Genomic DNA, 71,316 nt, shown 5'->3' on the forward strand with positions numbered 1-71,316 from the left:
GATTCTCTCTCTCCCTCTCCCTCTGCCCTTCCGGCTTGCGCTTGCTCTCTTTAAAATAAATAAATAAATCTTAAAAAAAATAAAGATATTATATGGAGAGAGTAAACTCGGCAGAGGGGACAAAATGGAGGAAAGCAATAGCACCATGCCTGAAATCAATAGCTATTTTCTGAGTATATAAAATCCACAAACTGATGTGCTATGATCTGTATTTTACCAATAGAACCCTTCTGACACCAAATGCGTGGTTTCTTTCCCTACATCAACCAATTCTCTGACAATAGCTATGTGTCTTAAGATTCAGTTCAATTCTGATGCAGTCTACCTGGAGTTGGCACAGACCCCACAGGTTAGGGGCTCAGTCCCACAAGATTGCTCAGCCTTCAGGTGAGTCCCCAGCAACACATACTTCTGACTGACTGCCTATACATTGGAGGCTCCCAGGACCCCCTCCTTGGATTCAGTAATTTGCTAGAATGGCTCAAAGAACTCAGGACAACAGTTTTCTTGCTATTATTGGTACAGCCCAAATTGGAAGAGATGCACAGGGCAAGGGATGTGGGAAGGGCGCAGGGCTTCCGTGCCCTCTGGGTGCACAACTCTCCCTGCACCACCATGTGTTCAACCTGGAAGTTCTCTGAACCCCGTCCTTTGGGGTTTCAATGGAGGTTCCATTATGTCAGCATGATTTGGGGTTAACTCAATCTCCAGCCCCCAGCCCCTCCTTGCCCGGGGAGGGGCTGAATGTTCCAACCCACTAATCACGTGGTCAATTCCTTCAGAGTACAGCCCCCAACCTCCAAGAGCCACCTTGCTGACGCGATAAGGTGTGGCTGAAGGGAGCTCGTTATGAGTAACAGAAGATGCCTCCCTCACCCCACCACTCAGGGTTTTGGAGCTCTGCCAGGAACCAGGGGTGCAAAGACCAAATGTATATTTCTTATTATATCACAGTATCACATGAGGTAATAAGACACTGTAAATATAAATAGCCCACTACCCAAAGAGTATGTCCTACTGCCCAAATAATAAAACAGCTGAGGGAGACAGTGTACCAACAAGGGGTTGGTTGTTGGACAGCCGTCACTATGGTGTTTTCCAGGGACTGGAAGGGACTGCTCGCATGACATCTGGAAGACAGGTGACCACTGTGAATGACTGAATCAACTTGTCGGGCTTGGCTCTCCCTGGAGCACTAGGAATGCACTTGGTTCATGGCCATGGCGTTGTTGATGAATGCCTAACATTCAGTCTGTGAAACTTTGGGGATAATTGGGGGGGGTGAAGGAGACTCAGACCCTAGGTCACCCATGTGACCTAATGGTGAGGGTCCACTGGCTGAGGGAGGTAGGTTCCCAGAATGGGGGCTCTATCAGTGGTCATGGAGAGAGGGGTCCACGTGTCCACAAGAGGGAAGTGGATGGAGATGCTAGTGGACCAGCAGGCACCTCTTTTGGATGCACAGAGCTTCTGCCCAAGTCTTCTCCCGTCACTTAGACGCCCCGTCTCCTTTCAGCCACCCTTCACCCAGTCAACAAACCCTTAGCACCAGTTAATTCAGAAACTAGACCTAAGCCCCGCTGAGTCTGTGTAGGGGGCAGGAAGAGGCATTCTGGTTTGAGCTTTCAAGGAGGAAAGGCCTTGGACAGTGACATTGTTCTCTGGTACAAAGGACAGTACCATCCGCCACCAAGCTGCTCACGAGGTCCCTTACACGGATGCCTGTGTTCTAAAGGGACGTGGGAGAAGGGACAGAAGGCTTCTGTTGTAGCAAATGCAAGTGTCAAGGTGATGAGAATGAATTGCCTTCCCTGTTCTGAAGAATGCTGCTACCAGCTAGCAGGCAGCGATGGGGCGAGGGTGGGGGCTGGCCTTGGAGCTGGGTTCGAATCCTGCCTCCGTGGAGAGTCCTTCAGGAGGACTTAACCCTTTCTCAGCCTCAGTGGAAGCGGGGGAGAGACGTCCCCCTGAGAGGCCTGCGGGAAGGGTAAAGGAAACACTGCGTGCACACACACACGAATGTGTGTGCACATGTATGTGCGGTGCAGAGGGCTTAACGTGCTCGGGCAATGGTCACCGTTATTATCACAAAAGCCACTATTCTCTCTGTCGAGAGAACCTGGACCTATCACAGGTGAAGTCCTGGTGCAAAAGGACAGAGGACAGAGATTTCTTTCAGAGCCAATCGATTAGGGTCTAAAAATGCAAAGTGAACTCATTGGTTAATTTAGAGTGCAGGAGGCTCCCAGTTTGGCAAACTGGGATGGAGTGTCTGTATCTCATGGGTATCCCATTTTATTATTTTTATACCATATCAAATTCCATGAATCCATTTGCTTTCCAAGCAGTCATTCCAAAATCAGTGCTCCCTTCCAGTAGGGCAAGCCCAGCGTGAGCATGCTGGGGTTTGCTTCGGATCCATGGCAACGTCAGGAACCAGCTCAAAACAACAGGGCTTTTGTTTTTGTTTTTGTTTTTCAACTTTTTTTTTTTTTTTTTGAAAAGGAGCTGGAGGCTGGAGCCTAGCGAGCATGCCCCACACAAAGCCCCTCTCCTCAGCCTTGATTTGTGTGTGAGGTGCTTTGTTGCCTGGGAACCGTGTCTCTGTGAATATGAGTATGTTGAACAGACCCAGGCAAAGGCTTCGAAGGGAAAATTGTTGTCCCTTAGGTAGAACTCTGCTACAGGTTTTTATTTGATTATACTTTTTGTAAATTTTAAGGGCTCTTAGAGATTTGGAAATTTGCCATAAACCCATGTCAGGTTTAAAGTTTAAAAAATCACTGTATTAGCCTATTTGTTTTAAGCCCAATGGGAACATTTTTTAACTTAACTCCTCTATACCCTACGCACATTTTTATGGCTTTGTGTCACTGTGGGCCCAACCACATTAAACCAACTGTGCAACAACAAAAACCTACTCAGTTGATTGTTAAACGACTCAACCAATGAGGATTGCACACCGTGATATAAAAGTACCACTGTGCGGTCGAACTGTCTCCGAGAATGCTCCAGCAGGCAGGAATGAGTTAGCTTATTTAGAAATTTAAGTGAAGAATGTACCAAACACAATGAAGAATATGAAGGATGAGGGTGTGTAAATCCAGAAGCCTAATTCCTGGTGGTTTTCTATTGTAGAACAATAATATTTTTTGCTTTTTAAAAACAAACTTTAAGTTAAATATGCTGTAAAGAGTCAGTGCTATGTTCAAAATTTTTGTATAACTGAAATATATCCACAGGTAGATTTATTATCTAATAGTTCAAATGAGTGCTAATATAAAAAGAAATGTAAAGAATACTTAGATGAAACCATAGGAAGGATAGACAATATTTAGAAATTAAAACCTAGGGGCGCCTGGGTGGCTCAGTCGTTAAGCATCTGCCTTCAGCTCAGGTCATGATCTCAGGGTCCTGGGATCGAGCCCCGCATCGGGCTCCCTGCTCGGAGGGAAGCCCGTTTCTCCCTCTCCCACTCCCCCTGCCTGTGTTCCTGCTCTCGCTGTGTCTCTCTCTGTCAAATAAATTAATAAAATCTTAAAAAAAAAGAAATTAAAACCTAAAATAATATTGAATAAGTTGATACAATTCTTATAATGTATGTATCAACACTAAGCTTGTTAAACATCTAAAATGATCTCCTTAGACTTTTAAATGTGTCTTATGTAATATTTTTGCATCACTAGCTCAACCGATGAATTCTTAATATGTTGACACTTTTTTAAAGATTTCTTGAGGAGGGCTCTTGCAATAAGCTCTGGGTGCAGCCTTGGGGGTCCCTGAGATGTCTTGGCCTACACGGAGCCCCCAGAAGACCCCCGGGACTATGTCTGAACCGCACGCCTGCTTCCTCCCATTTCCCAAGCCAGAGGCCCAGCCCCTCAGCTCGGACCCTAGGACGCAGAGGTGGACAAGGACAGTGTTTGCTGATATCACAGTTTCTAAAATGCAAACCCAGGTGCCCAGGTGTGGGAGCTGCTCGCTGGTGTGGAGCTCTTCTCCCCGGCCTGCTGCCCTAGCTGCTGCGTGGAAACCAGCAGGAAGAGGAGCCTGAGCACAGGTTGGGCCAAGAGGGTCCTACAGCCAAAGGGGGGCACAGGGGACTCTTGGTGGCTCCTGCTGGGACAGACTCCCTCCTGGAGTGACAGCAGTCCAACCCCCCCATGGTGACTTGCATGCCGCCGCTGCTCTCCCACTGGTTGCCCCAGGAGCTGGTTAAGAGTGCAGAGTTTGGGTTCTGGAGGTGGAAGGGGTTCCTCAGATGACGGTCTGAAAAGCACAGGCCCAGGACTTGTTCCTGGACGCAGCAGGGGTGTTTGGGGCAGAGACCCAACCTTGGTTCGAAGAGGGTGGCCCCAGTGATGGGGCCCACATGACGAGGACGTGGCGAGGACACCTGAGGGCGGCACATGGCGAGGACACCCTGAGAAGCGGGAAGGAACCAGCATTCTCAGACTTCTCAGCCCGTCCAGGCAGTCAGCTTTCTTCATCCTCAGAAGAAACTGAGCTCAGCAAAGGGAGAGTTTGTCCAGCTTAGGTCACTGCTGAGGGTCAAAGCCAGGGTCTGACCCCGAGTCTGTCTTCAGAGTCCAAGCTCTGACCGCGTTGAAGTGCTGCCTCACATCTGACATATGGAAATGCCCTACTCTTCAGTGAAGCAAAAGAGAAATATTTTCTCTATAATATTTGGAATTAGGTATTTCTTTTTGCAAATTCAGTATTTTTTTTTTTAAGTAAGTCTTTGGGGGAAGATATGAATAAAAGTGAAAGGAAGATGGGCCTATATTTAAATCTTCAATCTTTATTTTCCTAGGAGCATTTCTAAACACAATATCACAAGAAGAGTTTTGTATGCATATCTTCTGTCAGATTCCTTATAAATAAAAACCAGTCATAAATCCATCATTTGAAAAGTATTGTGTGTTTCTACTCACAATAGCCAAAGGCTCTATAAGAAGCAGTGAATTCCATCCTCCTGGATCACACATGTAGGAAAGATACTTTCTCACAGGTCAGAGTATTCCAGTTGCTATTGTGGGAAAACAAGCTGCCCCAAAACTCAGTGGCTCAGAAAACCCCCATTTTACTAGATCTCTGAGTTCCGTAGGTCAGGATTTGGGCTGGGCTTGGTGGAGCTGTTCTTTTGGCCCATGTGGTGTCAACTGAGGTCCTTGGTGGTATTCAGCGGGCACTTGGGTCGGTCTAGAGGGCCTGTGGTGGCCTCGCTCACATGGCTGGGGCCTTGGTGGAGACGCCTGGGAGACTGGACTGAGTGGGGACAGTCCGCCTGAGCGCCGACACGTGGTCTCTCCAGCAAGCTGGTTTAAGGATGGCCAGCTTCTTACCATGGGGCTGCCTTTCTGCAGAGGGAGCATCCTGAGAGGACAGGGTAGAAGCTGCATGGGCTTTTCTGAACTAGTCTCAGAGGTCATGTGGGTCACTCCCCACATTCTGCTGGTGACAGGTGGGCAGAAGCCAGCCCAAAAGCTAAGGGAGGGGTTTAGACTTTACCTCTTGGTGGAGAGGTGGCAAGGTCACACTGGAGAAAACCCTGTGGGAAGGGAGAGATTGTTGGGACCAACTCTGGAAAATACAGTCTGCTCTCTGGCCATGCCCCATGCACATATGAAATAAATCCCCCGGACCTCCAAGGCCTCATCCCATCGTGGCAGCTAGCACTCCAGGATCTCAGCACCCACATCAGGCCCACGTGCGGATGAGGGTTCTTGAGCGTGACACCTCAGGAATAGCTTCTTGAGTATGTTTCCTGCTCAACTTAAAATACAAGTGACCTGACCGTATGGCCTCCCCAGTGGTGGGACAGGGAGAGGCCAGCCGTACTAGTCTCTCCTGTTCAAAAGGGGGAAGGGGAGGGTGGGAGTGGGCGCTGTGCATAGCAGTTCTGAAACCCAGCCCAGCACACGTCACCAGTCCTTGAGTAAGGGGCCAGTCGTGTCCCTGCAAATGATTCTCCGTGGCTTCTGACCTTACATTCTGGGATCTTGACTCCAGCCTTTAAGTCATTCCTCCTTTTCGGTAAAAAGTAGCCCATGCTTGCCACTGAGTAGTTAGTCTGCTGCCTGCCTGTGGTAGCACCGGGCTCCAAATGCCTCTTTCCACTTTGTGCTATCTCTGGTTCTTTTAGTCCAAGTTGGTGTGGGTGCTGCTAGGACAGTTCTCCTCACAACTGAGTCTTGTATGGACTTCACCAACATTCACTCCACTAGACAGAACCGACACCCCGAACCTCTTTGAAACAGGCCCCTTGCTCGTCGGGGCCTGTGGGACGGTCGTGGCCCAGGCCGCTTCGGTTCCTAGAAGGCTGCTGAGTGAGAGGCACACAGACAAAGTCCACAGAAGGCCTGGGCCCATCCGAATGGGTCTGCAAGACACCAGCTGAAATTTTTCAGAGCCTTCACAGCGGGCTGTCCTGTCCCAGCCCGCCTCACGGTCATCCGAGACCACATTTTCCCAACAGTGCCATGGAATCTCTTTGCCCTGAGCTTTCTCCTTCTTTGAGAATCTTCTGCTGGGAGACCTGGGGGTGAAACAGAGCTTCGTTCTGAGCCCAGCCGCTCCTGACTCCTTTGCAGCTCTTTCAAGATCTGTGTGAACACGGAATCATCCCTTCCCTGGCTGCTCTCTCTCTAACCAGTCCCTATTATGTGCATCCACAAGGTGCTTCTTGACCCTTGTAACTCTGCCTGAAAACCTCCTTGACCAACCCTACAGCTGATGGGCATTTTCTACCCCCAGCTCCACGCAGGCTATTGCCGCACCAGACTTCCCACCACCTAGTCACAACAGACTTTTCCTCACTTTTTGTTGGGACTTGCAGACAGCCTCTTCAAGCCCAGTCTGTCTCACGCTAACATGGTCCACAGGGCCCTTCCAGCTTCTCTCCGTGGCCTCCCAAGCTCATGCCACAGGCCGTAGACTGGTTACGGCAGCAGCCTGCTCCAAAGTACACAGTTCTGCTCCAGCTGACAGCTTGCAAACCTCAGCCGCTTTCACGCTCTCACTGGGCGTAAGGCTCAGGGCACAGGGCACAGGGGGCACGGCTCAGCGTGGCTCCACAGTGCTCGGGGGCCTCCGCTGGAAAGACCAGCACAGCCAGAATGGTCAAATGCTGGGGGCGGGGTCACCCTGAGGCCTCTTCAGTCACCTGTCTGCACCCGGGGAGAGAAAACTTGAAGGCTGGGCTCAGCTGGGCCTGCTGTCTGGAGCATGGTGTGGGGGGCTTTCACAGTGACTGGGTTCTCGAGGGCTGTCCTGAGAACCAGCATTCCAGGAGAACCAGAGGAAGCCACATGGCCTCTGTGAGCTCACCTCGGAAGTCACTACTGGTTAAAGCAGATACAGGCCCACCCGGATCCAAGGAGAGGGGACACGGGGCCTATTTCTTGATGGGAAGGGTGTCAAAGAATTCACAACCACTTAAAAAGTCACCACGGTTCACCTCTAGCCCAAAGTATTTACAAATCATAGAGGGCACAAATCTTTTTAAAGACATTGTAAAGATTAATTTCAGTTGAGGTATACTTTACATTGTGTACATTACATAGTACACTACACAAATTTTATCCTTTTAAAGGTATGGAACATTCCAGTATCCAGAAGACTCCTTCATCCCCATTTCCATCACTATGAACCTTTCTTGTACTTGTCTTTTTGATGAATATATGCTTTTTTTTTTTTTTTTTGGAGAGGGTACACACCTATGAGAGGGATTACTGAATTATGGGATAGGCATATGTTTCACTTTTCTAGAAACTGTCAAATAGTTTTCTAACGTAATTATACCAGTTTACACTCCCCCCAGCAGTAGAGGGGAACTCTAATTGCTCAAGATACTCACCAACACTAAGTATTCTTGGTCTTTTAAAAATTCAACCATTCTGATTGGTGTGTGGTGACATCTCATTGAGGTTTTATTCTTTTATTTTTTTTAAAGATTTTATTTATTTGACAGAGTGAGAGCACAAGCAGGGGAGCAGCAGAGGGAGAGGGACAAGCAGACTTCCCGCCGAGCCGGGAGCCCGATGCGGGGCTCGATCCCAGGACCCCGGGACCATGACCCGAGCCAAAGGCAGACGCTTCACCCACTGAGCCACCCAGGCGCCCCTCATTGTGGTTTTAATTAGCATTTTTTTGATGTATCAATTATGTTTGCTGTATACCAAACTGTCCCAACATTTAGAGTTCTAGAACAATTGTTTATTTAGCTCATGATTCTGCACATTGTTTATTTGGGATTTGTTCATCCGGGCAGTTCTTTTTTCTTTTTTTTTAGAAAAGAGGGAGAGAAGGGGGCGGTGGGGCAGAGGGAGAGGGAGAATCTTAAGCAGGCTCCACACCCAGTGAGGAGCCTGATGCGGGGCTCCATCTTACGACTCTGGGATCATGACCTGAGCCAAATGCAAAGCATCACTCAACTGACTGAGCCACCTGGTGCCCCTACCTAGGCAGTTCTAACGGTGGCCTCTTCTGGCCTCACTCATTTGTCTGTAGTTACCCTTGGTCATCTAGCTGGTTCTGCTTATTGAGGAGGCTTTTTGTTAAGTGTGTATGTGGGGTGTGTGTGTGTGTGTGTGTGTGTGTGTGTGTGTGTGTGTGTGTGTGAACTCCATCAAGAGGATGAGAATGGAAATGGAACGGCTTCTTGAACCCTAAACTTGGAAACCAGACAAGATCACTTTTGCTACTTCTGCAGGTGTACCACAAGACCAGCCCCAGATCCAGAGGTCTACCTCTTGCTGGAAAAAACTGCAGAGCATTATGGCCATTTTGCCAAATCTCCCACACTTAGCTCTCTGGCCACAAGATACATTCCTCAAATGCAAAGCATTGCTCACCTTATCTCAGGAACCCCAAAGTCTCATCCGAGCTTGAAGCTCAGGATCTCACGATTTAAATCAGGTGTAGAAGCTGCCAAGGCTCCCTAGGTACAGCTCTTGTTCTAGAGGTCTGTGCACTAGGAGAACAAGTCACCTGTGCCTCCCTGCACACACGTCCAGCACGTGCTGGTGAGGCAGGGGAAGGTAGACACAATGGACACTCCCATTCAAACAGGGGTAGAATACAAAGCGCGTACTCATTATCGGTCCACCGCAATCCTGAAGTCCTGTAGGGTTCCCCAGGTCCAGGGTAGTAAATATGTTTTGATTAGAGCCTGGTCCTGCTCCTTGCAAGTGGCTCACAAATGAGTGTTGCCCAGGGCTCCCTGGGAGTGGCACCACAGCCCACTGGTCTCTGTCCCGTGAGATGTCCTTCCTTTTCCATAAGGAATGGCTCATGTTTGCTGCTGGGGTGCTCATAGAAAGTTGGGGGGTCCACAGGCAGGCCTGATTTCACTTTGAACCATCTCTGTCCCTTTTAGTTCAAGAGGGCCATGCTTCTGACAACGTAAACCTCCCGAGTCGTGTTCCACTGTATGAATATACTACAATTTGTATATCCACCCTCCTGTGGACCAGCATTTGTAATGGTACCAACTTTTTTGCTGTCGTAAATAAAGTTGCTAAGAACATTCTTGGACAAAGCATTTTTTTGGATGTATGTTTTCATTTCTCTTGGACAAATGCCCTGGAGTTCTGTTCCTGGGCCCTAAGTGTTATGAATTGTAAGCCCTCAATATCCATATGTTGGAGCTCCAACCCCCGATGTGACTATTTGGAGACAGGGTTATTTGGGAGGTAATTAAGGTTGATGAGGTCATGAGGGTGGGGCTACAGTCCCATAGAACTGGTGTCCTTTATAAGAAGAGGAAGAGATGCTAGACTCTCGCTCTGTCACATGAGGACATGAGAAAGCAGCTGTACACAGCCAGGAAGAGAGCTCTCACCAAACTGAATTTGCTCGCACCTTGAGCATGGACTTCCAGTTTGCAGAACTCTAACAGATAAATGTCTGCTGTTTACGCCAGCCAGTCTGTGGTATTTCCTTATGGCAGCCAGAGCAGACTTCCAGAATATGCTTAACTTGTTAGGAAAGTTAAGAAAAGACACAAAAAACAAAAAAAACTCTACAGCTGCACTGAAAAAAAAAAGGTGGGGGGCACCTGTGGCTCAGTTGGTAGAGGGTGCAACTCTTGGTCTGGGGGTCCGGAGTTCAGCCCCACGTTGGACCTAGAGCTTACTTCAAAAAAAACAGCAACACAGCTGACCCCACTCATTCACATATTGTCTACAACTGTTTTCATGTTACAAAGGCGGTGTTGAGTAGTTCTGCCTGAGGCTGCTTGCAAACCCTAACATATTTACCACCTGGCCCTTTACAAAACAATGTTTGCTGATCCCTGGTTTAATTTCCTGACTTCTAATTTTATTGTTAGTGCTTTTTACATCTAAGGAAACTTTGCGACCTCTAAGTTTGAAGTTCTACCTTTCACGTTTGCATCTATAATCCATCCCAATGAGCTTCTCTGTAGCGTAAGGTGGACATCTAGGTTCATCATTTCTAAGCAGCCAGTTCCTCCTGTGGCCCATCTTCTGGAAAGGCTTCCCTGTTGGAGATCAATGACTGTGAACGTGTGTGTCTACTTCTGAATTTTCTTTGCTCTCCCATTGAGCTTTTTGCTTGTCATTTTGTCAACACCACATGGCCTTGAGTACTGTATCTTTACAGTAATTCTTGAAGTCACAGGGTGTATATCATACAATACTATTCTCTTTTAAGATTGTTCTGTGATCGTAGGTCCTTTGCATTGCTCTATAAATTTTGGAATCAGTTTGTCGGTTTCTGGAAAAAAGGCCTGTTGGGATTATGTTGGATGCATTGATCACACTGTGGAGAATTGACTTCTTAATTTTGTTGAGTTTCCAATATGTAAACATGGAATCTCTCGTCATTTATTTAGAGCTTTTAAACTTTCTCTCAGTGTTTAAATAGTTTTAGTGCAGAACCCATGCACATATTTTTGTGCACATTTTCACATATTTTGTTAAATTTATTCCTAGGCATTTTATTGTTGATGCTTGCTCTGCATTTGTCTTGGCTTATTACTAGTGATGCCATCCACTAGAAATGCCTGGGGGCACTCACCTGCACATCCCCCCCCCCCCCAACTGGTTGTGGCGAGCCTTCACAGATTTTTCCCCAGGTGCAGCCAATGTTGTGGCTGGACCAGCCCTTGTTCTTATTAGGATTGCAAGACACATCACAGCAACAACTAACTATCAGGGAACTTTGAAAATGTTTATAACTCACAATCCCTGGAGGGTACATGCCCAGGGCCACACAGGAGGTCATGGTGGGGTCATGGTGAGGCAGGGGGAGAGGAGAGAGTATGGGCCTGGCGTTCTGCCTTTATTGGGGTCAAGGCTGGTGGCCTAGGGTTTCAAGGGTTCACTCTTTACTGGGGAATTTGAAACATAAAAGCAGGAATTAATCGCAGGAAAGGAAAAGCAAGTGATCAAAAGGTTGGTTTGGTCAACTAGTGCTTTCTGAAAAAGGGAATATGATGGGTGGGTGGGGTGGCTCCGTGGCTTTTCATCTAGTGTGTAGTTGGCAATTGTTTGTTGGAGATGGATGTCTGTGATAGAGGATGCCCTGGCAACCAAAAGCTTAATGTCAGGAACTGACATTATAAAAAGGTAATTGTCAGGTGCTTATACTACAGTGCTATACATGGGTTTAAAAAAAAAAAAATATATATATATATATATTTTAAAGATTTTCTTTGAGAGATAGAGTGAGTGGGGCGGGGGAGGAGCAGAGGGAGAGGGGCAAGCCGACCCTGCACTGAGCGCAGAGCCTGAGGTGGGACTTGATCCCACAACCCTGAGAGCAGACTTGAGCCAAAATCAAGAGTCAGATGTCCAACCAACTGAGCCACCCAGCCACCCTACATGAGTTTTTTAAAAAGTTCATTTTCAATGTTTTGCTCCTAGCAAATAAAAAAATATACTTCTTTTTCTTTTTAAAGATTTTATTTATTTATTTGAGAGAGAGTGAGCAGGAGGGAGAGGGGGAGAGAATCAGAAGCGGACTCTGCACTGAGCACAGAGGCTGACACAGGGCTTGATCCCAGGACTGCTAGATCATGACCTGAGCTGATACCAAGAGTTGGATGCTCAACCGACTGAGCCACCCAAGCACTCCTACAAAAATATACTTATTTTTCTATGTAGACTTTTATCCTACAATTTTGCTAAATTCACTTATTTATTCTAGTAGTTTTGTGATTCCTTAGGCTATTCGATGCAAACCATCTAATCATTTGCGAATACATATAATTGTGTTTCTTTTGTCCTAATAGTTATTCCTTTTATTTATTTATTGCTTGACTTGCCTATTGTGCTGACCAGGATTTCCTATAAAATGTTGAGTAGAAGTAGTGAAAGTGGAAACATTTGCTTGTTTCTAATGAAAACTTTCAGTATAATACCATTATGATTTTAGTGTCAGGGTTTCTGATAGATACCTTTTTAGAGATAGAAGATGTTCTGTTTTTACTGATGAAGTAGGGAAGCTGAAGGGACTCCATTTAAGAAAGGCTCTGTCTCTGCCATTTTTCTGCTAGGCCTCATTTACTCAGGTTCCATATTTTGCCTTTGAATAAGCCAAAGAAGCTATGTTCCCACTTCAAGGGGCAAGCAAGAAAATTAATCACTCTCTGAGTCTCATCCTAGGCCCCAAACACCTGATAACATCTAAGACAAGCCAGATCCCAGCTGGACTCCAGGACGTTAACTTTGAACAAACCTTGGCTGACGCTGGCATCAACACCCTCTACCTTCAGGGCAACACTGTTGGGACCCCTCTCATTCCCGAGAGCTTTTTCTGTTCCTTGCTTAATAAACTTCTATCGTTTTACTCACAAAAATCTCCCCCAAAACAAAAAACAAAACAAAACAAAAAAACTCCACCTTCTACCCTCAGTGACTTATGGCATAACACCTATCACTCATCTGACACTCACTTTTGGTTGGACCCTACCTTGGATTCCTGTAGGAACCCATCCCGTAGACCCCTTTCCAATATAAACCCCTAACCCCAGGTGACAACAAGACTCATTCTGTTCCCTTTTCCAAGTCTCCCAGACACTACATCTGCTATTCTCTGTCACTCACACTATTCAATAAACTGTTTTCACTTTCTCTGGCTCACATTTGATTTCTATCCTGTGAGAAGCCAAGGACCCCCTTGGCTGGTCCTGTGGGACCCCTCCTCTGGGTCCTCTGACCTAGCCTGCCTGTATCACTGATATTAAAAAAAAAAAATCATGATTGGGGCACCTGGGTGGTTCAGTGGGTTAGGCATCTGACTCTTGGTTTCCACTCAGATCATGATCTGGGGGTCATGTGATCCAGGCCTGCGTCAGGCTCCATGCTCAGCAGGGAGTCTGCTTGAGATTCTCTCCCTCTACCCCTTCCCCTGCTTGTGCTATCTCTCTAAAATAAATAAATAAAATCTTTAAAAAAATCATGATTTTGTATTGAATTTTGCCAAATCCTTTTTAAAAATTTATTGAAAGACCGTATGGATTCTCTCCTTCATTCTGTTAAGATTGTGAATTACATTGATTTGCAAGTGTTAGTCCAATTTTGCATTACTAGGATAAACTTCAGTTGACCTTAATAATATATTACCTTGTCTATTTATTATTGGGTTGATTTGCTAATATTTTGTTAAGGATTTTTGCATCTATTTTTATGAAGGACATTGGTCTGTAATTTTCTTGTATTTGTCAGGTGCTTGTATCAGAGTTAAGCTTCCCTCATAAAACAAATTGGAAAAGTGTCCATTCCCTATTTTCTTAAAATTTTGTTTAATACTGATGTTATATTTTCCTTACACATTTGTTGGAATTCACCAATGAAACAATTTGGGTTTGGCATTTTCTCTGTGGGAAGGTTTTATTTGATAACACACTTAATTTATTATATATATTTTTCCTTTTCTTTTGTATCACTTTTGATAAGTAATGCCTTTAAAGGAGTTTGTCCAGGGGCGCCTGGGTGGCTCAGTTGGTTAAGTGACTGCCTTGTGCTCAGGTCATGATCCTGGAGTCCCAGGATCGAGTCCCGCATCGGGCTCCCTGCTCCATAGGGAGTCTGTTTCTCCCTCTGACCCTCCCCCCTCTCATGTGCTCGCTCTCATTCTCTCTCTCAAATAAATAAATAAAATCTTAAAAAAAATAAAGGAGTTTGTCCATTTCATACAAATTATCAAATGTGTTGGCATAAAGTTGGTCATGGCCTTTTATTTAACTTTTTTTTTAAGTTTATTTATTTATTTTTCACAATCTCTACACCCAATGTGGGACTTGAACTCACAGGCTTGAACTCACAACACCAAGATCAAGAGTCCCATGCTCTAATGACATATCAGATAAAGGGCTAGTATCCAAAATCTATAAAGAACTTATCAAACTCAACACCCAAAGAACAAATAATCCAATCAAGAAATGGGCAGAAAACATGAACAGACATTTTTCCAAAGAAGACATCCAAAGGGCCAACAGATACATGAAAAAGTGCTCAACATCGCTCGGCATCAGGGAAATCCAAATCAAAACCTCAATGAGATACCACCTCACACCCGTCAGAATGGCTAAAATTAACAAGTCAGGAAACGACAGATGTTGGTGGGGATGTGGAGAAAGGGGAACCCTCCTACACTGTTGGTGGGAATGCAAGCTGGTGCAGCCACTCTGGAAAACAGTATGGAGGTTCCTCAAACAGTTGAAAATAGAGCTACCATATGATCCAGGAATCGCACTCCTGGGTATTTACCCCAAAGATACAAATGTAGGGATCCGAAGGGGTACATGCACCCCAATGTTTATAGCAGCAATGTCCACAATAGCCAAACTGTGGAAAGAGCCAAGATGTCCATCGACAGATGAATGGATAAAGAAGAAGTGGTATATATACACAATGGAATATTATGCAGCCATCAAAAGGAATGAGATCTTGCCATTTGCAATGACGTGGTTGGAACTGGAGGGTGTTATGCTGAGTGAAATAAGTCAATCAGAGAAAGACATGTATCATATGACCTCACTGATATGAGGAACTCTTAATCTCAGGAAACAAACTGAGGGTTGCTGGAGTGGTGGGGGGGTGGGAGGGATGGGGTGGCTGGGTGATAGACATTGGGGAGGGTATGTGCTATGGTGAGCGCTGTGAATTTTGCAAGACTGTTGAATCACAGATCTTACTTCTGAAAAAAATAATGCAAGATATGTTAAGAAAAAAGAAAAAGAAGAAGATAACAGGAGGGGAAGGATGAAGGGGAGTAAGTCGGAGGGGGAGATGAACCATGAGAGACGATGGACTCTGAGAAACAAACTGAGGTTTCTAGAGGGGAGGGGGGTGGGGGGATGGGTTAGCCTGGTGATGGGTATTAAAGAGGGCACATTCTGTGTGGAGCACTGGGTGTTATGCACAAACAACGAATCATGGAACACTACATCAAGAACTAATGATGTAATGTATGGTGATTAACATAACAATAAAAATTAAAAAAAAAAGAGTCTCATGCTCCTCTGACTGAGCCAGCCAGGCACCCCCTATTTATCTTTTTTAAGATTGCTGTGATCTGAGAGGAAGGCCCCCTTTGCGTTTCTAATATTGATAGTTTTCTTTTTACATTTTTTTCTCTTGATAATTCTTGCTAAAAATTTATCAATTCTATTATTTTTTTCAAAAAACCAACTTCTGTTTTTGTTAACTTGTTTTCTAGTTCACTGGTTTATTTATTTAATATTTATTTAACTTAACATTTATTTAGTTAATATTTCCTTTCTTTGACTTAGTTTGGTTTTAACTTGCTTTTCCTTTATTTTTTAATTTTAGCTTCTTAAATTGGAAGTTTAGATCACTGCTTTTAAATTTTTCTTCCATTCTTTTTTTTTTTAAGATTTTATTTGTTTATTTGAGAGAGAGAGAATGAGAGCTAGCATGAGAGGGAAGAGGGTCAGAGGGAGAAGCAGACTCCCCGCTGAGCAGGAAGCCTGATGCGGGACTCGATCCCGAGACTCCAGGATCATGACCTGAGCCGAAGGCAGTTTCTTAACCAACTGAGCCACCCAGGCGCCCATTTTTCTTCCATTCTAACGTAAGCATCGAAAGCGTCAATTTCTTTCAAAACTCTGCTTTATCTGCATCCCCCAAATTTTAATATGTTTTCTAGTCCATTTGGGTTGTAATAAATGGAGTGGCTTACAAACAATACACATTTCTTTTTCACAGTTCTAGAGGCTGGAAAGGCCAAGATCATGCAATTTCAGTATCCGGTGAGGGTTTCCTGGGTCACAGACGGCCATTTTTTGTTTGTTTGTTTGGTTTTTTTTTTTTTTGGCTGTTACCTTGCGTGGTAGAAGGGTAAGGTGTCTCTGGAGTGTCTTTTTAAGGGCACTAATCCCATTCATGAGGGTTCTGCTCTAATGATCCAATCTCCTTCCAGAGGCCCCACTTTTGAACACCATCCTATTGGGGATTAGGATTTGAATGTAAGAATTTTGGGAGACTTTCAGACGATAGCAGTATATTTTCATTAGCATTCAATTTTTAAAACACTCTCTGGTTTCTTCCTTTGACCCATGGGGTATTTATATGTATGCTGCTTAATCTTCAAATATGTGGGACTTTTTTTTTTTTAAGATTTTATTTATTTATTTGAGAGAGAGAGAATGAGAGAGAGAGAGAGCACATCAGAGGGGATAGGGTCAGAGGGAGAAGCAGACTCCCTGCCGAGCAGGGAGCCCGATGCGGGACTCGATCCTGGGACTCCAGGATCATGACCTGAGCCGAAGGCAGTCGCTTAATCAACTGAGCCACCCAGGCGCCCTATTTGGGACTTTTCTAGATTTCTTTTATTTTCTAACTTTATTTCATTATGATCAGAGAACATACACTTTAAGATTTCAAACTTTGCAATTTATTGTAACTTATTTTATGGTCCAGCATGTGGTTTATCTTGGTTAGCATTCCGTGTGGTTTTAATAATAAGGTATATTCCGCAGTTGTTTAAGATGGTTAATTAAATGATTGGTGTGATAGTGTTGTTTAGATCTATATCCTTACTGTGTACATGTTTGTCCCGTTCTGTTATCTACTAAAAGACAGATGACATTTGATGTTACTTGGTGCTTTTTTTTTTTTAAGATTTTATTTATTTATTTGACAGAGAGAGACACAGTGAGAGCGGGAACACAAGCAGGAAGAGTGGGAGAGGGAGAAGCAGGCTTGCCGCAGAGCAGGGAGCCCGACGCCGGGCTCCATCCCAGGCCCCTGGGATCATGACCTGAGCCCAAGGCAGATGCTTAATGACTGTGCCACCCAGGCGCCCCTACCTGATGCTTTTGTACATGGAATTTTTAGATTGCATTTTCTGTTGATTGCTACTACATTGGCCCTTCATCTAAAGACTAGGGTATTCACTTATTATTTATAGTACTTTATTTGCAGATTATTTTGGATTATCTGCAAACACAATTATGCCATCTGTGAATAATGAATTTTACTTTTTTGAGTCTTTACACTGTCTTTCTTTTGCCTTCTCGCATTGGGGTAAGACCACCCGTACACTGCTGAATAGAAATTATGGAGGACATCCTTCTCTTCTTCCTGAATCCAGGAGAAAAGCACCTACTACTTAGCTGTTACTTGTTTTTAAATTATGTCTAAGATTTAGATATTCCTTTCTTTTTTATTTCTAGTTTTGTGAATTTAGTGGGTGTTGTTTTATGAAATGCTTTTTTTCTGCGTCTATGTAGATGTTCATATGGTTTTTGTCCTATAATCTGAAATGTGGAAATAATGATTTTTAAATTTTAAACCATCTTTCATTCCTAGAGTAAACCACACTTGGTCATGATATGTACTCATTTTATCTTCCACTGGATTGTTTGTGCTAACATTTTATAGCAGAGTTATGCTGGTCTTGTAGAACCAGTTAGGAAGTATTGCACTTTTCTTTAATTTCCAGAATTTGTGTAGCACTGGTCGAATTTTCTTCTTGTATGGTTGGAAGCATTTACTAGTGAGGCCATCTGGGCCTGGAATATCCTTTGTTAAGAAGGTTTTAAATTATAAAATCAATTCCCTTAACAAATATAGAACCATGCATCTTTCCGAAATATTCTTTTGGGAAGAATTTGTTGTGTTTTTCAAGGAATTTTTCCAATTTATGTGATTTGTCAGATTTTTGACACCGTTTCATATTATCAGTTATCTTTTAAAAATCTACAGATCCTGTACTGAATTCCTTTTTCTTTCCTCACATTGATAATTTGTTTTCCTGCTCCTTTTTTTATTGTGGTCAAATACATATAAACTTTACCACCTTCACCATTTATGAATGCACAGATCAGTGGTATTAAATAATTTCCTTCGTTTGCGACCATTGCCAACATCCACCTCCCTCTTTTCACCTTTTTTTCTTTTTTAAAGCAGGCTCCACGCCCACCATGGAGCTGACGCGGGCTCAGTCTCACCACTCAGACTGATCAAGTCCCACGCTTAACCCACTGCGCCAGCCAGGCGCCCTCCTTCCGCCTTTGAAAACAGAAGCCCCACACCCACCGCATCCATCACCTCCTTACTCCCCTCGCCCCCGGCCACCGCCACTCCATGGTTGGTTCCCAGTACTCCAGTGCTGCCACCTGCCCACCCCGAGGCCACCCACAGTCAGGGGCTCTGACGCTATCCAGTTTCCCTTCCAACCTCCACTTCCTCCCGGTGAAATAAAAGCTTCATCACTGCCTCCACTTGTCAAGTGAAAAGAATGACAGGTCTCCCTTCACAGCAGAGAGATGGGAAGGTGCAGAAGGGAGGTCCTGCTCCAGAAGTCGGCCACTTCTGTCACCACAATGGGTTCTGTTCCCCCGGCCAGGACGGGCCCCGGGCCCAGCCGCCCAGCTCCCCCCAACCCGGGTCGGACCCCGGCCCCGCGGCGACCCCAGCGCCCACCCGTCGCAACAGGAGGTTCAGCTCTCCCGCCCGCGCCGCGGCGGGAAGCGGAACCCGGGAAATGCGCCTGCGCGGGGCTCTCTTCCCAGGCCAGGACCTTCTCCCAGACGGGCCTGAGCGACTGCGCCTGCGTGCGGCCGAAGGCGGCGGCTCCATTCTCCGGACGAAGGGGCGAGTACAGACTGCGCAGACGTGGGGAGGGGGGCCAGGGAGGGGCTCCGTCCGCGGCCGGCCTGCGCGGACTGCGCCTGCGCGAGCCGAGGGCGGCGGCTTGGGCTGCTGGTAGGCGCCGTCCGCCTCTCCGCACCCGCGGTGTGGACGCAGAACTCAGCGGAGAAAGGCGGCCGAGGTAGGTTTCCCGTGGGCAGCTCGGGCGGCTGGACCGCACTGAGGCAGGACGTGCCAAGTGAGTCTTTTCCGGGCGTGTGCGTCAGTGGGTCGACCGAGGCCTCTGCCCCCTGAAGACCCCCAGCCTTCCCGGCTGCGTACTGGGCGCTCCAGCGGCTGAGCGCAGGCTGGCCGACGGCAGTGCCACGCCCCTTTCTCCGAGCCACGCCCACCGCCCCCGCTTCCTTCCCCCCCACCCCGCACCACGCCCTGCCCCGCCGCGCCTCTCTCCGCAGCCACGCCTTCTCAGAGCCGCGCCCACCTCCCTTCCGGGGGCGCGGGCCCCTCCGAGCCCCGTCCGTTTCCGCCTTAGCCCGGGTCCTGCTCCTGCGTCGGAGCCCTCCGGCCCCCCCCGCCCATCCCTTCTCCTCCCACCCCACTCATTGCCGTTGGCCGCTAGTCTCGGGGATCCTCGGTCCTCTCCCCCCACCGCCTGGTCCGCCGACCCGGCCCTGCCTGGTCAGCCAGGCCCCGCCCCACCCTGCTCTAGCCCCCCTCCTTCAACCCAGCCCCGTGCGGGCTCCATCCCACCTTGGCCCCAGTGCCAGGGTTTGCCAATGAAAATGCAGTGTGTATATAAGTGTTTGTTGCTAACCTTAAAAAAAAAAAAAAAAGAAACCCTGCTGGTTGTTTTAGCAGCAAAAATGGGTTTATTTAAGAATGGCATAGAATTACAGTCCAGGATAAGGAAGCTAAGGCTGGGAGCTGGAAGTGTAGTGGCTTCTTGTTGGCTGGGCTGTTGCCGGGGCAGGAGGAAGCCCTTTCTTCTGCTGCGGGAGTGAAGTAGTTATCCACTGCAAGGCCTGCCTCTCTCTGCTGGGCGTGCAGGTGGCTCCCCTTGCTGGCCTCCCAGGTCCATTCTAAACAAGGTCTCTCCTATTAATTTTTACGCTCTAATTACAAATGTCACAAAAATAAGTATTAAGTCATGATAAGTGAAGCATGCATTTTAAACAAAGAATTGTTACGTAATAAAAAACATTCATCTTGGAGCATAGTATGGATTACACTGCCACTGGGAAAAAATGAGAACTGAGAATGAGAAGGAAAACCCTCTGCAAGATGTAGAACTTGGTTCCTGTTAGTGGAAACACTTGAAGTCCCCAGATGGTGTTGACCTTGAAAATAAAACAGCCAGCTATTTTACCCGCAAATTGGGTTTGTTCAGAAATGACAGGAGTTGCAATTTCAGACGTGCAAAACTAAAGGCAAGTCTGGCGAATGTAGGAGAGGAGGGTTACTTTACAGAGAAAAAGGAGGAAGGTGGGAGGAGCTGCTTTGAAGGAAAACCCATTCGAGGATAGTGAGTGTGGGGTGGCGACAACCTCCCATTGGCTGGGCTGTGACACTGTGACAGTCTGCCATTGGCTGGGCTGTGACACTGTGACAGTCTGCCATTGGCCTGGCTGTGACACTGTGACAGTCTCCTATTGGCTGGGCTTTGAAACTGTGACAACCTCCCATTGGCCGGGCTGTGACACTGTGACACGGTCTGCCATTGGCCGGGATGTGACACTGTGACAGTCGGCCATTGGCCGGGATGTGACACTGTGACAGGCTCCCATTGGCCGGGCTGTGACACTGTGACAACCTCCCATTGGCCGGGCTGTGACACTGTGACAGTCTCCCATTGGCCGGGGCTTTGACGCTATGACAGGCTCCCATCGGCCGGATTGTGATGCTGTGACAGTCTCCCATTGGCCGGGCTGTGACGCTGTGACAGTCTCCCATTGGTCAGGTTGTGACAGGGTGACAGTCTCCCATTGGCCGGGCTGTGACGCTATGACAGTCTCCCATTGGCTGGGCTGTGATGGTCCCTATTGGCCGGGCTATGACACTGAGACAGTCTCCCATTGGCCAGGCTGTGATGCTGCGACGGTCTCCCATTGCCCGGGCTGTGACGCTGTGACGGTCTCCCATTGGCAGGGCTGTGACATTGTGACAGTCTCCCATTGGCCAGGCTGTGATGGTCTCCCATTGGCTGGGTTGTGACACTGTGACAGGCTCCCATTGGCCGGGCTGTCATGCTGTGACAGGCTTCCATTGGCCGGGCTGTGATGCTATGAGAGTCTCCTGGTGGCTGGACTGTGACGCTATGAGAGTCTCCCATTGGCTAGGGCTGTGATGCTGTGACAGTCTCCCATTGGCCGGGCTGTGACACTATGACAGTCTCCCATTGGCCGGGCTGTTACGCTATGACAGCCTCCCATTGGCCGGGCTCTTACGCTATGACAGCCTCCCATTGGCCGGGCTGTTACGCTATGACGGCCTCCCATTGGCTGGGCCGTGATGGTCCCTATTGGCCGGTCTGTGACACTGTGACAGCCTCTCTGGCTGGGCTGTGGTGCTGTGACAGGCTCCCTTTAGCCGGGCTGTGACGCTGTGATGGTCTCCCAGTGGCCAGCTGTGACAGTGTGATAGTCTCTCTGGCCGGGCTGTGAAGGTCTCCCGTTGGCTGGGCTGTTGCCTGGGTAGGAGATCTTCCTCCTGCTATGGTGGTAAAATGAGCTTTCTCCTGTTGGGTCTGTAAGCGGTGTGTGGGGGTGAGCGCTCCCCCTGCTGGCCTCCTGACTCCATTTCAAATGAGGTTTCCTTTATTTTCACAGCAGGGAATTTCAGTTGGAGTGAATCAGTTGGAGTTATCAGGGTTCTAAGAAAAGATTTGACATTGATTTGTTGTTTTAAATCAACCCAGTAATCTAACAGAAACTCACAGTGTTCATTCAGTAAATAAGATCAGCACCTTTGCAGACTAGTGAAGAAAACATACTATTAAGACTCAAATTTTAAATGCTTTCCATTGTTTCTGTAAAGAATTGTATTTATAAATTTGATTTCTATTTCGTTCTTTAAACACCCGTTTTACTTCCATTTGACATAGGATCTTTACCAGGACCGTAGAAGTGAAGCGAATGTAACAAAGTATTTTCTCACTCTCTTTTTAAAAGTAGAAATGGAGGGGAAAATGAAGTATTAAAAGTGGCAGCGATGCGGCAGATCCTAAGAGAACCATGGCAACATCAGGTGACTGCCCCCGAGGTGAACTGCAGGTAATTTCAGCTCTGGTGTGTAAGAATGTGTGTGTAAGGACCACAGACATTGCGGAGAGCATGGTTCCGCCGCCAGTCGTGGGCCCCGTAGATGGAAGAAATGCAGTGTTTGTAAGGATTCCACGTGACATTCTGAATTGGGTTGTAAACACCTGCCTTGACTCTACCTTTGGTACTGAACTGCTGAAGCACGTACACTGTTTTAGTTGTTTAATAAAGTCCCAGGCTGGACACATTAGAAATGATTGACTTATTCATACTTTTTTTCTGCCTGGGACACACACATCTAGTTTCATTCAAGCTATTAATAAAAAAAAAAAATGACTCTAAATTTCAAGGAATGTTGATTATATAAAATTAAAAAGCAGATGAAAACTCTAACAAATAACGTTTTTTAAAAAATCAAACATTTTCATATCTGTGATGTCAGTGTTAACATTTCTTTTTTTCTCTGTCCTTCCAATGGTTGTTGTAATTTCATTTGAGTTTTTATACATAGGAATTTGATTCATAGTTGGGTCATTTCACTAATCTGTTTCTTAAAATTAATCATAAAACTTTTAAATTCTGTGGATGCCCTGTTCTTTTGAGAAATTTAAAACATATTGGCATATTTACAGAATAATGTAAATATCAAGTCCATACCACAGAGAAGTGACAACTTGTTAACATTTTGTAGTATTTGCTTTAGAATGTATATGTATATACAGAGGTGTACATATTCTGAAGGAAACCATAGGTAAAGTTTGCTCCCTAACCCCAGCCCCATTCTTCTTCCTCTGTTTCCTCAGGCAAATACTACTGTGAATTATGAATTGATCTTTGTACTTCTGCACCATTCTTTATGCTTTTATACCTAATATAGGCATCTTTGAACAGTATATGGTATTGTTTTGTGCACTTTTAAAATTTGTCTAAGTGGCATCATATTCTGTGTCATCTGCAACTTGCCTTTTCCGAGTGTTGCTTTGGGGGGTTTGCCCTTGATGTGTGTGTAGAACTAGTTCAGTCCTACAGGACGCTTCTGCAGTGTGCTCCTTGTATGGATGTCACCTTTGTGTGCAGGTCTGTTGCAGTCTTACTGCTGTAGAGTAGGTGTACACCACATTTTATTTATTTCCCTTTTGTTGGACACTTAATGTTGTTTCCAGTTTTTCTCTGTTTCAAATGGTGCTGCAGTGAATATTCTTCTACACGTCTCCTTGAGCTTATGTGCTCTGGGGTGTATACCTAGTAATGGCATTGCAGGGTGGAAGGGTGGCATAGTTTCAGTTTTACTAGCTAATGAGCAATTGTTCTCCCGTTTGTGGGTCTGCCAGTAGCCCACAGGGTACTTGCTAACACTTGAGAGCATCAGATTCTTTTTTTTCTAAGTATGTAAATTCAGTTTAGTTAACATATACTATACTATTGGTTTCAGAGGTAGAGGTCAGTGATTCATCAGTTGCATACAACACCCAGTGCTCATTCCATCACGTGCCCTCCTTAATGCCCGTCACCCAGTTGCCCCACCCCCCGCCCCTCCAGCAACCCTCAGTTTGTTCCCTAGGGTTAAGAGTCTCTTACGGTTTGTCTCTCTCTCTGTTTTTATTTTATTTTACTCTTCCTTCCCTTCCCCTCTGTTTCTCTGTTTTGTTTCTTAAATTCCACATATGAGTAAAATCATATGGTATTTGTCTTTCTCTGATTGACTTATTACACTTAGCATAATACCCTCTAGTTCCATCCGCTTTGTTGCAAATGGTAAGATTTTATTCTTTTTTGATGATAATATTCCACTGTATATGTATTCCATTGTTTATATGAACCACATCTTCTTTATCCATTCATGTGTCGATGGACATCTGGGCTCTTTCCGTAGTTTGGCTATTGTGGACATTGCTGCTATAAACATTGGGGTGCAGGTGCCCCTTTGGATCACTACATTTGTATCTTTGGGATAAATACCTAGTAGTGCAGTTGCTGGGTGGTAGGGTAGGAGAACATCAGACTTTTAAAATTTGCTCAGTCTGATAAGTTAGAAGTGGTATCTTGTTATTTTACTTTTTTCAATTACTTGTGAGTTAGTCATGGTAGTATTTCAGTAATATTTGTGTTTATCCTGTTAATTGTGTCCATCATTACAAAAGAGATCCCTGATACAGTTTGTGTTTTGTTTCTCCTTTCCTCTTGATCTATCTTTTAAGGGGTTTTATCAGTTTTATCTTTTCAAAGAACTGGTTTTGTCTTTGTTGACTTTCTCTTTGTTTATCTGCTTTCTATTTTATTGATTTCTGCTTTTATCTTTATTTCTCTTATTCTCTGTTTGGGTTTAATTTTCTCTTTTTATAGCATCTTGTGATGGAAGTTTGCATCACTGACTTAAACCTTTCTTCTCTAGTATATGTTTTTAAAGCCATAACTTTTCCTCTGATCATCAGTTTGCTGTGCCTCACACAGTTAAATACATTGTATTTTCATTGTTGATCAGTTAAAATACTTTATAATATGTCACAATGGAAATTAGAAAATTTCTGGGCTATTCAGAAGTGTGCTGCCTATTTCTGGACATTTAGGAATTTTTATTCATCTTTTTGTTATTTAATTTTGGTTTGATTATGTTTGGTCAGAAAATACACTCTGTAAAATTTCAGTCTTTGGAAATTTATTCAGGCCTGCTTTGTGACCTAGTCAGGTGGACTATTTTGGTGAATGTCCCACATGCACCTGAAAGAATATGTTTTCTGTGGTTGGTGGTTTTCTATAAATGTCATTAAGGTCAAATGGGTTATTAGTATTGTTCAAATATTTGTGTTCTTTATGACTTATTGCCCATTTGTTGTGTAATTATTGAGAGAGATGAGCTTCAAAAATTTCCACTATGGGTGTGCCTGGGTTGCTCAGTCAGTTAAGTGTCCGACTCTTGGTTTTGGCTCAGGTCATGATCTCAGGGTCATGGGATCGAGCCTCCTGTCAGGCTCTGTGCTCAGCAGCAGGGAGTCTGCTTGGGATTCTCTCCCTCTGCCCCTCCCTGCAATCGCCCAGGCACCTGCTCTCTGCCTCTAAAATAAATAAATAAATCTTCAAAGAGATTTCTACTATGATTGTGGATTTGTCTTTTTTTTTTTAATTTCCTTTTGAATCTATCACTTTTTGCTTCATATATTTTGAATCTGTTATTTGGCACATACATTTAGGATACTTTTTACTTTCTAGACTAATTGACTTTTATTTTTAGGAAATCTCTTTTTACCTATGGTACTATTTCTTGCCTTGCGTCTGTTTTGTCTTATATTAATATAGCTGTACCAGCTTGCATGGTACACATACACCTATATTTTGAATCTAAGACCTTATATTTAAAATGTTCTTGTAAAGAACCTGTAGGTGTGTCATTTTTTTTTTTTACTGTCAGGTAATTTCTGCTCTTTAATTGGAGTATTTAGTCCATTAACATTTCACATAGTGACTAATATGGTTGAGTTGAACATCTTGCTGTTTGTTTTCTATTTATTCTTGGTACCTTTCTCCAGTCTTGCCTCCTTTTGGATTAATGAAATATTATTTATAATTCCACATTATTTCCTCTGTTGGCTTTTCACCTGTATCTTTCACTAATATTTTAGCGGCTACCAAGAAATTGTGATACGCATCTTTAACCTATATCCCAGTCTTTTTTTTTGACCACTTCACAATTAAGACTCCTCCAAATTAGTTCCATTTACTAGCCCCCAGTTTTGTGCTATTTGGGCTACTGATGTATCATATTTTACTTCTATATGTGTCGTAAACCCCACAATAAATTGTTATCTCCTTATACTATTAAAAGTCTTTCTTATAGAGTATAAGAAATAGTCTTGTTTCCCCACATACTTACCTTTTCTGGTGTCTCTACACCTTATCACTCTGGCAAAAATTAAAGACCATCATAATGCCTGTTGCTGGTGAGTATTCATTAGAGGGTACTCTCAGCTTTGCTGGTGAAGTGTGGAGTGCTACACCCTTTATGGAAAGAATCTGGCAAATGTGTGAATGAAAACCATGCTTATTTTTCAGCCCTGGTGATCTATCTCATAGAAATAAAATGTCATTACGTAAGGATAAATGTGTATAAATGTTGTGGCCGCATTGTGGTAGAAAACAGGACACCAAGAGAAAGTCCATTACTCAAGAATGACTGAAGAATCAGGAAGAATTCCTACTGTGGAATATTATACAGTCATTGAAAATTATAAGTTAGAGTTCTAAGAATTGGGGAGTTTTTCACAAGCTATTATGTGAGTAAAAAAAGCAATGTAAAAAGAAGAGTTTGTGACATCCTTCACCAAAAACTATATCTGAAGAACACCTGTGCATGTGTGTGAGTGCGTGTGTGCATGTGTGTGACTCGAGTGTGGAGAAGGCGGGAAAGGCATCCACCAGGTGAGGACTAGGGACTGGTGAGAGGGTGAAGATGTGGCTGGAGCAGGGACAGGGGACGGAGGGCAAGCTAAAAAGAAAATGGTACTGCATAAAACTAATCATCTTACTCTAGTAGGAAAATGTGCAAAGGACACAAATGGGCAACTAACAAAAAAGATGACCAATAAATACTTGAGAAACATGTCTGCCTCACCAGTAATTAAAGACAAACGGAACTAACAAAGACAGTGTTTCTGCCTCAGAGTGGCAGAGGTTTGAGTGACGATGCATGCCCACTGTTGATCAGGGTGTGGGAAAATCATTCCCATTATTCGCATGTAGGTCTGAGGAACCATCTTTCTGGAGAGCATTTGGTGATGACGTTAAAAGTTATAAAAGTACACGGTGTCTTAATCTGCCATTTTCCCATTCAGGAATTTATTCTAAGAAAATTGTAATGGATAGACAAAATGACATATGTTTAAGAAAGTTCGTCTTAACATAATTTGTAATTGTATAGACTGGAACAGTTTAAGGGAACAAAACTAGGAGATTGGATAAATAAGTTATGATTCATAGAATGGAATACTATCAGATGTTAGCCATGTAGTATTTGGAAGTAATTTAATAAAGAGGAAAAATGGTCAGAATTTAATAAGTGGGTGTTATACACAACTAATGAATCATTGAACACTACATCAAAAACTAATGATGTACTCTATGTTGGCTAATTGAACTTAATAAAAAAAGAATTTAATAAGTGGGAAACATATCACGAGGCAGAATTTCATGATCCCAATAAACACCCTGATGCACACGCTATATGTACACTTTAAAAGAAGCCTGGGGACGCCTCGGTGGCTCAGTCAGTTGAGCATCCAACTCTTGGTTTCGGCTCAGGTCATGATCTCAGGGTCGTGAGATCGACCCCACGTTGGCCTCTGTGCTCAGCAGGGAGTCTGCTTGAAATTCTCTCTCTGCCCCTCCTCCCACACATGAGTGCTCTTTCTCTCTCTCAAAATAAATAAATCTTAAAAATAAACCAGAGGGACACCTGGGTGGCTCAGTCAGTGAAGTGTCTGCCTTCTGCTTAGGTCAGGGTCCCGGGGTCCTGGGATTGAGTCCCGCATCGGGCTCCTTGCTCAGCGGGGAGCCTGCTTTTCCCTCTGCCCCTCCCCCTGCTTGTGCTCTCTTGCTCTGACAAATGAAGAAATAAAATCTTAAAAAAAATAAAGCCTGAAAAAATACAAATGTTAATGTGTTAACCATCATTATTTCTGACCAGTGGGCGAGATTACGGATGGTTTTAATTTTCCCCTGTGTACACTTGTGCCTCACACATTTTCCAAAGAACATGAATTATGTTCAAATTTAGGAAACTTTGTTAAAAATGTATATGTTGGGACGGGGTTGCTTCATTGAACTGGAACATGTGTTTGGAGGTTCTGCCACCTCCAGTGGACATCTTTCAGACAAGCCTATTCGGATAGAAAGTGTAGACTGGGCAATGTGTGGGATCGGGCTCCCCTTCTGGGTCCTGAGCAGCCTGTGTGAGCAGCAGTGTGGTCCAGGTCAGGCCATGAGGGTCGTGCCCAGTCACTAGCACCTTCCAGGAGCCTGCCCAGCTCAGTCCTTGGGTCTGACGAGGTCCCGAGAGCGTGAGGCCCAGAAACAGGTCTTCTTTCTCTTGGGGTCGGTCACAACTTTCAGAAGGAGTTGCTGGTGATCAGGGTCCGTCACCAAGTAGACACTAAAAGTGCCTCTTTTCTTATTTGATGATCTTCTTAGGATGCAAATAATTTTGTACTAGAGACAAACAGTAAAGGTGGAGTGAGGGTGCGATCCCTCGATCCTGCTAGTGAAGATGACCCAAATTGTATGATTAAACCTGGTCACATGAATCTTCATTTGAAACCATCCTAATAACCTGCAGCCTTTGGTTATTAGGATGGACAGAGAGGGAAAGAAGCCCCATAGTCATCCCTTGTTCTTTCCTTGGCTTTGAGCAGGAGGGAGAAGATCATGTGGAGTGTGGTGACCAGGAGCATCTCCAGGAGGGTGTGCACCCGGAAGAGTTTGTGGCCATTGCAGACTATTCTGCCACTGACCAGACGCAGGTAACCCTACGCACTTGCTCACATGCAGGGGCCGTGGGCCTTGGGTCCGTGTTTTATGGATTCGGCCAAATGTCATGCTAAATGACAGAATTAGATAGAAATTTTGAAGAAGTCATACCAAAGTTAAGAAGTACTCAGATGTTTAGAGCCAGATGAGACCTGTGAGGGACCCTTCTCTTCCCAGCCTAACAAATTGTGATGCCAAGCCTGAGGTGAAAGATACGGGGGTAAGGAATGAGGGAAGGAAGCACCTGCTCCAGTTTCTTTTAGGAAACCTTGACTTAGAACCTAGTCTAGTTAATGAAAAATAAGGCTATAAAATAGAAGTGTTGGCTTGAGGGGTGCCTGGGTGGCTCAGATGGTTAAGCATCTGCCTCTTGATTTCAGCTCAGGTCATGATCTCAGGGTTGTGAAATCAAGTCCCGCATTGGGCTCTGTGCTCAGTGCTCAGTGGAGAGTCTGCTGGAGGTTCTCTCTCCCTCCCCCCCTGCCCTTCCCTCCCACTCACACTCTCTCTCTCAAATAAATAAATCTTGAAAAAAACATTGACTTGAATGTAGCTTTTTCTACTCCAGTAAATGAATCAGCTATCACATAACAGTTACAGTGAAGAGGCTGTAGAGAAATTCTGCCTTAAGCCATTCAAACATGTTTACTCTTTCCTTTAAAAAATATCAGTTAAGCTGTGCTTTTCTTTCATGTAGATGTTCCACAAAAGTCTCTAAGTCTTGGTATCATTTTCAGAAATTGTATAATTACCCATTGAGTCCTTTTTGAAATAGCTGTGATTTGGGCCCCAATGATGGGGGATTTATCACTGAGCCACAGTTGAAATACCAACTACAGGTTTTTCTTGAATTTTGACTTCTGTGTATGTTTTTTTCCAGCTCAGCTTTTTGAGAGGAGAAAAAATTCTCATCCTGAGACAGACAACTGCTGATTGGTGGTGGGGCGAGCGAGCAGGCTGCTGTGGGTACATACCTGCGAACCACCTTGGGAAGCACCTGGAGGAGTGTGACCCTGAAGACACATGGCAGGATGAAGAGTACTTCGGCAGCTACGGAACCCTGGTACTGCTGGAACCACTGAGGTGGTGGTTCCTTGTCTCTGGTTTAAAGTTAGCTTCAGCTGGGCTGCTTCTCTTCATGGTTTAGAGCAGGATTTGCAGACTTTTTCTTTGGCTCAACAGGCCGTGTGGCTACTCATCTCTGCCAGTGTAGTGCAAGAGCGGCCATAAAACCATAAAAAAATGAGCATGGCATGTTCTTTTGATTTAAAAAAAAAACGATTAAAAACTGTAAAAGCCATTCTTTGCTTGCAGGCCCTACAAAAGCAGGTGGTGGGCTGGATTGGCACATGGTGGTTTAAAGATGTTATCTGAGCAATGGGATTATGAACTTTTCTCAGCATTTAAAATAGTAACATTTTATCTTAAATACAAAAACGTTACACAAGTCAAAAATAATACCTCTAAATAACTAGCTTGTTAGTTTTTTGTTTTTTTTTACCCAATTTGAATGAAGACCTATAACCTTATGGTCCAGACAGCCCCTGTTTATATTTTAAAGCTAGATAAAAATAGATGCATGCAGAATAAACATTGCAGACATAATGTTGAGTGAAATAAGCAAGACATCAAAGAGTAACTTTTGGTTCAGTTATATCAAGTTAAAAAGCAGTGTTAAAAGACGTTGTTTATGAGGCAGGTGATCAGGGAGCTGGTTCCTCCGAGAATCAGGATGGTGGTTCCTGTTACCAGGGGGTCTGTGATGGTGTCAACCTTAAAAATTAAATAACTGTCATACCAGCAAAACGTGTTTATTCAGGAAGAGCAGAGGAACTGCAACCGAAGACAAGCGCCCTGTGGGGCACCACGGGCCAGTCTGGAGAACCGAGGCCAGGAGGCTCTTTATAGAGGAGGCGGGAGTGGGCGGGGCTGTGTGGAACGGAAGCCCTTTGGAGGGGGGCGGCGGCTTCTCATTGGCTGAGTGTGGCAGTTTCTCATTGGCTGGGCTGTTGCTAGGCCCGGAGAAAATCTTCCTCCTGCTGGGTTAGTAAAGTAGGCTGCTTCCTCTGGAGTCTGCCATGGTGGAGTGCTAGTGCTGAGCCTGCCCACCCCGGGGCATCCCCTGTCCATTTTAAGGGAGGTTTTCTTTTCTGGCTTTCCTATCCGTGAGGCTGGGGTGGGAAGGTTTGGGTGCTGGCGAGTGTTCTGGTGTGGTTGCACGAGTGTTTGCTATATAACTATATTGACAAACTGTAAGCACTTTTTAGGTAGGTATGTCCTGTTTCACAGTTAGACATGTTACAGTAAATGAAAAGCCCCTGATGTATGTTCATGATTAGAGCTTTCAAACTATTAAGAAAGAGTATTTTGTTGATTTTAAAAGGACCCTATTGGTGATTTGCTTATTTAACAGCTTTTTGCTATGTTGCCCCACGACAAGCCGTGCTGTAATGGGTTCCCTCTTACAGGAATCTTTAAACTTCTGCTAGACTTTCTGTTGGATAAATGTGTAGGGTGTGTGTATGTATTTTTTTTACTTTGGTGGGTCTTGCCAATTCTGCCAGTCTGCAGAAAGATTGGCTGACTGTATGCCACCAATGTAGGTGAGTGCTCATTTCACAACCGCACATCTCCAAAACCAAAGATTTCTCATCTTAAAGGTGAAATGTGGTGTCTCTTAATTTTGATTTCCATTTTTTAAAGTCAGATTGGTCATCTATATTTTGTTGGCCTTTTCTTTTTCTTCTTTTTTTGGTAAACTTTCGTATAATTTGCTCATTTTTCTTTTTATTTCTCTCAATTTATATGTTAAATCAGCAAGTTAGCCTGTGCTTATGGTACATATTACACTTAACCACTCGCCTCTCTTTTTTCCCATGGAACGTTTTACCTTTCTGTGGTCTAATTTGTCCTTTTTGTCTTTGTGACTTCTGGGTTTTGTGTCCTACCTTGAAGACCTTTTTCTCTCCAAGATTATAAATGTCTACACTTTCTTTTAGTACTTTTGTGACCCCATTTTTAACAATGAAATATTTAAATCAGTCTGGAGTTTACTAGTTGTAAAGAATAAGGTAAAATTACAACTTAATTTCCCCACAAATACCCAGCTGTTCCAGCATCAGTTATTCAGTGAGCCTCCTTTTCCTGATTACTTGAAATGCACGTTTGTTGTATGTTAAATTTCTATGGTCTAGTTCTGTAATCTCTATTTCATTGATCTGTTCTTTTCTTCTGTCATTCCAGATGCTTTTCATTATTGAAGATTTTAAACATCTGGGGGAGCTGGGCCTCTAGCAGTCCTACTTTTTAGTACTTTGATGGCTAGGCCGGTCTGTTTAATTTTTTGAAGCTAATTTTATTATCGTTTGCTATTCACCCTTCCCCATGCCAGATTGGCTGGCATTTTAATTGGTATTGCATGGAAAGTCTCCATTAATTTAGGGAGAAGTGACATGATGGTACCATCACACTGACTGTCCCCATTTCTTCAGCCTTGTTTTTGACCATATAGGGTGCTGTATCTTTCTTGTTAAATCTATTCCTATTCCTAAATATTCTTTTGTGTATTATTATTATAAGTGGTTGGGTGCAGTGTTCTATAAATATCAGATTAAGTTGGTTTTGATAGTATTGTTCAAGTCTATGTCCTTACTGATTTTTTTTCTACTTCTCTATCAGTTACTGAGAGAAGGGTGTTGGAGTCTCTGACCATAATTGTGAATTTGTCTATTTCTTGTTGCATTTCTTTTGCTTTTTGCTTTGTATATTTTGAAGCTTTGTTACTCGGTTCAAAACTATTTAGAATTATGTCCTTTAGCTGAAGTGATTCTGGTGTCACTATGACCTCACCCTCTTTGTTGCGGGGAATATTCTTTGATCTGAAGTGTATTTTGGGTGATGATAATGACACCACCCAACTTTCTTCCCCTGACGTCAGCACCATACAGCTTAGCACCGTAGTTCTGACTTTCTGTTTAGGTGGACTACTCCAGGCGGGATGGCTGAGTCCTGATTGTGTCCACTCTGATCCTCAATCTCTTTGTTTCTCAGTGCTCATTGTCTCTGTGCGGAGCCACGATGGGCTCGTGAAGGCCCTTTGCAGACTTCCTGTCTGTGCTGACCTGGTCTGGGTAGCTTCAGTGGCTACCTCGCAGCTGCGCTGTGTGCACACTGGGTTTTGTGCAGCTTGAGACCTGAGGCGTGGGGCATGGGGGACGGTGCTCTGGGTGCAGCCCTTCTGGGCTCTGACTTCCACCCGTGGTTTCAGGAACCATTTGGAGGAGCCTTTCTCTGTTTCTCTGGGGAGTAGCATGATTCCCATGGGGTGTTACGTTATCTTGGGTTGCATGTGTTTTCCTCCCTCTGGACATGGCTGGGGGCCTTGAGCTCACCCCCTGAGGGTCAGCAGGGTTGTCATGTCCCCCCAGAGCTATAGTTCCATGTGGGGTCTGTGTGCCTCCTCTAGCATCTCTCCTGGTGGCTTGTCCACATTCTCTCTTGGTGGATACTTGGCCAAGTTGTACCTGATGGGGAATTTGGTGGTTGCTCCTGTCTCAGGTGGGAACAGTGGTCAGGAGGGCAATGTCTGCGCCACCTCCCGAGTGGTCCACCCCTGCCTCTCTGCTCATCTGGCTCTTGGGGAGGTGCAGGGAGAAGCTATAGGCAGGATCACACTGAACTGGAAGGATTCCAGAAACTTCCATTTCATTCCTTCACTGTTGTATTTTTATCTACTGGCATATTTAGGTCTTTTGATTTTTGTGTCTTTTTCTCTTTGGTGCTCATGCTTTTAGGCGTGGTATGGTGGGATCAAGGGGGTTAGCTCACTCTCTGATCTTCCTTTTTAAACCAGAGCTCAGCACAGCTCAGATTATAAGCAATGATTCCTAATGTGCATTTCCTCTAGAAACTTCACTTGGAAATGTTGGCAGACCAGCCACGAACCACTAAATACCACAACGTTATCCTGCAGAATAAAGAATCCCTGAAAGATAAAGTGATTCTGGACGTTGGCTGTGGAACTGGGATTATCAGCCTCTTTTGTGCACATTATGCACAGCCCAAAGCCGTGAGTAAGACACAGCTGCCCCTTCAGCAGCTTCGAGCTGAGTCTTGCTGAAGTGTCATCCGTGTGCAAAGGCATCATGTCGGTGAAACGGGCAGTGCGTTCTTGCATCCTGAGCCTGTCAGGGGTCATGATCTCGCTTAATGAGTCACAAACAGCGCAGAGTAGAATAGAAAATATCTGAGTGAGTTGCATGTGGTGGGATATTTTTTATAAAATGTTTATTTCAGTTAGAGAAACACATGTATCACTGTGTTGGGGCTGGGCCACTTGTGTAGATCACTGTCCAAGTGTTATCCCTGCACCGAGCAGGGACCACCTGGTAGGGACAGAACAGACCACTCTCTATGACCCACGTTGGGGTCCTTCTTCCTCTTCCCTTCAAACATGTGTGGGGCCTGCAGAGTTGAAGGGTCATGATGGCCCCTGACACAGGTGGATGAAACTCCTAGTTCATAAGGGAAACTGCAGGACAGTGGTCACTGGCGTTCAGATGCCGTCAGAACCAAGACATAGCACTCAGGATCTTCCTCTGACAACCTGGGCTTGAAATTGCCTCAGCCACCGGTATCCCAAGTGTCGGATTGTTCTCAGGCCCGTGCTGGGAACCTCCGGCGTCAGTGACGGGGTATGTGGCTGTGTGTATGGGAGCCGGCCCACTGGGTCTGACCCATTAGGGCCCCTGCGATGGATGCCCAGCATGCATGCAGAAGCTTCTTTGCACCAGCAGCCCCCTGTCTGTGTTAGGCAGAAGGTGGAGTTAAGATTGGGGGTAGCTCCCTTGTCAGGGCTCCCTCCGTCTGTTGAAAGTCGCACAGTGTGGCCCAGCTGCTGTCCCTGCTGTCCAGCACACTCCCTTCCTTCTGTCCCTGTTTCCTCTGAGGCTGGTTCTGACTTGGCTGGAGCCACAGGCCCCGGGAGAGCAGATGACAGGCTGCTTTGTGGGTGGGATGCACACTGACGGTCCTGTGATGTGCAGGTGTATGCGGTGGAGGCCAGCGAGATGGCCCAGCACACAGGGCAGCTGGTCATGCAGAATGGCTTTGCCGACATCATCACCGTGTTCCAGCAGAAGGTGGAGGATGTGGTGCTGCCGGAGAAGGTGGACGTGCTGGTATCCGAGTGGATGGGGACCTGCCTGCTGGTAAGGGGCGCTGGGGCACACGGGATGGCCGTGGAAGTGCAGATTCCGGGGGGGGGTGTGCACTGGGTTCGGGCTCTTGTGAGCAGAACATCTTGGGGAAAGCCGGGGCTGTCGCGCTCAGTGAAACCACCTGGTGCTTCTCCTGGCGCTGACTTCTGTTTAGCACAGGGCGGCCGTGAGGCCATAACGTCCCACCGTCTGTGACGTGGACGGACCTTGAAGGCGTTATGCTAAGTGAAGTAAGACAGACAGGGAGGGACATGTGGTATGATCTCACTTATGTGTGGAATCTAAAGACAGCAACACAAGACTCACCCACCACACTCCTAGGAGAGGGATCACATTTGTGGTTAGTGGGGCGGGTGGGGGGCAGAACGGGCGGACTGTGGTCACAGGGTAGACTTCCGGTGCGGACAGGTGAGCACGGGGCCCGTCATGTACAGTGTGGTGACGACAGCTCGCCCTGCTGTGAGATGTATGGGCCCGTCGTTACCAGAGCACCCTTGACCCTCGAGCAACGTGGGTTTGAACCATGTGGACATGGGACTTACAAGGGGGATTTTTTTGATAAGTATAGGACAGTCCTGTAAGTGTATTTCCTTTATGATTTTAACATTTTCTTTTCTCTAGCTTGCTTTATCGTAAGAACACAGTACACAATACAAATAACATAAGGTACATGTTGATTGTTCATGTTCTTATTAAGGTTTTAGGTCACCAGTAGCTTATTAGTAATCAAGTTTTGGGGAGTCAAAGGTTATATGTGGATTTCGACTGCATGGAGAGTCAGTGCCCTAATCCCTGCTTGTTCCAAGGTCAGCCATAGATCTAAGACGTTTTATCACATGGCGAAGTTTTTATCTTTTTAATGTGTCAATATAAGGTGATAGATATTAACTAAACCTATTGTGGTAATCATTTCACAGTATATATAAACCAAATCACCATGCTGCACACCTTAAACTTGTAATAATCTTAGAGAAAAAACATTGGTTGGTGGTATTTTTGAAAAAAGCACAAAACATGTACAATATGAGTCCGGTTTTTTAAAAAAACATAGTGGGGCGTCTGGGTGGTACAGTTGGTTAAGTGTCCAACTCTTGGTTTTGGCTCAGGTTGTGATCTCAGGGTCGTGAGATTGAACCCCGTGTGGGGCTCCGTGCTGAGCTCGGAGTCTGCTTAAGACTCTCTCTCCCTCTGCCCCTCCTTACTGTGCACTCACGCTGCCTCTCTCTCAAATAAATATATTAAAAAAAAAAAAATCATACATAGCAATGACCTTGCTTCGGTCCCAGGTAAGATGGAGTAAGCAGACTCCACCCTGTCTCCCAGTTAAAACAGCTGTAGATCCACTACATCCAAGATACAGTGTTCCATGATTCGTTGTTTGTGCGTAACGCCCAGTGCTCCACGCAGGTCCAAGACAGGGTGCAGGGAGACGCTGTTTGAGGACTTGGAAAGCACATGGAAGCAGGAGTGTTGGGAAGGAGGACCAGAGTCTGAAGTACACTGACCTGATCTCGAGTTCATTGTTATTCCTCCTCTGTCTCTCTCTCCATATGTAGCTTCAGAAACTTAGATGAAAAAGATCGATTCTTTTGAAAACTGCAAACTTCCACAACTAACTCACAATGAAGTAGATAACCTGAATAATGAAATAACTGATAAAGATATTGAACTTAGAGTTGAAAACCTTCAGAAGAGAAATCTGTAGGCCTAAATTATTTCATTGGCAAAATCTGCAAACACATTTCAGGAAGAAATAAGGCCATATCTGAACAATGTCTTTCACAAAATGGGAGAGGACAGGCTCGTCCCAGCTCATTTGGTGAGACCTGCATTACCTTAATACCAAACCCAAACCAAAAACTGCAACCTAATAACTCATGTTCATAAATGCAAAAACCCTCAAAAATACTAGCAAATGTAATCCTGCAGTTAGAATAACATTCTAACAAAGAAGAGATTAGCTTTGGAAATCAAGGCTGGTTCAGTATGGAAAAATAAGTCCATGTAATCTGTATTAACAGTCTACAAAAGAACACTCACATGACTCTATCAATTAATGCACAAAAAGTTTGGCAATATTCAAAAGTTTTTTTAATTTTTTTATTGTTATGTTAATCACCATACATTACATCATTAGTTTGTGATGTAGTGTTCCATGATTCATTGTTTGTGCATAACACCCAGTGCTCCACACAGAACGTGCCCTCCTTAATACCCATCACCAGGCTAACCCATCCCCCCACCCCCCTCCCCTCTAGAACCCTCAGTTTGTTTCTCAGAGTCCATCGTCCCTCATGGTTCATATCCCCCCTCCGATTTCCCACCCTTCATTCTTCCCCTCCTGCTATCTTCTTCTTCTTTTTTTTCTTAACATATATTGCATTATTTGTTTCAGAGGTACAGATCTGTGATTCAACAGTCTTGCACAATTCACAGCACTCACCATAGCACATACCCTCCCCAATGTCTATCACCCAGCCAACCCATCCCTCCCACCCCCCCACCACTCCAGCAACCCTCAGTTTGTTTCCTGAGATTAAGAATTCCTCATATCAGTGAGATCATATGATACATGTCTTTCTCTGATTGACTTATTTCACTCAGCATAACACCCTCCAGTTCCATCCACGTTGTTGCAAATGGCAAGATCAAATCCTTTTGATGGCTGCATAATATTCCATTGTATATATATACACCAAATCTTCTTTATCCATTCATCTGTCGATGGACATCTTGGCTCTTTCCACAGTTTGGCTGTTGTGGACATTGCTTCTATAAACTTCAGGGTGCACGTACCCCTTAGGATCCCTACATTTGTATCTTTGGGGTAAATACCCAGGAGTGCAATTGCTGGATCAAATGGTAGCTGTATTTTCAACTTTTTGAGGAACCTCCATTACTGTTTTCCAGAGTGGCTGCATCGGCTTGCGTTCCCACCAACAGTGTAGGAGGGTTCCCCTTCCTCCGCATCCCCGCCAACATCTGTCGTTTCCTGACTTGTTAATTTTAGCCATTCTGACGGGTGTGAGGTGGTATCTCATTGAGGTTTTGATTTGGATTTCCCTGATGCCGAGCGATGTTGAGCACTTTTTCATGTGCCTGTTGGCCATTTGGATGTCTTCTTTGGACAAATGTCTGTTCATGTCTTCTGCCCATTTCTTGATTGGATTATTTGTTCTTTGGGTGTTGAGTTTGATAAATTCTTTATAGATTTGGGATACTAGCCCTTTATCTGATATGTCATTTGCAAATATCTTCTCCCATTCTGTCGGTTGTCTTTTGGTTTTGTTGACTGTTTCTTTTGCTGTGCAAAAGCTTTTTATCTTGATGAAATCCCAATAGTTCATTTTTGCCCTTGCTGCCCTTGCCTTTGGCGATGTTTCTAGGAAGAAGTTGCTGCTGCTGAGGTCGAAGAGGTTGCTGCCTGTGTTTTCCTTTAGGATTTTGATGGACTTCTGTCTCACATTTAGGTCTTTCAATCATTTTGAGTCTATTTTTGTGTGTGGTGTAAGGAAATCGTCCAGTTTCATTCTTCTGCATGTGGCTGTCCAATTTTCCCAACACCATTTGTTGAAGAGACTGTCTTTTTGCCATTGGACATTCTTTCCTGCTTTGTCGAAGATTAATTGACCATAGAGTTGAGGGTCCATTTCTGGGCTCTCGATTCTGTTCCATTGATCTATGTGTCTGTTTTTGTGCCAGTACCATAGTGTCTTGATGATGACAGCTTTGTAATAGAGCTGGAAGTTCGGAATTGTGATGCCGCCAGCCTTTCTTTTCTTTTTCAACATTCCTCTGGCTATTTGGGGTCTTTTCTGGTTCCATACAAATTTTAGGATTATTTGTTCCATTTCTTTGAAAAAAGTGGATGGTATTTTGGTGGGGATTGCATTGAATGTGTAGATTGCTCTAGGTAGCATTGACATCTTCACAATGTTTGTTCTTCCAATCCATGAGCATGGAACGTTTTTCCATTTCTTTGTGTCTTCCTCAATTTCTTTCATGAGTATTTTATAGTTTTCTGAGTACAGATCCTTTGCCTCTTTGGTTAGATTTATTCCTAGGTATCTTCTGGTTTTGGGTGCAGTTGTAAATGGGATCGACTCCTTAATTTCTCTCTCTTCTGTCTTGTTGTTGGTGTATAGGAATGCCACTGATTTCTGTGCATTGATTTTATATCCTGCCATATTACTGAATTCCTGTATGAGTTCTAGCAGTTTTGGGGTGGAGTCTTTTGGGTTTTCCACATAAAGTATCATATCATCTGCAAAGAGTGAGAGTTTGACTTCTTTGCCGATTTGGATGCCTTTGATTTCTTTTTGTTGTCTGATTGCTGTGGCTAGGACTTCTAATACTATGTTGAATAGCATTGTTGATAGTGGAGATCCCTGCCGCGTTCCTGACCTTAGGGGGAAAGCTCTCAGTTTTTCCCATTGAGAATGATATTCGCGGTGGGTTTTTCATACATGGCTTTTATGATATTGAGGTATGTACCCCCTATCCCTAGTCTGTGAAGAGCTTTGATCAAGAAAGAATGCTGTACTTTGTCAAATGCTTTTTCTGCATCTATTGAGAGGATCATATGATTCTTGTTCTTTCTTTTATTAATGTATTGTATCACGTTGATTAATTTGCGGATGTTGAACCAACCTTGCAGCCTAGGGATAAATCACACTTGGTCATGGTGAATAATCCTTTTAATATACTGATGGATCCTGTTGGCTAGTATTTTGGTGAGAATTTCATTGATCTGTTCTACTGTTCTTTTGGTTTCTATTTCATTGATTTCTGCTCTGATCTTGATTATTTCTCTTCTGCTGGGTTTAGTCTTCATTTGCTGTTTTTTCTCTAGCTCCTTTAGGTGTAGGGTTAGGTTGTGTATTTGAGACCTTTCTTGTTTCCTGAGAAAGGCTTGTATTGCTATATACTTTCCTCTTAGGATTGCCTTTGTTGCATCCCAAAGATTTTGAACTGTTGTGTTTTCATTTTCATTTGTTTCCATGAATTTTTTAAATTCTTCTTTAATTTCCTGGTTGAGCCATTCATTATTTAGTGGGATGCTCTTTAGCCTCCATGTATTTGAGTTCTTTCCAACTTTCCTCTTGTGATCGAGTTCTAGTTTCAAAGCATTGTGGTCTGAAAATATGCAAGGAATAATCCCAATCTTTTGGTACCGGTTGAGACCTGATTTGTGACCTAGGATGTGATCTCTTCTGGAGAATGGTCCATGGGCACTAGAGAAGAATGTGTAATCCGTTGCTTTGGGATGGAATGTTCTGAAGTTCTGTGAAGTCCATTTGGTCCAGTGTGTCATTTAAAGTCTTTATTTCCTTGTTGATCTTTTGCTTAGATGATCTGTCCATTTCAGTCAGGGGGGTGTTAAAGTCCCCCACTATTATTGTATTGTTGTCAATGTGTTTCTTTGCTTTTGTTATTAATTGCCTTATATAATTGGCTGCTCCCATGTTAGGGGCATAGATATTTACAATTGTTAGATCTTCTTGTTGGATAGACCCTTTAAGTAGGATATAGTGTCCTTCCTCATCTCTTATTACAGTCTTTGGTTTAAAATCTAATTTGTCTGATATAAGGATTGCCACCCCAGCTTTCTTTTGGTGTCCCATTTGCATGGTAAATGGTTTTCCACCCCCTCACTTTCAATCTGGGGGTGTCTTTGGGTCTAAAATGAGTCTCTTGCAGACAGCATATCAATAGGTCTTGTTTCTTTTAGACAATCTGATAGCCTGTGTCTTTTGATTGGGGCATTTAGCCCGTTTACATTCAGGGTAACTATTGAAAGATATGAATTTAGTGCCACTGTATTGCCTGTAAGGTGACTGTTACTGTATATTGTCTGTGTTCCTTTCTGGTCTATGCTGCTTTTAGGCTCTCTCTTTGCTTAGAGGACCCCTTTCGATATTTCTTGGAGGGCTGGTTTCATGTTTGCAAATTCCTTTAGTTTTTGTGTGTCTTGGAAGCTTTTTACCTCTCCTTCTATTTTCAACGACAGCCTAGCTGGATATAGTATTCTTGGCTGCATATTTTTCTCATTTAGTGCTCTGAATATATCATGTCAGTCCTTTCTGGCCTGCCAGGTCTCTGTGGATAGGTCTGTTGCCAGTCTGTTGTTTCTACCGTTATAGGTTACATATCTGTTCTCCCGAGCTGCTTTCAGGATTTTCTCTTTGTCTCTGAGACTCGTAAGTTTTCCTATTAGATGTCGGGTTGTTGACCTATTTTTATTGATTTTGAGAGGGGTTCTCTGTGCCTCCTGGATTTTGATGCCTCTTTCCTTCCCCACATTAGGGAAGTTCTCTGCTATAATTTGCTCCAATATACCTTCTGCCCCTCTCTCTCTTTCTTTTTCTTCTGGGATCCCAATTATTCTAATGTTGTTTCGTCTTATCATATCGCTTATCTCTCGTATTCTGCCCTCGTGATCCAGTAGTTGTTTATCTCTCTTTTTCTCAGCTTCTTTATTTTCCATCATTTGGTCTTCTATATCGCTGATTCTCTCTTCTGCCTCATTTATCCTCGCAGTTAGTGCCCCATTTTTGATTGCACCTCATTAACAGCCTTTTTGATTTCAACTTGGTTAGATTTTAGTTCTTTTATTTTTCCAGAAAGGGTTTCTCTAATAACTTCCATGCTTTTTTTCAAGCACAGCTGGTATCTTTAAAATCATGATTCTGAACTCTAGGTCTGACATCGTACTAATGTCCGTATTGAGTAGGTCCCTGGCAGTCGGTACTATCTCTTGTTCTTTTTGTTGAGGTGATTTTTTTCCATCTTGTCATTTTGTCCAGAGGAGACTAGATGAATGAGAGAACAAAATGCTAACAGGGTAACAACGTCCCTAGAAGATATACTCTAAATAAATCAGAAAACACCTGAAACCAGGGGAAAAGAAAGGGAAAGAAAGAAGAAAGAGAAAAAAAAGAAAAAGTTAAAGATAAAAACAAAAACAGAACAAAACCAAAAAAACAGAATATGATCAAATATGATCAGGCTGGTGCATAGATCAGTGCCACACACTAGATTTTGGGTATATTTTGATCTGTTAGAAGAAAGTGCCTCCCAAAATTTTAAAGAAAGACTTATATATGTACAAAAATAAGGGTTGATACGATGAAGGGATAGAATATGACTGTAAAGATGAAAATTATAGGGGCGCCTGGGTGGCTCAGTCGGTTAAGTGTCTGCCTTTGGCTCAGGTCATGATCTCGGGGTCCTGGGATCGAGCCCTGCATCAGGCTCCCCGCTCAGTTGGGGAGCCTGCTTCTCCCTCTCCCTCTCCCTGCCACTCCCCCTGCTTTGTGCTCTCTCTGTCAAACAAATAAAACCTTTAAAGAAATGAAAATTATAAAAAATTTTATAAAAGGAATTGATAAGTTGTTTGAAAAAAGAAAGAAGAGGATTTAAAAAAAAAAAGGAAAGAAAAAAAAAGGGGAGAGAATGTGATCAGGCAGGAGACTAGAACAAAGCCATACACTAGAGATTTAGAGTATGTTTTGATCTGTTAGAAGAAACTGTATCTCAAAACTTTAAAGAGAGAACAACTTATATATATATGCTAAAAATAAGGGTAACTACCATGAAGGGATAGAATATGCCTCTAAAAATGAAAAATAAAAATTTTTTTAAAAAAGGTATTGATAATGGGCGCCTGGGTGGCTCAGTTGGTTAAGCGATTGCCTTCGGCTTGGGTCATGATCCTGGAGTCCCGGGATCGAGTCCCGCATCGGGCTCCCTGCTCAGCGGGGAGTCTGCTTCTCCCTCTGACCCTCCCCCCCATGCTCTCTCTCATTCTCTCTCTCTCTCAAATAAATAAAAAATCTTTTTAAAAAAAGGTATTGATAAGATGTTGGTTGAAAAAGGGAAAAAGAAAAATTAAAAAAAAAGACAGTTAAAAAAAATTAACTGAAAGACTAAAGACTCATGGTAAAAAAGCCATGAATTCTATGTGCAGTATTCCCCTAGCGCTGGGTTTCTGCCATTCTCATTGATCAGTAAACTTGGTCTTGGCTGGTGGTTCTTGCTGATATTCTAGGGGAGGGGCCTGTTCCCGGGTTCCCAAATGTCTTTGCTGGAGGCGGAACTGCCCTGCCCTTGCCTGGTCCAGGCTAAGTAATCTGCTCGGGTTTGCTCTCGAGAGCTTTTGTTCCCTGCAAGCTCCGTACAGCTTTGGAGGATGAGAGTGAAAATGGCGGCCTCCCAATCTCCGCCCAGAGGAGCTGAGAACTCGGGGCCCCGCTCCTCAGTGCGCCCCCAGAGAAAAGCAGTCACTCCCTTGTCCCTGGTCTCTGGCCGCACTCCGTGCTCACCCGGCCTGTGACCGAGCGTTTCTATCTCTGGCACCCAACCCCGTGTGGAGTCTCCAAACCCAGCAGATCCCTGCGGTGCACTCCCGCGCCGCTCCTCCCGGGGGAGGAAGGGGAGTCTCCCCAGCTCTGCCGCTTGTTGGGTCCCTGCTGGAGGAGCAGTGGCCCGACTGTGCCGCGGATCACAGTTTATGGCAACACCGAGCTGAGAGCCTGCGCCTCAGCTCCATCTCTGCAGCCGGCTTCCCCGCTCCGATACCTGGGGGCTCTGCCGCACTCAGGCACCCCCGGTCTTTCTGTGACCCCGAGGGTCCTGAGACCACACTGTCCTGCGAGGGTTCCACCCCCTGCTTAGCCGCTGGAGCGACGTCCCTCAGCGGAGCCGGCTTCTAAAAGTTCCGATTTTGTGCTCCGCGGCTCTAGCACTTGCCAGAAGCGGCCGCCAGAGGCCCCCTCCCCCGCCGTCTCTCCTCCCGAACATCGCCTCGGATTCACTTCTCCGCACGTCCTACCTTCCAGCAAGTGGTCGCTTCTCTGTTCAGAGAGTTGTTGCTACTCTCCTCTTCGATCTCCTGTTGAGTTCGTAGGTGTTCAGAATGGTTTGATCCCTATCCAGCTGAATTCCTGAGACCAGATGAAATCCAGGTCTCCTACTCCTCCGCCATCTTGCTCCGCCCCCTTCTAAAGTTAAGGAATTTAATGAGCATAAATTGAGGGTGAATTAGGGCGCCTAGGTGGCTTAGTTGGTTAAGCGACTGCCTTCAGCTCAGGTCATGGTCCCGGAGTCCTGGGATCGAGTCCCACATCAGGCTCCCGGCTCAACGGGGCGCCTGCTTCTCCCTCTGACCTTCTCCCCTCTTATGCTGTTTCTCTCTCTCTCTCTCTCTCTTAAATAAATAAATAAAATCTTTAAAAAAAAATTAAGGGTGAATTAATTTAATGCTGAGACGCCTGTTGGTTTACAACCTGATATGAACATGCTTTGATAATGTGAACAAGATTCATATTTTCATAAATTGATGTTATATTCACTTTGTAGACCATTTCCAACTTTAAAAAATATTTCTCAGTTGTAATCTCTCTTGAAGCTTTCTTTATGTATAATCCTATTGTCTCTCTTCACTTGCATTGAGGTATAATTATAAAGTCATGAGATAGTAAAGTATGCAGGATGATGACTTGATATTTGTATACATTATCGACAGCTTCCCCTCACCCACTGCCCCACTGAGTTAGCACATCTGTCACCTCACAATGACGGCATCGTCAACTGTAGTCACCACGGTATGTAATAGATACTCAGACCTTACTCAGTTTATAATTGACAGTTTGTATCCTTTTACCAATGTCTCCCTGTTTTCCTCACCCCTGAGTTCCTGGTAACTGCTTTTTTACTCTCTGATTCTATGAGTTCAACTTAAAATTTTCTTTTTTAAGATTTCCCATATAAGTGATATGATGCAGTATTTGTGTATCTCTGTGTGGCTTTTTTCCTTAGCATAAGGCCCTCTAGCTTCATCCATGGGTTTGCAGATGGCAGAATTTCCTTCTTTCCCATGGCTGAGTAATACTCCATTGTGTGTGTGTATCTGTGCTGTGTATCACACATGCATCACATACATATCTCATATTTTCTCTGTCCATTCATCCATCAGTGGACACCTAGGTTGTTTTCATATCTTGGTTATTGTGAACTTAGGAGCACAGGCGCCTCTTAGATAATGATTTTGTTCCTCTGGATATGAACCCAGAAGTGGGATTGCTGGATCACATGGTATTTCCAGTTTTAACTTCCTGAGGAACCTCCGTACTGTTTTCCACACTGGCTGTTACGTTCCCACTAACAATGTTGAAGCGTTCCCTTTTCTACATATTCTTGCCAGCATTTGTTATCTTTTGTCTTTTCTTTTTAAGATTTATTTTAGAGAGAATGAGAGAGAGAGAGCACAGAGGGGAGCAGCAGAGGCAGAGGGAGAAGCAGACTCCCTGCTTGAGTGTGGAGCCCGACACAGGGCTCGATCCCAGGGCCCTGAGATCACAACCCGAGCTGAAGGCAGACGCTTAAACAACCAAGGTGTGCAGGCACCCTGGCTGATAAAAAGAAGAATAAAGTTGGAAGAGTTACATGCCGCCTGACTTTACAAACTCAGCACAGTAGTCAAGACAGTGCCATATCAGTGGGCAGACACATAAATCAGTGGAATGAGATGGAGAAATAGATGCCTAAAACTATACTCAATTGATTTCAACAGGGGAGCAAAGTCAGTTTAATGGAGAAAAGGTAGTCTTTTCATTAGAAGATATTGGCAGTTAGTTGGCCATCCATATGTGAAATAAAAAAAAGAAGAAAGAAGAAAAGAACTTCATTTTTAAGCCTCATACCTTCTACAAAAATGTTAATTCAAAATTGATTCTAGATCTAATAACATAGACTATAAAACTATAAAACTTTCAGAAGAAATCTTGGGAGAATATCTTCATGGGTTAGGCAAAGAGTTTTTAGTTGATTCTTAAAGCATGATCCATTAAAGAAAAAGTTGATATGCCAGACTATCAAAATTAAAAATGCTCTGTAAAACAAAATGAAAAGCCATGGTAAGATTAGGAGAAATTATTTGCAAATCACATATCTAATGTGTATCCTGAATATACAAAGAACTCTCAAAATTCAGCAGGAAGAAAGTAAACAACCTAAGTGAAAAATGGGCAAAAGACTTGAATAGAGACCTTATACCAAAGTATATATAGATGGATGAGAAATAAGCATGTGAAAAGACATTAAACAGGGACATACAAACTAAAACTGTAACGAGGTACCACTACACGCCTATTGAAATGGCCAAAATTGTAGTAACACCACGTGCCATGGACAGCTAAAACTCAGTAGTGACACAGCCACCCTGGAAGACCGTTTGGCAGTTTCCTGTAGGGTTACAACTACACTTCCTCTACAACCCCGTAATTACACTTCAAGGTATGGACACTGGGGAAACAGGCTGTGTTCACACAAAAGCCTGTGTGTGAGTGTTTATACCAGCTCCAATTATAATTGCCAAAAAACTGGAAACAACCCAAGTGTCTTTCAACAGGTGATTGGATGAGCAGCTGTGGTACATCCACACAGTGGGGTACTACTGGGCAATAAAGAATGAACTACTGGGGCGCCTGGGTGGCTCATTCGGTTAAGGGGCTGCCTTCGGCTCAGGTCATGATCCCAGGGTCCTGGGATCGAGTCCCGTGTCGGGCTCCCTGCTCAGTGGAGACCCTGCTTCTCCCTCTCCCTCTGCCTGCCTCTCTGCCTACGTGTGCTCTCCTCTGTCAGATAAATAAAATCTTTAAAAAAAAACTACTGATACAGAAATATCATGGACAAACCCCAGAGACATTGCAGTGGCATCATTAAAGTCACATAGAGTAATTAAAACAGTGTGATGCTCTAACAAGGAGAGACACAGAACAGGATAGAAAGCATAGGGCAGAACCTTCTAGCCTATGAAAAAGTTAATATTATGAGTGAAAGAAGCCAGTCTCAAAAGAGTGTGTACTATATGATTCCATTTATGTGACATTCTCAAAAAGACAAAGCCACAGGGAGGCCAGTTAGTGGTTTCCAGAGGTTGGAGGTGGTGGGAGGAGGTGACCACAAAGGATATCACGAGGAGTGTTTTGGGGTAATGGAACTGTTCTGTACCCTGATTGTGGTTGTGTTACACAGATCCAAAGAAGTGTTAAAATTTGTAGACTGACTGACTATTGGTAATTTAACGAAATAAAATTAAAAATTATCTGTATATAATTTTCACATGTGTGCATGTGTGTGTATGTGAAGAAGAGTCCTTGAGGATAAGCTGCCAAGCAAACAATGGTTCCTTTTGGATGCTGGGTTTACTCATGACTTTTATTTTTGTTTGTGCTTTTCTGAGTTTTCTAAATTTTTCCATACTAAACATAAACTACTTCTGTAATAAAAACCGCCTGAAGTTACTTAAGAAAAAGCCCTTCTGGTCTTCCCTGTACGCTCCCTGCACACTCCCTGGTTCAGACACAAAGACTGGCTTCTTGGGGCTGCTACCAGCCCCCGCTCCCCATCTCAGGCATCACATGCCACCTGTCCGCTGCGGTCTGAGGGTGTGAGGTGGTGTTAAGCTGCTCTTACGACTTAAGTACCACATGAACCTCCGTGGCACGCCTGCTTTAATGTTTCATGTTTTTAAGAAGTGATCTCAGTCAACTTACAGGGTTATGAAAATTCTGAGAATACCCCAGAGGCCAGATTTATATGGTTTGACAGTGAAAACTCCGCAGTGCTTCGGGGCTGTTAAAAATGGAGTCGCAGCTGACTTGGGCTGAGAGAGATGGTGAGAGGGAAGGTCTCTCCTGTCGGCCGGGCCCAGTTGTGAACCCAGTGCAGTGTGAGCTGGTGTGACTCCACCCCAGGCTGGGGTGGGGACCAGCGACGCCACTGGTGTGGGTACAAGGTAAGTCCTCCCAGACCGTCTGTCACAGGCACGGGCCTCAGTCACCATGTCCCCTGTGTGTCTCCCTCCTGTGCAGTTTGAGTTCATGATTGAGTCGATCCTGTACGCCCGGGATGTGTGGCTGAAGGAGGATGGGGTCATCTGGCCGACCACGGCCGCGCTGCACCTGGTGCCCTGCAGCGCAGACAGAGACTACCGCAGCAAGGTGCTCTTCTGGGACAATGCCTACGAGTTCAACCTCAGCGCCCTCAAGTGAGTGCGGCGGGGTGCGCGCCCGCGTGTTCCTGGCCGCCTGGCTGGGTGCGCCACAGGCTTGCTAGACACAGAGTGACTACTCTGTTGTAGGGCCTGCCACGACACGGATCTGAATTCATTCACAGGCCTAAGAACTTCACAGGTTGGCTTTCATGCCTTCAAACTGGTAATAGATGTGATGGGAAATGACAAGGCTTTTGTAGTCTAAGTTCTCAGATATCATGGGGAAAATGTCATGGTTAGAAACAAGGCCTTTCTAAATATGTGGTCTGTTAAGACACAAATACATGTTCGTACTAAGAGCTATTCATTTTTTTTAAAAGATTTATTTATTTATTTTTTTGAGAGAGTGAGAATGAGAGAGAGAGAGAGAGAGTACATGAGAGGGGGGAGGGTCAGAGGGAGAAGCAGGCCCCTCGCTGAGCCGGGAGCCCGATGCGGGACTCGATCCCGGGACTCCAGGATCATGACCTGAGCCGAAGGCAGTCGCTTAACCGACTGAGCCACCCAGGCGCCCCTAAGAGCTATTCATTTTTAAAGGATCAGAAAATGTATTTGTGAAGTCGTTCCTGGCAGTTTACAAAGAAGCAGTGCTCCAGCACAGCATAATTGCTGTGCTCATTTTAACACATGGACACGCTTGTACAGTTGGGCTTCAGACTGTAATATAAAATGATTGGCTGATAAGGCCTTCGTGTTTTCGGTGTTGCCTTTTGTAAGGAGACGGTGACAGAAGCTAGCATGCCCTGATTGTTTGGAGGCACCAGTGTCAGCCCTGGAAAGTAGGGAAGGGTCCCAGTGGTCGGGATCTGCGGGAAGCCTCGCTTGTGCAGTGAGGGCCAGGTGAGCCTGGATGCCTGCTGGATGCCCAGATGGGGGGCTCTGGGCCTTTGTGGTTCCTATTAAACAATTCAAAAGACGAGATGATAATGCAAAGGTAAGAAGTCTTCCCCATTTAACCTGTTGAAGCATTGCACTCGCAGCCCGAGCCCCAGAGGGGATGGAGAGGAGAGGTCCCCGGCGGGGCTGTTCTGTCGTTCGTCTAGGGGAAAATGGGCAGGCAGGGCTGGGAGGGTTTACAGTAGAGCAGCGAGGAGGTTCCGATGTGGCCGGGTGTAATGTCTAAGCTGGAGGCACTGGATGAAGGCAGAGTGGTCCTGAGACAAGAAAGGACAGGGCAGCAGGACGGGGTGGACACGCACAGGACGTGTGCGTGAGAGGTGGGGCAGGAGGGCACAGGTGGCAAGGTGTTCTGGGCCATTGCTGGGCCCCTTGAAACCTCTTTCCTCTCATACTGTACATTGAACTTTAATTTCACATGGGTTTAAGAGTTTTGTCTTAGAACATGTGCATCAGGTACAGGAATCCATGGGGGCCTATGTGTCAGGCTTTAGATGGGAAGTCAACAGAAAGAAGGCAGCACTGGACTTCAGTCTATAAAAATTGACATCTGTGTGTCAGCAGCATAAATACAATTCAAAAAGGCGGCGACTGCTTAGAAAAGTTGCTAGCTGATGGATCCTAGAGTCAGAAAAAGATGTATGTCCAGTGAAATTATAGCCAAGTCACAGGAATAAGCAAGTCACAAAAACTAAATAAAGTCACCATTTAATATTTGAAAGAAATTTCAACATCATTAGTGATTGAAATGCAAATTAAAATAAATGCCATTTTTGCCTACCAGACGAACAAAGATTAGACAGCAGTTGGTGCTGTCAGCTTCAGGTGAGACGGGACGAGCCCGTGTGCCCAAAGCTGTGGGTGTGGGGGGCCCTGCAGGCTGGTGTCCGGCGTCCACCCCTGTCCCTGTCTGTCCCGATGCCACGGCGTGCTCCCGTACACACGACGTGGGGAACAGACAGCGTCCCAAAGGAACGTGGCTGGGTTGCTGTATGTCCACCCGATGGATTAAGAGACCGTGAAAGCGGTAGGACACAGACCATGTCTACAGAATGGCTTCTACTTTGCATAAAAACATATATGAATATATGTCCGGGGGAGAAGATGACTAAATATATCAAGGGCATGGGAGATTCAAGTTTTTTCTTTGTACTTTTCTATATTTTCCCAGTTCCTTATATGTGCATAATTACTTTTATCAGAAAATATTAAAAATATGTCCATATCGTGGCATCTCTATTTAAAATGTTGACTTTTAATTACTATTTCAGAAGGTAGCGCTGTGCTTAATTTTTGAAGCATTTCTGTGGTAGATGGTAGGTGACTTTGGGCAAGCGCAGCGTTCAGCAGTGGAACGGACGGGGGTTAGACGGGGTGACAGCAAGACGACCCTGCAGGGCTCAGCGCCTGTATGCAGGGGCTCCTCCTGAGAGTCGGGCTCTAGGGGGGCCTGCAGGCTTGCTGGCTCAGTACGTTTCTTCCCCGGTCATCCAGAACAGGAGTATCTTACTTGCTGTGACAATCTTCGGTCCGGTCCTCACCTTCTTACTCTGTGAGGTCATGAAGTGTCCACATAATGAGGGGAAGGCAGGCGAGGGACCCGTGGGAGGCTCCCATGGACCTCCTGTCTACATGTCAGGAGGAGGGCCTCGGAGTGGGTCTGGGCACTGCCCGTGTGGGAAAGGCTGCTTTCTGTGTGTTCAGGCCCCGTGAGGAGGATGGAGGTAGGAGCCCTCCAGCCCTGCCTTGGTGCCCTCGTGCTGCAGGCCGTGGCTTGGAATCCCTGCTAATGCTGGAGGGAAAGCGCGAGTGCTGTGGTCGTGCGTGTGTGTGTCACGGCCGGAGATGTTGGTACACGCCTCAGAGCAGTGCCTTTGACTCTTTCCCTAGATCTTTAGCAATTAAGGAGTTTTTTTCGAAGCCCAAGTATAACCACATTTTGAAACCAGAAGACTGTCTCTCTGAACCATGCACCATATTACAGCTGGACATGAGAACCGTGCAGATTGCTGACCTAGAGGTGAGAGAAGATGCGCGCTTCCCTTTCACATTAAGTAAGCGGCGCACACGCCGAGACTTCCGTGTGAATGTTATGAACTTGCCTTTGATTTTCCCAGAGTCTTGTCTTTTTTATGCTCTGATTTTGTATCTTGTATTTTACATTATTTTCTTTATTGCTAACCTCTTTAACATCATCAGTTCTTCTTAGATATATGTTTAATATTTTCAGCATCTTCAGATTCTAATAAATTATATCCAGTTTCTTCAAGGACTTTCAATTAAAATTTTTTTCGCTACTGTTGATGACAGAATTCTTAATTCTTACTTTTACTTACTCCCTGTTGCCACGAGGTGGCATGTGTGGATTCCGGAGGATCTCATTTTAAGGGTGTGCTGGGAGGTGCAGGTGCAGGAGAGTGTGGGGGTCACTGGAAGCCCCTGCTGGGGCTCAAATGGGCAGAACAACATAGGGACTGAGCTCTTGACTCTGCACTTAGTTTTGCAGAATAGAGACCCAGCCTGGAACTTTATTGATGCAAGGAATTGAGAAGAAATAGTATTCCACTCAAATTTGGGCAAATGCCCAAATTGCTTGAAACCTTTTCTGATTATCTGCAGCATTTGAATTTATGATGCCAGTTTTAATACTTTCTGGAGGAAGAAATTTTATGTGGTGTTTGCTGTGTTCAACTAAACTAGCACGTTGCAGTCGTAATTACTGAACTAGACGGTAGGGCTGCTGAGTGCAGTGCAGGGAGGTGGGATCTGTGAGGTGGGGCCAGGCGGAGGACAGTTGCTAGTTCTTGTTCAGGGAGACCCTTGCGGCCTGGCGTCACGTGCTTGCGGAAACCATGTCCCTTTCTTATCGTTTGCTTGAACAGACAATGAAAGGTGAGCTGCACTTTGAGATCAGGAAAGCCGGCACTCTGCATGGATTCACAGCCTGGTTCAGTGTCCGGTTTCAGAGCCTGGAGGAGGATGAGCCCCAGCTGGTGCTGAGCACGGGCCCATTGCACCCGTGAGTGTGCGCCTCCCGTGGGGGCTCCACACAGCAGCCCCGGAGGAGCGGATGCGGTTGGCCTGCCTGCGAGTTGTCAACATGGCAGCCGTGTGCAGAGATCTGGCAGTGCTGGCTCGTTAGCCTGGGCTCTGCAGACCGGGCTGCCCCGGGCCTTGAGCAGGGTGTGCGGGCAGAGGGCGGGCGAGCCCAGGGCTGTGCCCCACCCGCCCGTGCACTGGGCTTCCCTGAGCTGCCCTCTGACCCCTGCATACATAGGAGGAGCAGACTTGGGCTTCTTCAGTTGCCCTGGACGCTGCTTTAGCTTCCTATGGTCTCATACAAACACAGTCCACAGAGTTCTAGGGGCTTTTAACTCAGACTTTCTGGGGGAAGGTCAGTGCCTCTTGAGACAAATCTCTTAAAAGAAGATTTTATCTATTTGTCAGAGAGAGCACGAGCAGGGGGAGGGGGCAGAGGGAGAAGTAGGCTCCCTGCAAAGCAGGGAGCCCGACGTGGGGCTTGAACCCAGGACCCTGGGGACCATGACCTGAGCTGAAGGCAGACGCTTCACTGACTGAGCCACCCAGGTGCCCCTTGAGACAAATATTTTTTTGCAGTAACATTTTGATGCTGCTCACTTGCTTGAGCATCCTGGGAAGCTGACGTCTGCTTCTGTGCTGGACACAGCAGCCCCCCTGGAAACACTGACTTCCTCTGGGGCCTTTGTTGTCCTGTTCAGTAACTGCCCTGGACCAGGGAGGGTTGCAGCAGCATCTGGGTTAGATGCTGGCTGTGGCAGTGGGCCCAGAAGGACCCCAGATGCCCTTCGGTAAAGCGGGGGCAGAGCCGAGGGGCTGTGTGCTCCGAGTGTCCTGTGGAGGTGGCAGGGCTGGGGCTCCGGCCAGCCTTCCTTCCAGATCCAGCCAGCACAGATGTGAGCTGTCACCAGATGAGGGTAGGAACACGAGAAACCCAGTGGACAGTCGTGTGCCTGGGTAGTCTTACCCCCGTGTGTCCACACACAGGTGGGGTGGGGCAAGCAGGGTGCAGACATGGGACAAGCGCTCTGTGAAGGCAGAGAGAGACTCTCACAGTGGGTGAGGCAGGAGGGAGGGTAAGCCGGTGAGCATGACCGTGGGGTGCACGCAGGTGTCCGGCAGAGGCAGTTGTGCCATGCTCTCAGAGCCGGTAGAACCTAAAAAGCTTGGGAGTTGTGACCATTTCTCCCAAATGTTACAGTTGTCATGCTTACCTTCCGCCTGACTCTCACAGGAATAATCACTTTTTTGGACTGCAGAGACTAGATCTCGGGCATTGGCAGCTTAGAGACCAAGCAGGGAACTTTGGGTAGATGCCCACTGTGCCAGGGTGCAAGGGGCCTGTGCCCGGCCATGTGTCCTCTGAGCCACCAGCACCAGCTGCCCTCACCCTCCTGGAATCTGGGCAGCATCCAGGAGCTGCGTCCACCCTGGCTTGTAACTCAGTCCCTGCAACCCACAGAGGCCGTCCGGGTCGTAGGGCTGGGGTGCGTCTGTCCCGCGTGCGGGTAAGCCTGAAGAGTCCGGCTCCAGACAGGTGACCCCATGCCCCGTGTCTTGCAGCACCACCCACTGGAAGCAGGTGCTGTTCATGATGGACGAGCCTGTCTCCGTCCTCACGGGAGATGTGGTCACAGGCTCGGTTGTGTTGCAGAGAAACCCCGTGTGGAGGAGGCACATGTCTGTGGCGCTGAGCTGGTCCGTCACTTCCACACAAGACCCCACATCGCAGAAAGTAAGATACTTAGCTGTCAAGTCAGGTGCTGGGGCGCTGGTCCTAGGAGACGGGTCTGGGGTGATCCCATGGCCAGACCACACGGCCTCCTCTGCTGTGTTATTTTTCTGACCCTCCTGATGGGAAGTGAATGCTGTCACTTGCAGAACAGGAATCAGAGGGCGAGGAGGTGAGTCTGTGAGGGCAGAGGCCCAGCCCAGCCAAGGTCCACCCTTCGCGTGTCCAGGAGGCCCCGGTGGAGAGCCGGGGCTGGGGGCCGGCCCACTGCTGGTGGTGCGTGATGTAGGCGTGTGGTGTGGGTCACCTTCCCACCGTGGCAGCGGTTCGAGGGCTGAGGAACCATCCCGCCCACGGTGAAACTGTGGCCAGGTGGGGCCCGGGGCCTGTGTCTCACAGAGGCTGCTGACAGGGGAGTCTCATGGGGTAGTGTAGGGCAGAAAAAATCAGAGGGCTTCTCCTTATGTTTTAATACCTCTTTTATACTTTGTTTTATGCTAATTTTATAAGTTTCAGTGTTTGTCATTAAAAAAATTTCTGCACCTAAATGTTCTTTTGTAAAATATTAAGTTGTTATTAGGAAGTACTGCATGTTAATCATACTGAAATGATTTCTGATTTGATTGCTTTGTTTTCTTTGTCTTTTTCAGGGTGGAGAAAAAGTCTTTCCCATCTGGAGATGACAGTTGAAGTTCTGTGGGAAGCAGTGTGCAGACACTGCGGGAATGAACCCGCGCGAACGAAGACGCACTGGGACGGGGGCCCACGTTCTCGCTGCCCGCGTCTGTGGGCTCGGGCCCGTGGTCAGGGTTGTCCACCGACGGCTGCGCTGTGCTGGGCGGGAGCCCCCCACCGCCGTCACTGCCTGTGTCCGTCCTCTAGAAGTAGACTGTGTCTCCAGGTGTCCACAGTGCTGGCTTGTGGGTGAGTCGGTGGCACAGTGTCCCTAGCTAGGTCTAGTTCTAAACTCGTAGGACACACACGCATCAACCTCGTACTCCTGTGAAAGTGGCTGTTCACGCATCATGTGTCATGGTGTCCTTTGCTGCCCTGGTTCCTCCTGCACCGTGCGGAGTGTGGGGTCCCAGCAAGCCGTGCGGGACCTGCAGCTGGAAACGCATGTGACGGGACTCTGCATGTAGTACAGTTGTAGAGATGTCTTCCAGATAAATTATGTGTCGGCACATAGCACATGCCCAATAAATATTTTTAAATAAATGAATGTTGGTGTGTATCCCATTTCTGTGTACACACGCTCTGTTACAAGCATGGGGTCGCACTGTTGGCACTGCTTCGTGACCTTTCTCCTCTCGCCTGGAGGGACGGGTCTGCAGTTTTTTGTGTGTATTGTTTTGATTTTTAGTTAACTTTTTATTGAAATATAAGATATATAGCCCAAACCGCATAAGTCATGAGTGCACAGATGAGTGAAATTTCACAGAGTGGACATCCGTGTAACAGCGCCCCTTGCACTCGGTACCTCCCAAGGGTTGGTAATGCTGAACTTCTGACACTATAGATTGCTTTTGCCTGGTTTTGAGCATTGTGTGAGTGGAGTTACAAGTTGTCTGTTTTCTATAGACTGTTTGTGTCCTCCCCAAATTCCCAGGTTGAAAACGACCCCCCAAGGTGATGCTATGAAGGGGTGGGGACTTTGGGAGGTGGTTAGGCCATGGGGGGGGGGGGGGCGCCCTGCCACCCGTGATGGGATTTGTGCCCTTCGAGGGGAGAGTCCAGAGGGCGGCTCGCCCCTGCCCCCGCGGGAGGACCCAGCAGAATGTGGCGTCTGGGAACCAGGAAGCGGTCTCTTCAGACACCAGATGTGCTGGGGCCTTGATGTTGGACGTCCAGCCTGCAGACTGTGAGAAAGAAGCTGATGTACGGTCGGCCAGGTCGGCGGTGGTACAGTGTGGGAGCCTGTGCAGTCTGAGGGTCCGTTTGTGTCTGCGTCCCTCAGCCCCCATTACATGCGGGAGACCCGCCCGCAGGTTGTGTGCAGTACCCTGCCGTCCGATGTGCCATAGTTCACGTCTTCTTACCCCGTGCTGGACAGCTGGCTCGTTTCCCATGACCAGCTGCCGTGAGGGGTGCACGCACGTATGTGCACACCGAGCTCGGCTTCACCAGGAACGGCCAGACCGCTTTTCAGACGTGCCTCCTCGCGGTCATGCGCGGGCCGGCGCTGCGCACCCTCAGCCCCTGCTGTTGTCTGCGGTTTGTCTTTGGCCCGTCCTGGTGGGTGTGTGGATGTAGTGGGCGGTTGTGTTTCTCATCAGTTGTGCAGGGGTTCTTGAGATAATCCCGCTAGGAGTCCTTCGTAGGTTTGTTCTGTGAACATTGACTCTGTGCCTTGTTCTTCCCTCTCTTTAGAGTATTCCAGGGCGCCTGGGTGGCTCAGATGGTCAAGCGTCTGCCTTCGGCTTAGGTCCTGGGATCGAGTCCCGCCTCGGGCTCCCTTCTCCTTGGGAGCCTGCTTCTCCTTCTGCTTCTCTCTCTCTCTCTCTCTCTCTCTCTCTCTCTCTCCCCCTCTCCCCCCCTCTGTCTCTCATGAATGGATAAATAAAATCTTTAAAAAAAATAGAGTATTTTAAACAGAAGTTCTTAAGTTTTATTTTGTCCAATTTGACATTGTTTTCTTTTATGGGTAATCTTGCTGTGTCCTGTTTAAGGAATCTTTTCCTATTCCAAGGTCTATAAGATGTTCTATAGTCTCTTATATAGCTTATTTTGTTTTATCCTTGGCGTGTAGATCAGCACTCCACCTGGCCTGCGTTTCTGCCACAGTTGTGAGGGAGGGGTTGAGATTAATTTCCCCCCATGAGGTAGATGCTTCAGTTGTGGATTTTCAACTTCTTTCCTTTTCTGATGCATGCACCAACACTTGACTTTTCCTTTAGAAATACTTTAGCTGCAACTACATATTTTGATATATTTTCAGTATCTCCCAGATTCAAATATTCTCTGATTCCCATTATGATTTCTTCTGTTGTACCATGGGCTACTTAGAAATTGTGGCGTAATTTCAAAAGGTGGGATTTTCTAGTTATTTTTTCTTATTAATCTCTAGCTGAATGTCCCTGTGGTCCGAGAACAACTGGAGTGATTTCATTCTCCTGAAATTTGCCGACTTGCATGTGTCAGCTGCGTTCATAAGTACTTGAGTGTGTCTCCTGTTGTTGGACACAGAGCCCTCAACACATCATCGAGATCAAGTCGATCAGTTGTCTTGTTCAGACAGTTGGCTTTTGACTGATACTTTTGTCTGCTTGTTCTGTCAGCCGGACTTAGACTCTCTCAGTCTGCTCAGGCCGGGTGGCGGAAACGACGGTTGAGCTCTGGAGGCTGGGAAGACCAAGACCAAGGGGCCAGACAGTTTGGTTCCAGATGGCCGCCTTCTCCATGTGTCCAGGGAGAGGGAGCAGGGGCTTTCTGGTGTCTCTTCCTGAAAGGACATATCTGCCTGAATGAGAACTGCACCTCAGTGACCTCATTTAACCTTGCTACTTCCTTAAAGCCCCAATCTACAAATACAGTCACATTGGGGGTCAGGGCTTTGCTATGTACAGAATGTTGGTGCCCCTCCAAAACTCCTATATTGAAATTTAATCCCCCCACTGTGATGGTATGAGGAGGTGGGGTCTTTGGGAGGTGATTAGGTCTTGAGGATGCAGCCTGCACGAGTGGGGTTAATGCCCTCATAAAAGAGACCCCAGAAAACACCCTTGTCCCTTCCTCCACATGAGCACACAGTGAGCAGCCCATGTGGGAACCAGGAAGCAGGTTTTCACCAGACACAAATGTGCTGGTACCTTGATGTTGGACTCCCAGCCTCCAGACTGAGAGAAATGAATTTCTGTTATTTATAAGCCTCCAAGTCTATGATCGTCTGTTATAGTGGCTGGAGCAGACAGGCCTGTGGATTTTGGAGGACGCAATTCAGACCATAGCATCCTGCCTCCTGGCCCCCAAAATTCACGTACTTCTCGCATGCAAAATACATTCATTCCATCCCAACAGCCCCAAAGTCTTAACTCATCCCGGCACCTACTTCAAAGTCTACACCAGATCCTGGGGCAGAATCCCTCTCCTGTGGTAAGCTTCTAAAACGGTGATGGGGCAGGCACAGTGTGCAGACATCTGCTCCAGAGGAGAACTTGGAAGAACAACAAGGTGGGAAACCCAGCAAGCAAAATCCACCAGCTCTTCAGGATCATTAACCTTGTTGGTCGGATGCCCACTGGGGATGGGCATTGGGGTAGCAACCCATCCCGCTGCTCTAGGGGGAAAGAGCTGTGGTGGGCATGGCAGCCCTGGGGCCCTTCCCTTTCCTGGCTGGTGGGCTGTGATGTCGATCCCATGTTCTTCTGGCTTTTAACATTTGCTCTGCAGCTTTGGTCTTCAGCATTTTTATCACATTGTCTCTGTAAACCTTTTGAATAGCCTGGAGTTCATGAGCTTCTTGAATCTGTGGGTGGATATTATTCATCAATCTTAGTACAATCGGGGGGTTTTTGCTTTACATGTTTCTGCCCTGTTTTCTCTCTTCTCTGCATTTGGTCCCAGTTACACATCTGCTAGCAAACTATTTGCCACACCCCACATGACTCTGCGGTCTTCTTTATTTTTTGTTCTTCTGGATGCTCATGCCTCCATCTCATGCTGTCCTATCCTCTGTGTGATCCTGGGCTCTGGGGTGCTTCCTTGGCCATGGCCATGGGGAGCATGGGGGCCACAGAGCCCCTGCTTGTTTTCAACACCTGGGAGACACCGAGCAGATGATGCAGACGAACTGCCAGCCCAGAGGACAGGAGCAAGGGGAGGCAGCCCTGAGCCAGCAGGACAGAACTTCCTGCCAGAGTGCCAAGTGGGGGGTACAGCTCGGAGGAACTGCTGAGCTTACTGAGTTGTGTGTTGTCCTGGGTGTCTGTGGTCACGTGCTGAGGAAGCTGAGTGTCAGTGCGGCCCCTGGAGCAAACATGCAGTCGGGATGGCTGTGGACCTCAGAAAACCAAGTGGGGATGGGTGAGCCCACAGGGGATATAGGCTGTGCCTGGGTAATGTGGCGGGGGATGAGGAGTCACTTTGTAGGTATGGCCAGAACACATCTTCAGAGTGTGGAGATCTCCCAGGGGGAGAGGCTGAGGCTCCAGCCCTGTGAGGACATGCAGGAGGTGTGGGCCACGCCGGGGTCCGTGAAGCCCCGTGGGGCCACTATCATCTGGGCATGGGAGGTGAGCTTCTGCAGACTGTGAGGAGGGCCAGGCTTGGGGAGGAATGCAGGGAGAGGGTGAAGGCCCTAAGTAACAGGTGAGGCACCAGCAGGGAAGCAGCTCTCTCTTCAGCTGGCTCACCTGGGGGCAGGGCCATGGCAGCATGGAATCCAGAGTCCCTCTCACCACCTACCCCTCACCACAGCCATGTCCTAAGTGGAGAGCTGTGGGTCTGAAGGGCAGGGGGAAATTGTCAATGGTGTCTCTCTGGCTGATCCTATGACTCAAGGTTCTTGTCCCAGCTGAAGATGCTAGAATGGGGGCAGGGCTCACCAGAAGCCCTCACCATCCAGGGGCACAGAGCATGCGGCCCCTGTGCCAGGCAGGAGCCCAGGCTGGGCATAAGGGGGCTCTGTCTACCTGGCTCTCCCTTCTAATCCTAGGGCTCTCTCTCTGTAGCACATCTGGAGTCCATCCAGGACTCCCTCTCTCTGTAACAGATCTGGAGTCTAGCCAGGACTCTCTCTGCAGCACATCTGGAGTCCAGTCGGGGCTCTCTGCAACACATCTGGAGTCTGGCTGGGACTCTGCAGCACATCTGGAGTTCAGGCAGGGGCTCTCTGCAGCACATCTGGAGTCCAGCTAGGGCTCTCTCTACACATCTGGAGTCCAGCCAGGGCTCTCTGCAGCACATCTGGAGTCCAGGCAGGGGCTCTCTGCAGCACATCTGGAGTGATGAGGGAAACCTGTGGAGCTCTGACCACAGTCCTTGGAAAAGTAACTGAATGAAACACCCCCTCCTCCTTTGGTTAAAAATGTTACTACTTATCTAGATTTCAAATACACTTTTTGTCTTCAGTGAGAATATGTATAAATATTGACAAATATAAAAATGAGGATGGAACAAGTGTGTTGCTACAATACAATGTTTTAATTAGATAATGATAAGTGCAACCTAAAATTTTTGTTTCTAAAAATGAAATAAAAAAAGACTTAGAAGCAGGGTTACTCATGTTATACAAACCTGGATTTTCAAATGTTTCCAGAGTCTGGTTTCTGTTCATGGTAACATACACCAAACATGTTTCTGGGTCCATTTGGTCATGGTTTGGCCAGGACCCCTCAGCGGTGTCCAGAGCCTCAGGGCAGGGTGTTTGCCCCTGTACACCTGTCTTCCCTAAAGGCCCCACTCTCAGCGGATGGCTATGCTTTCTGTGTCTACTGAGAAAATAAAGCAACTGTAAGAGAGCTCCTGCACTCTGGGAGAACAGAATCAACAAACTCACAAGGTCAAGTGATGATAGAGCTGTGAAGAGAATGTTCTGGATGTTTATATCAAGAACAACAGAGGCTGTCAGTCTGGGTGTAGGTCACAGAGGATGGTTAGAAGAGGTGTCTTTGAGGAGGTGGCCTGAGGAAAGTGGGCTCTGTAGGCAAAGGGTAGTAGTGCAAAGGCCCTGGGGTGGCAGGAGCCCAGCAGCCTCTGGGCACCCATCCTCCTGGTACCCTCCCCACCTCAGCCCCTCGGAGTCTGCAGCTACAGACAAAAAGTTAGAGAGCCCCATCCTATGTCGTTCAGAGTGTGAATAGCTTTCCAGTACCCTGCCTCCCAGCCCTCCTCCAGAGTCCCTTTTGGCTCAAGCCAAGCAGACAAGCAGTTGGCCTTTGCTTGGGGTGGGGGTTGTGTTTAGGAATACTTGTCTGCTCACTGGCCCTGGTCCCCGCTGTGTGGTTTCTGTCCAGAGTCCTCTGCACCCTCGAGCTGACAGCTGTGAGCGTCTGCCCCCAGAGACTGCAAAGCAACCTCAATATTGTGACAGGAAGACCTCGTGGGAGATGCATTTGGCCGGTTCTTTACAAAATATGTTCTGCACACACGCAGATGGTGCCCCGGGGGTCCAGACTGTGCGTGCGGGGCTTCTTTCTCTGGAATTCAGCTGCTGACTGCATCAGCAGGCTTTCACTCAGCAGGGAGCTGGCTAATGCGTGTGCAGCCGTGTGAGTTCAGATGAGTCCCCAGGCCGCAAGACCACCCGCCGGCAGGATCTTTCTGCAGGGTGATGGAGATTCTTGGCTCCACCCTGCCTCACTCAGGCTGGGGCGTTGGAAGTCCTGCCGCTGGACTGGGCTCCAGCCTCTGAGGGTTTGCCTCATGCTGGCCACTCCGTGCACCCCAGGTGCTCTGAGTGTGGACAGTCCTGCTTAGCAAGGGGGATGAGAGGCCCCACACCTCACTGATGTTTCCAGCCCCCGGGGGGGGGCGGAGTCTTCCACAGCCAGCACCAAGGGCAGGATCTCCGTCTCCACCAAGCAGCTGAGGTGGGCCCAGGTGCAGCACAGGTGTAACCTGAGTGTGGAAGATGGTTGGTGCAGAAGCAGAGGGACCTGAGGACCAGCCTGAGAGTGCAGGATCCGGGAGGACCCAGAGCCTTTGTCCATCAGCAGAGGACATGAGGCCCATAGCCAGCCTCACTCAAGTACACCGCGTGGCTCCCTCGCGGCCCGTGGGAGCCAGTCGGTTCTCTGCCTGTGGACGTACCTGGTGTCATTTTCCTTTAAGTAGGAGGCCCTTGGAGGTTCCCTTAGTGAATCGGAGCCTGGAAAGAGGACTTAGGGGTCAGCTGGGTCAACCAGCTTCGTGTCACTCCCCCCTCAACTGTGCCTCAGATGCTCTTGGCCTTGTTGTCCCCAAGTCCAAGACCTTTGATGCTCTGTGTGTGTCTGGGGGCGACTGCCATGCTCCGTGGCTAACAGAGCCATCTCTGTGTTCATCAGCTTTGCCCAGTGTCTTTGGAGCCTTTTAGGAAGGGGCAGCAGATAAAATGGTGCCTGACCCTCACATGCAAACTCAGGCCCTTCTTTTCCTCCCACTGACCGTGTGTGGGCCTCCTCTTTCATGGGTTTTGTGGAATTTGTGGTCCCTACTCCAGCAACCCGACCTGAGCAGGGTTCCCCCTGGGCTGTGCCTGGCGGGGGCTGGGACAGGGAGCCATGGCTGAGGGGCTTTGGCCCCACACGCCCCCAGAACGAGTTTTCACCCCTATTTGGTGGGTCCAGAGGGGCTTCCTTAGCTCTCCCATCGGGACCCAGCATCTGGCGGGGACCCTGCGTCTGGCGGGGCCCCTGAGGATTTATATTCCTTCCCTGAAGTGAGCAGAGCCACTGAGCTCTGGCCTTCCTCCACCCCAAGGCTGACACTCAGGCCAGCAGCCAGTGAGAGGAGAGGAGAGGGTCCGGGCTCTGGGCTGGGACCCCAGCAAACCCATGGTCTCTGTAAAGAGGGTCCTGCGGAGAGTTTATGAGAAAACCTGCAGGCAGCTGTGGGGCCACCCAAGAGAGAGGGACAAAGCTAGTCTCCAGACACTCGAGGCTGAGGACCAGGGACTGCTGGTGCCATCCCTACAGGTCAGCCTCCAGGTAGGAGAGGGCAAGCCCAGGCCAGAGGAACTCAGCAGCCCTGCCAGCCCCGGGGTGAGGGTCAGCCCTCTGCCCCCACACCCGCACCCCCACAGGGACAGGCCAGGTCCTGGGTTAGAGCCGCCAGTGGGCACAGCATGGCTGATGCCCTGAGGAGGGCCTGCATGCACCCCTTGCCTTGGGCAAACAGCAAGCTGGCTATGTGGGAGGAGCAGGCTCATGGAAGCACCCCCCCCCAGCAGTGAGAAGGGGCAGGTGGGAGGGCAGGCTCATGGAAGCACCCCCCCCCCAGCAGTGAGAAGAGTGTTATGGGGGAGGAAAGTCAGGACTCCAGGGCTCTGCCCTGGCGAGGGCCGGGCCAGGCCGGGCCAGGGTGGGTATTGTGTCAGATGCTGCCCTTTACCTGACTGCACCTCTCTCCTGGAGAGTTAAAGATCATGACATCATCTTCGTGATGACCCAGCATGTTGAGAGAAGCCCATCTGGGATTGATGCTGTGTCCCCGCATCTAGCTTGTGACCTACTTTCACAGGAAATGAGGAAAGTGCAGAGTGGAGCCCCTACAAAGGCCTGTTGATCCTGGACTGGACCTGAGCAAGGAGGTGGGAAGACCTTCGAGCTGTGCCTCTTGTCTCCGGAACCCTCCCCCAGAGCTTGCGGCAGCCGGGGGGGCCCCGGGCATGGGCTTTATTGGTATTCAACATAAGCATTTGTTTTGAGTTTATATTAGCATACATTTAAGTTCTATGATAAAGATAACTTAGGTTGACATAGTGAGATAGAAATTTTTTCCTTTGGAAGTTGTCCATACATTATCCATGCAAGAAATATTGACCTGACACAAGACACATGTCCTCAACTTCGCAACATGGTGAGAAGTAACCAGGATATACTGCACTTTACTGTGGAAATCAACACCCACTTCTGCTCCCGCCAGAGGCTTGGGACGGTTGCTTTATTTTCAAGGGGACTTTGCCTTCCCTGCCCACATCACAGGGATGTGGCGAGGATCAGGTATATGGAAATGCGTTGGAATCTGCAAGGCAAGAGATACACTCCATCCAGCCATCTGTCCATTTGTCCATCCATCCCTCTGTCTGTCCATCCGTCTATTCATCTGTTTGTCCATTTGCCTTTACTAAGCTTTCTTTGCTGGAGTCAGCCCCATTCACACTCATGAACACGGATGCTCACAGAGCCCTGAGAGTCACATTAATCCTCTTTTATAGACTAGTAAATGGAACGTGAAGAGGTTAAGAGGTTTCCCTAAGGTCACGCAGCTGCCAGGCAGGCGCTGGACTGACCATGTGTTGTGACAGACATTGGCGTGATGGATGGTGATGTCGGGTGTGTTAAGGGAAGGCCCCTTGCGGGTTGGGAAGGGGTGGGACTGGCAGCCCTCATTTGAGCTGTTCTGCTCCACTGCACACAGCCCAGAGCACCATGAGTAATGCGGAGGAGCTGGGACCTCTGGGGAAAGCAAAGGGTTGGCTTTTGGGGAAGACCGGCCACATCAGCTGGGAGTACTCTTAAGTGTGGCCTGGGAAATTAGTCCCATGTTTAAAACTAAAATGCCATTTAATAAACTCACCCCGGAAGTGAATGCATTCTCTGCCATGCGAGGGGCTCCACATGTATTCAGAGCAAATCAAATTGTGGTGATGCTGGTGATAATGATGACCATCGACATTTACTGCTATTTTGGGCCAGACTTCATGCAGCATCTTAAAGAAGGTAAGAGTGCCAATTTTACAAAAAGGAAATGGGCTACATATTAAAAAAACACATAAAAGTAGAGGTTGAGTGAAGCCCCAACAGGAATAAGTATGTTTGTTTTTTTAATGTGCTAGAACATAATTAATATTAAATGACTTCTAAAATAACTAACTAGGAAAACACGGCCGTAGCCCTCAAAAATATACTCTCTTTTCCATCCAAGGGCAACAGCTCACCTCCAAAATCCATCAAAGTTCAGTCTGAACACAGAAGAGACAAAGTGGAGGCAAGCATAACTTCAATATTTTCAGCATTATTTTTTATTAATTTGATGTTTCATGTTGCCCTTTTTATATTTTGGGGAGCTATATTTGTTGAAATATTCTCCCTTAAAAAGTACAGTATTTGTCAGGATTCTTCCAAGAAGCAGAACCAATAGGATTTATGTGCATGTACCGATATCATCTATTTCTGTATCCATCTATATAATCTATATCTTTATCCTTGTCATCAATACCCGTACATGTGTATCGGTGTCCTCGCTCCCACAGGCTGGAGACCCAGGACACGTCATGCTGGAGTTCGAGTCTGAAGGTAGTCTGCTATCAGAAACCCCTCTTTCTCAGGGAGGTCAGTCTCATCTCTACTAAGACCTTCATCACCCTAGAGAGCATCATCTGCTTTACTCAAAGTCTAATGATTTAAATGTTAATCACATCTAACATATACCTTCACAGAAAAATCTAGAACAATATTTGACTAAATAGGCCTAGCCAAGTTGGCACAAAATTAACCTTCACAAGTACCATTCATTTTTTTTTTTAAAAAAACATATTTAGTTACTTAAATATTCTGGGAAAAAAATGGATCCTGCATCTAGTCAAACATTTAGAGCTAACTTCTACCTGCAGGAAACAGATGGTAGAAGCACTAGTGAAACAGCAGTCCACGGGAACGGGAAGCCAGGTCTGAATTTAGGAATTCTGGGGGAAGGGTACACGACTCAGTCACTTGACATGGCAGTGACAGGACAGATCCTGTCCACACTTGGAGAGTGTGGGCTGAGAGAGAGGACTGTCGTAAGGAAGAGGTTTAGGAGACACAGGAACAAAATACAGTGTGTACACCGTGTTTGAATCCTGATGGGAATGAAACCAACCATGGAAGAACATTTTTCTTTTTCAGACAATAGGGCAAGTTTAAAATTGAAATAGGCACTGACATTAAGAAATTATGGTGAATTTTCATTGGTGTGAAAACGCCGCTGTAGTCAAATAAGAAAATGTCTCTCTTTTTTTTTTACGATTTTATTTATTTATTTGAGAGAACGAGAGAGAGAGAGAGAGAGAGAGCAGGGGGAGGGGCAGGGAGAGGGACAAGCAGACTCCCCGCTGAGGGCGGAGCCCGACCTTGATCCCAAGACCTGAGATCAGGGCCTGAGCTGAAATCAAGAGTCAGACACTGAACCAGCTGAGCCGCCCAAACACCCCAGGAAATGTCTTTTTTATTTGAGATGGGACTGTTGGTTTTGCAGGTGAAATGACATGGTGTTTGAGGTTTTCTTTGAAATTACTCCAGCCAAAAGAAAGGTGAAGATTATTGAAACAAATATGGCAAAAGCTGATAATTGCCAAAGCTGGGTGACGTGCATGAGGCCCACTGCACTATTTCTGTGTGTGTCTAGACATTTTCATCAAAAGAAGTATAAAATAAGTAAACCTATTAAATATCAAAAATTTGCATGTTTACATATACATATAAATAGAGATAAATAACTCTATTACATTTTATACTGATTTTCCATATCAAAAATCTTATGTAACAATTTGAATTTGTGTTGGTAAGATTGTATTTGTTGAAATTCTTTTCAGCATCTTTCAAGTGCACCTTATCCTTTCTTTGTATCCAAGATAAAAGTCACGTGCTTCCTGGTCTGTTACATTAATAAAACCCAACTGCTCTTTCTACATTCCCATCTCTGCACTAGGACATAAATCTCATTAGGGCAAACTGTTTGTTTGTTCACTGATGTGCCCTAGCACCTGTAACACTAATATTTGTTGAATGAATAACTATTTTTTTGCCAGAAAATACTCTAAATTGTGAATAATCATTTCATAAATTTGAACAATGTTTCCGTTCAACACAACCTGATGAGGAGCCAATCCAACTTTTCAATAATTAATGAATGAATATAGTATCTTCTTTTCAGAATTTCTTTTTTATAATCTATACATTTTACAGACCTGGTAATATAGTATGATCACACATTAGGATCACTGGTAGATTACAAAAGATTCACTTTAAATTGTTCCAAAAGCATATTTATGAATCTCAGCAGAAAACATTTAAAAATATCTTACACTTTTCTCAAATACAACTACACAACACAGCTCAATAAAGGGAAGTCAATTTGGTGTCCTGAGCAGGTGGGTTTACTCCTGGGTTGTCCTAATAACACGTTTCATCTGTAAATGGTGCCCTGTCAGGAAACCCAGGAAGTGGGTCATAGTCTGCAAAGCCCAAAGCAACATCAGACGAAACCTGGCTTCAGAGCAAGTAAGAAATGTTTGTGTGTGTGTTTTTTTAAAGATTTTATTTATTTATCTGAGAGAGAAAGAGAGCACAAGCAGGGGGAGTGGGAGAGGGAGAAGCAGGCTCCCTGCTGCAGGGAGCCCGACCCAGGGCTCGATCCCACGACCCTGAGATTATGACCTGAGCTGAAGGCAGATGCTTCACTGAATGAGCCTCCCAGGCGCCCCAAGAAACGTTTTTTGAAGGACAAAATTCCTTACTGATTGCTTCTTAAGGCCATGTAGCCGGCAAAAGTGGATTTTAGTGATTTAAGACACTGTTTCACTGTTAACTGCTCATTTGGGCTAGGCCACCGAATAAATAGATGAGAGAGAGAGAAAATTGAAGACTTCAAGCTGGCTTCTCCACTTTTCACGCAGGGCTGGATGACTCACAGCCAGGAAAGTGTCGACCTCAAAAGACAAAAGAGTTATTTTACCAATAAAACGTGTTTATTCAGGAATCAGAGGACCCTTAGTCCAGGACAGGCGCCCTGTGGGGCACCGCGGGCCAGTCTGGAGAACCGAGGCGAGGAGAGTCCTTATAGAGAAGGCGGGAGTGGGCGCGGCGGTGTGGGGCGGAGGCCCTTTGGAGGGGGGCGGGCTGCTCGTTGGCCGCAGGTGATTGCAGCTTGCGGAGCAGGGCTGAGAGGAAATCTTCGCTCTTCCTGGGGAACTATGCAGGAAGTGGTTAGGGATGCGTTTCCCCTTCAGGGCGTCCTAACTTTATTTTACAAAAAGATCTTATTTATTTGAGAGAGAGAAGGCACACAAGCAGTGGGGAGAGCCCGAAGCGGGGCTCGAACCTGGGACCCCGGGATCATGACCCGAGCCAAAGGCAGACGCTTCACCGACTGAGCCACCCCGGCGCCCCGTCAGCCTGATCTCATTTAAGTGAGGTTTCCTTTACTCTTTTTCGGAAAAGCAGTAGTGGGAGGGGAGGGGGAGGCCTCTCCTGAGTCCTGGCCTCAAGGGGCCCACGGCTTAGCTCCTGAGATCTCCCTGGTGGGTGCGGGCAGGGGTGGGCTGGGTGCAGCCTCCTCTGAGCTTTGCGGGCCAAGGTGGGCGGCCGCTGGGGAAACAGCCTCAGGGGCTCCTCTGCACGGTGGCCAGGCCCTCCGTGGCCCCGGGGCGGGGGACCTGCTCAGTCACGCGGCAACATCTCCCTCCCAGCTGTCCTCTGCGGTGTGACCTCGCTGGGCCGGAGTGTGGGCGCGGCCTGGGACTGCTGCGACCAACTGAAAGCTGCGAAAGCGACAGAGCGCCTGATGCGGCCAACAGAAGCCCCGCCTGGCCAAGGTCACCACCCCCAGAACTTCTGCTCCGCCCCCAAAGCCCCGAGGGTGTCCCGTGAGACGTGCAGGCCACTGGGTGGGAGAGAGAGGTTCTGTGTCACCACCTACGCTAGATGAGCCTGCAGGAGATGGCGCCCAGGAGTGAGCCCATCAACCTCCAAAACCGAGCAAGAGAACAACGCAGGGCTCTTTTATTTATTTATGTATTTGACAGAGAGAGACGCAGCGAGAGAGTGAACACAAGCAGGGGGAGCGGGAGAGGGAGAAGCGGGCTCCCTGCAGAGCGGGGAGCCCGATGTGGGGCTCGATCCCAGGACCTTGGGATCATGAGCTGAGCCGAAGGCAGACGCTCAGCGACTGAGCCACCCAGGCGTCCCGCAAGCCTGTTTTAAAAGAAAAGACGCATTCAGTCCACCCCAGTGTCTGCTCTTGAGTCCACACCCTGACAGAGTCACTGGGGAGCCCTACGAAAAGCGGGGGGCGGGGGGTGGCTCACAGTCCAAGGACAACGCTGGGGTCCAATACACGGGACTGCCTCACACATGATCTTTAATTTCTTTCTTACTGGATTTGGTGGTGTAGACAAGGTCCAGGAAGAATATAGCACTGCCACCCCTCCTCTCAAGTAAGGAAAAAACCACTCAAAATGCGTGACAATCTCTGTGGCGTACAGCCCTGACACTCCTCAGTGACCTTGGGTTGATCCCTTAACTGCCGCAATTTATTCATTTGATGAATGTTGAGCTGCTGTGCCCCAGCTGCCGGGGACACAGCTGGTGACGTGATGAGCAGGACGCTTCCTCCTGTAGCTGGGGTCTGGCAGGGGAGAGATGCAGAGGCAGTGCAGTAAGGCATGGGTGAGGCCAGCTGAGACAGTGGTGAGTGGGTAGGGGCTGGGGGTGCGCCAGGGGGTGCTTTCCCACAGGTGGCATGTGAACAGAGGCGGAGCACGGGGAAGATCCAGAGGGTGCTGAGATCAGAGGCATGGCATGTGGGAAGCTCCTAAGGTAGGAATGAGTGTGGCGTGTAGGGGCAGTGATAAGACCTCCGTGGGGAGCAGGGGGCACAGTTCCCAGAGTGGGAGGGATAAGTTTTTGTTGTTTATAAGCCACCCAGTCCATGCTCTTTTGTTCCAGCAGCAAATGGATGAAGACAGAAATCGGCACAGAGCAGGGGGGTGCTGCTACTGTCACAAACACCTGGAAAACGGGGACGTGACTTTGGAACCGGGTGATGGGCAGAAGCTGGAGGCGCTCCGAGGAGCTAGAAGAAGTGCCCTGCTGTGCATGGACCTGCAGCGGGGACTCTGGTGAGGGCGCAGACGGGAAGGAGGAGGGCTGTAGAGCTCTAATCCGGAGGAATCGCTGGGTAACCCTGAGCGGGATGTTGGAGGAAATGTGGGTGAGAGGGCCACTCTGATGGCCTCCGACAGACATGGGAGCACGTTGTGGGCTATGTGGGGAGGGGCCGTCTTGTTACAAAGGGCAAAGAACGAGGCTCAGTTGGGCTCATAGCCTAGTGATTTATTGAAGGTAGGACTTGCAAGGGATGGAATTGGATACTTGGCTTGAAGCTCTTTCCAAGCAAACTGTTGAAGGTGTGGTTTGCCTGCTCCTGGCTGCTTATGACAAAATGAGAGAAGGGAGACATGAAATCATTAAGCAGAAAGAAAGCAGAACTTAAAGATTTGGAAAAGTCTCAGCCTATCCATATTGCAAAAAATGAGAGCACTAGAGTGTGGCCAAGTGACTGACAAGGTCAGTATGGGTCAGCTGTCTCCACAGGAGCTGGGAGCTACTCTCCGAGACAATGGAAGAAGCCGTTCAGAGATCAACGGAGCTGCCGTTCCCGTCGCAGGAGGGGCCACTCGTGCCTGTGGGACCTCGGCAGGTGCTGCCCGGCACCACTCCTCTGCCGCCCCAGGTGTGGCTCTGTGGGGCCCTGGTGTGGTATGGGCTGTGGTGGCCTCCAGTCTGGGAGGTGCGGTGCCATCTTTGCCAGTGTGCAGGGTGCACAGGCTCAGGGTGCATGAAACCTCTGCCCAGGTTTCAAAGGACAGAGCTGCCTGGAGCCTGGGCACAGGAGCCCAGGCCCGGAGAGCTGCCCTGGGCCATCCCATGGAACCGTAGGTGTGGTGTTACCACCTTGCGAGGCAGAGCACTTCGCTCAAGAGGATTATTCTTAAGCCTTAGATCTTGTGGAGTTTGTCTTGTGGTTGGACGTGGGCTCACTCTCCACTTTCTTCTTTGCTATTTCTCCCCTTTGGAGTGGGAATGTGTCCCCTCATTGTATCTGGGAAGCACACGACTTGTCTGGTTTCAGAGGTTCCCAGCTGGAGAGGAACCTGCTACCTCAGGGCCGACTTCAGAGTAGGAGCTGGAGTGCGTTAGGACTCTGGGGCTGTTGGGATGGAGTGAGTGCATTTGCATGTAGGAAGGACATGAATTTTATGTCAGGGGCTGAATTCTGTCCTCCCAAAGTTCATGTTGAAACCCTAGGCTCCCCCTACCCCCGTGTGATGGTATTAAAAGATGGGGCCTTTGGGAGGGATGAGGTCATGCGGGTGCAGACACTAATGGGGATTAGTGCCCTTACAGAAGACGCCGCTGGAAGGTCCTGTGCCTGTCTGCCACTCAGAGACATAGCGAGAGGTGGCCAAAGCAGGAAGCGGCCCTCCCCACAGACTGAATCTTTGGGCCCCTGCAGACGGTGAGGGATACGTGTCTTGCTGAAGCCCCCAGTCTGTGCTATACTTGTGCTAGCAGCCAGAAGAGACCAAGAATGGCAACCTGCAGAGTGGAAAATCCTCCCAAGAAGCAGGAAGAGTCCCTGGGGGCCCTTTGGGGCTGAAGGAGCGGGTAAGTGGCAGATTTCCGAGCGGTTGCCAACCCTTCTCACCCTGCAGGCCCGCCCCTTTGCTCCTGCTTCCACTGCTCCAGCTGTGGACTCCGGGCTTGCCCACGTGACTTCTCTGGCCAACGAGACATCAGGAAACACGCTCCAAGCAAGGGCTTGAAACCTGCTTTTGCCTTCGCCTGCTGCGCAGCAGAGCGTGAAGAAGCCCAGGCCAGGCTGATCTCCGCGCTGCCCTCTCACAGCCCCTCCTCTGCTCTGGCCGGAGCCTCCCTCTAGCCCTCCCTATGAGGGCACTTGTGGAAGCATTTAGGGCCCACCTGCGAAATCCAGGACAGTCCCCCGTCTCCAGACTCTTAATTTAGTCATCCACGAAGATCGCTCTTCCATAGAAGGCAACATTTACAGGGATGAGGGCTCGATATTTTGACGGGCAGTGTTCAGCCCT

General features: G+C 46.9%; 1 protein-coding gene across 1 annotated transcript; it reads left to right on the forward strand.

The window, feature by feature from the left end:
- Window positions 1-19,108: 19,108 nt before the first annotated feature.
- PRMT2 (protein arginine methyltransferase 2) lies at window positions 19,109-55,027 on the forward strand. Its single transcript, XM_027586136.1, has 11 exons — window positions 19,109-19,269; window positions 22,259-22,357; window positions 28,747-28,854; window positions 29,742-29,924; window positions 33,768-33,929; window positions 34,906-35,070; window positions 47,955-48,130; window positions 50,924-51,053; window positions 51,916-52,052; window positions 53,636-53,807; window positions 54,455-55,027. The coding sequence occupies exons 2-11, from the start codon at window positions 22,319-22,321 to the stop codon at window positions 54,485-54,487; spliced, it is 1,305 nt and encodes a 434-aa protein (XP_027441937.1). The 5' UTR covers window positions 19,109-19,269; window positions 22,259-22,318; the 3' UTR covers window positions 54,488-55,027.
- The last annotated feature ends 16,289 nt before the right edge of the window (window positions 55,028-71,316 follow it).

The sequence above is a fragment of the Zalophus californianus genome, chromosome 1 (genome assembly GCF_009762305.2).
Source record: "Zalophus californianus isolate mZalCal1 chromosome 1, mZalCal1.pri.v2, whole genome shotgun sequence".
Taxonomy (NCBI): domain Eukaryota; kingdom Metazoa; phylum Chordata; class Mammalia; order Carnivora; family Otariidae; genus Zalophus; species Zalophus californianus.

What these genes read in the sequence shown, in the direction of transcription:
- PRMT2 (XM_027586136.1), top strand. Translation starts at nt 22,319, where the DNA reads ATGGCAACATCAGGTGACTGCCCCCGAGGTGAACTGCAG. An exon ending in TTCAACCTCAGCGCCCTCAA is followed by an intron (nt 48,131 to 50,923) that starts GTGAGTGCGGCG and finishes CTCTTTCCCTAG; the next exon opens with ATCTTTAGCAATTAAGGAGT. An exon ending in AAGACCCCACATCGCAGAAA is followed by an intron (nt 53,808 to 54,454) that starts GTAAGATACTTA and finishes TGTCTTTTTCAG; the next exon opens with GGTGGAGAAAAAGTCTTTCC.